Here is a 72,089-nt window from a genome sequence, read left to right as displayed (position 1 = left end):
ACACTGGCGACACTTATTGGAGGGAACTGAAATTCCTATATTGATCTATACAGATCACAGGAATTTAGAGTTCCTGAAAACCAATCGCACCTTAACATCCAGACAGGTGCGCTGGAATCTTTACTTTAGTAGATTTAATTATGTCATCACTTATAGGCCGTGTAATAAAAATCAAAAGGCAGATGCCTTATCTAGAATTTATGAAAAGCCAATGGAAATTCAAGGTCCCCAAACTATCATACCAGCTGAACATATTATAGGTCTCACGGATGACTCCGTAACACTCTTTAAAAGATACCAACTAAGTGATAATGAAATACCATCATCTCAGGTATCTCTATCCAATGATGGCCTTCTTTATCATGGACAATTAGTTTATGTTCCAAAAACATTAAGGTCTCAAATTCTTAAAACCAACCATGACAACCCCTTGGCTGGACACCCAGGAATAAAAAAGACCTCCGAAATGATAGGCAGATACTTTTGGTGGCCTAATATTAACAAGGACATCAAAGAATACGTCCTATCCTGTAGAATTTGTACTGTGTCAAAACCCAGACACCAAAAACCAGATGGTGAGTTACAACCTCTACCCACTCCTAAACGTCCTTGGACGGATATAGCTCTCGACTATATAGTGGATTTGCCTAAATCATCAAGTTATACTACTATTATAGTTGTCGTTGATTTGTTCAGCAAGATGGCTCATTTTATTCCATCAACCAAACTACCCACAGCTTCTGAAACAGTTCATCATTTGATTCAACATGTCATAAAACTTCATGGAGTTCCTCTCAGTATAACCTCTGATAGAGGCTCCCAATTCACTAGTAGATTCTGGAACCAACTCTGTAAAGCACTTAATATACAAAAACGCCTAAGTACCTCATTCCATCCTCAGTCGAACGGACAGACGGAACGAACCAATCAATGGTTAGAACAATTTCTACGCTGTTTTACTAACGAACACCAGGATGATTGGTCGTCTTTACTTCCATATGCAGAATTCTCTTACAATAACTCCGTACATTCCACAACTAAACATTCTCCTTTCTATATCAACTATGGATTCCACCCCCACTTCCACTATGACGCTCTCAAGAATGGTTCAAGTCCTCTAGTCAACCAATTTGTCAACACCATTGCTGACACCTTTCTTTCTATTGAAAATAATATCAGACAGACAAAAGAATATCAAAAGTTTTATTATGACCTCAAACATTCACCTTCTCCTTCCTATGCCATAGGTGACAAAGTATGGTTGTCAACAAGGAATCTTCGACTTCCTTACCCATCACGTAAGTTGACTCCTCTGTTTATTGGACCGTACGAAATTGAGTCAATAATCAATCCAAATGCTGTTAAGCTTTCCTTACCGGAAAACTTCAGGATACACCCGACATTTCATGTCTCTCTTTTGAAACCATTTATACCTATAAGGGAGCAGGAAACCCCCTCTGTATCAGTCCCTTCACCTCAGTCCACGGAACAGGAATATGAAGTAGGGTCTATTAAGGATTCTAGATGGATGAATGGCACTCTCCAATATCTGGTCCATTGGAAAGGTTTCCCAGCTGAAGATGATACTTGGGAGCCTGCCTCTAATTTATCTGCCAGACGTCTGGTTTCTCGTTTCCATCGTTCTCATCCTGATCGTCCTGGACCTTGATCCTCGGTGTGGATCCTTGGGGGGGGAGTACTGTCATGCTTTCACCTATCCTTGCTTTCCCTTTAATAGGAGGTGTCTATCATCAGGTATAAAAGTTCCTCCCACAGTCTAATAGTTGCTTGATTATTTTGTTCTACTAGCTCAGAATTATCCAGCTCCTGCATATTCTGGTATCTCTGTTCTGCAGACCTCACCTCTCTCACCAGCTAACACCTTTTGAGCATCCGCTCTCACTTACCATCTCATTGGAGTAATTTCTAAGGATCAATCTGTCTCCCTGAAACTCCTGCTCTCCCAGAGCTGACAGTTTCACACTTCCGGTTTCGGTAACACTGCAGGTGTGACGTCACACGCCGGAGCTGCACACAGACTGTCTCAACTCCAAAGGATCTCCTCCTGTTACAGAGTATCTGGACTTCCACTAAATAGTAAGAATTCTTACCTAAATACTCCTCTCTAATGTTAATAATTACCTGGTACCTAAACTATAACTTGTTAACAATCTTTACTAATATTGTGCTGCATTTCTCTGTATCTTTTATATTGGTGTCCTACACTTAGTATCTCTGTCATAAGCTGCCATCCTCCTGACTATAGATTTACTTGTGTAGATTTCCACCATATATCAATGCAAGGTTTATTTCTAATTATGAACAAGTTTTCATATGTTGCCACCTATTATTTAGGAATAAATCTTCTACACACCTATTAAACAAAACTCATAGAAATCCTTATTAGTTAATTTATATTCTACTACAGTTGGATTCAACTAAAGGATAAATATTTCTTCCTACAGGAATTAGGAAATTCAGCAATTCAGGTGAATATCCTGACAGAGGGTGATAAATAGGAACTGAGGACTGCAATGGTGAGAAAGATGCTGATACAGAGTTAGATGAAGGCAATTATAATGTAAGTGGAATTAATTTGTAACTGAGTTGGGTGATGGGCTTTCTTGAAAAAAATGTCTTTAGGGAGCGTTTTAAAGAAGGCAGATTAGGGGAAAGTCTGACAGTGTGAGGAAGTGCGTTCCAGAGGCTACTCCTGTCGTCTAGCATAGGAGGAGGTGATAATCGAAGATGCAAGGAGCAGGTTAGATCTCAGGGGATGGGCTGGAGTATATTTGTTGATTAGTTAAGAAAGGTAGTGGGGAAGGGAGTTGATAAGGGCTTTGTAGGTCAGGGTGAGAATATTACATTTAATTCTGCTGTGAATGGGAGCCAATGAAGGAACTCATAGAGAGGTGCAGCAGATACAGACGACAGGAAATGTGGATTAGCCAGGCAGAGGCATTTTGGATGGATTGCGCTATTTGCGCAACAGAAGCAGTGATGTAGTTGCGCAAATAGCTTAAGGAGTTGCACATGTGCATTTTAAGTTGATCGCAGAGTTCCAAGCACGGGAGAGTGCTGTGATCAATTAACATGGGGCGCATGGTGACGCTCCGATTGGCTAGACGAGCTGCCACTCAAATAACCCAAATCAAAAATCGGAGAGAGAGGCTGCATTCAATGACGTAATGTAGCATTAATAAAAAGAGATTTATTTAGTGTATAGATGACTTGGGTAATAAATAAGCATATTGATATGCTAGTTAGGAGAAGACCTTTCCAAATAGGTTTAGCAGTTTGGGAAAATTTACCATCACTTTAAGACAACATTGGCTCCTCCCAATGAGGCAAGTGGTGGGTGGAAATTAGTTTTTGAAAAACAACTGCAGCAAATAAGATCATTTGTTTTAAATATGGTTGCCTGGTATGTAATGCTATTTAAGCATATGCAATATGTGCTGCATATTCTGTGACAGATTCATTATTTGTTGCTCTTGCTACACAATTCCTTCAAGAGCTCAAAGCAGCTTTATATAAAACACATGCAGAATAAGTTTAGCTTCACCTGAAAGCTGAATTACGGACAGAGGAGGTTAACAAAAATATGTAAAATGTTATAGTGAGGTGAAGTGGCCACAAGGTGGCAGAAGAGACAGTGATAATGCATGAACAGAAAAGAAACATGCACCTTAAAAGAAAACAAAAAAAATAAAAAATAAATACAATGTATATGAGTTGAGGTGACATTAGTGAGATTCAGAACAGATCACTATCCTGTGTTAAAAGTGAAAGAAATGTTAAGAAGAAGAAAAATAAATTAGTAACAAAAAAATATATATATATTTAATCTCTTGTTGCTTGAATGGTGGTACATAACACAAGATGTGACAACAAACATTTCTTTAGATATCTTTTAATCTAAATGAATGACAGTAACACATTTAGCAGTGATTTATTTCAACCCCTTAGACTACATTTGCAAAGAAAAAAAAAAAAGTAAAATTAATTGCATTTAGCCAATCAGTGCCCTCTCATTTGTAACTCTGTGGGTGTGGTCACAATGTTATCTGTATGACACACTTGAACTAACGCCCTCTAGCTGTAAAAAAACCTTCCAAATGCATTGAAATAAGGGGTGGCCTCAAGGGCTTAGAAATTAGCATATGAGCCTACCTAGGTTAAGCTTTTAACTAAGAATACCAAGAAAACTAAGCAAATTTGATGATAAAACTAAATTGGAAAGTAGTTTAAAATTGCATTCCCTATCTGAATCATGAAAGTTTAATTTTGACTAGACTGTCTCTTTAATAAAAACATGTCGATTTCTTATGGAGAAACATCTTTATGGCTGCAGAGGTTCAACTGAACAGCAGCTTAAAAGGATATTAAACTATTTTTTTTTTCTTTCATGATTCAGATAGAGCATACATTTGTAAACAACTTTCCAATGTACTTCTGTTGTCCCCTTCTTGGTATCCTTTGTTGAAGAAGCAGCAGTGCTGAACACATCGGTAAGCCAATAACAAGAGTAATAAGTACAGCCACTAATCAGCAGCTAGCTCCCAGCTCCTGAGCATACTTAGGTATACTTTTCAACAAAGGATACCAAGAGAACAAAGCAAATGAGATAAAAGGAGTAAATTGGAAAGTTGTTTGAAATTATGTCCTGTTAATGCAGTAGATAGTGCTATTATTACAAGCCAGCAGTGGGGAAAAAATAATGTATTTATTTTAAACAGACAGTTAACTCCAGGACTTTAATTGTTTAAAAAGATAGATAATCCTTTTGTTACCCATTCCCCAGTTTTGCATAACCAACACAGTTAAATTAATACACTTTTTACCTCTGTGATTAACTTGTATCTAAGCCTCTGCAGACTGTCCCCTTATTTGAGTTATTATGACAGACTTACATTTTAGCTAATCTGTATTGAATAGCTGTGAAAAACTGTTTACATGCACTGAGATAAGAGGCGGCCTTGAAGGGCTTAGAAATTCGCATATGGCCCTACCTAGGTTCAGCTTTCAACAAAGAATAACAAGAGAACAAAGCAAATTTGATGATAAAAGTAAATTGGAAAGTTGTTTAAAATTGCATGCCCTATCTGAATCATGAGAATTTAACTTTGACTAGACTGTCTCTTTAATGGAGTCAGGACTGTCCAAAAACAAAACTGAAGCTTACATACTTATTGATTGACACCAGAATCAATCAGCTGACAGGGTACAACCAAATCCTTATAGAAGTCTTTCCTGACTAAATTGTGTAAATTTGAACTTTTTGAACCATGTGCTGCCTTTTGAGTAATGGTTTTAACTGCATTAATGAATCAACTACATTTTGTCTTGCATGCATTCGTTATATTTGTTAGTTTTTTCTCTTGTAAGGTGTATCCAGTCCACGGATCATCCATTACTTGTGGGATATTCTCATTTCCAACAGGAAGTTGCAAGAGGACACCCACAGCAGAGCTGTTATATAGCTCCTCCCCTCACTACCATATCCGGTCATTCTCTTGCAACTCTCAACAAGCATGGAGGTAGTAAGAGAGAGTGGTGAAATATAGTTAGTTTTTTTCTTCAATCAAAAGTTTGTTATTTTTAAATAGTACCGGAGTTGTGCTATTTTATCCCAGGCAGTAAATAGAAGAAGAATCTGCCTGAGGTTTCTATGATCTTAGCAGGTTGTAACTAAGATCCATTGCTGTTCTCACATATGTCTGAGGAGAGAGGTAACTTCAGCGGGAGAATGGCGTGCAGGTTACTCTGCTATGAGGTATGTGCAGTTACAATTTTTTCTAGAAATGGAAAATGCTAGAAAATGCTGCTGATACCGGATTAATGTATGTTAAGCCTGAATACAGTGATTTAATAGCGACTGGTATCATGCTTACTCTCAGGGGTAATACCCTTTTAAAATTGCAATATAAAACGTTTGCTGGCATGTTTAATCGTTTTTATATATGCTTTGGTGATAAAACTTTATTGGGGCCTAGTTTTTTCCACATGGCTGACTTAAATTTTGCCTAGAAACAGTTTCCTGAGGCTTTCCACTGTTGTAGTATGAGTGGGAGGGGCCTATTTTAGCGCTTTTTTGCGCAGTTAAAATTACAGACTGAGATATCCAGCTTCCCTCAGAAGTTCCCTGAATGCTATAGGACATCTCTGAAGGGCTCAAAGGCTTTCCAAAATCGTTTATTGGGGAAGGTAGGGCCACAGCAGGCTGTGGCAGTTTGTTGTGACTGTTAAAAAACGACTATAACGTTTTTTTGATCCGTTTTTTTAACTAAAGGGTTAATCATCCATTTGCAAGTGGGTGCAATGCTCTATTAGCTTATTACATACACTGTAAAAATTTCGTTTGATTTACTGCCTTTTTACACTGTTTTTCAAATTTTGACAAAATTTGTTTCTCTTAAAGGCACAGTACCGTTTATTATATTTGCTTGTTAACTTGATTCAAAGTGTTTTCCAAGCTTGCTAGTCTCATTGCTAGTCTGTATAAACATGTCTGACATAGAGGAAACTCCTTGTTCATTATGTTTAAAAGCCATGGTGGAACCCCCTCTTAGAATGTGTACCAAATGTACTGATTTCACTTTAAGCAATAAAGATCATATTATGTTTCTAAAAAATTTATCACCAGAGGAATCTGACGAGGGGGAAGTTATGCCGACTAACTCTCCCCACGTGTCAGATCCTTTGACTCCCGCTCAAGGGACTCCCGCTCAAATGGCGCCAAGTACATCCAGGGCGCCCATAGCGTTTACTTTACAAGACATGGCGGCAGTCATGGATAATACACTGTCAGCGGTATTAGCCAGACTACCTGAATTTAGAGGTAAGCAAGATAGCTCTGGGGTTAGACGAAAAGCAGAGCATACTGACGCTTTAAGAACCATGTCTGATACTGCCTCACAATATGCAGAAGCTGAGGAAGGAGAGCTTCAGTCTGTGGGTGATATTTCTGACTCAGGAAAGATACCTGATTCTGATATTTCTACATTTAAATTTAAGCTTTAACACCTCCGCGTGTTGCTCAGGGAGGTTTTAGCTGCTCTGAATGACTGTGATACAATTGCAGTGCCAGAGAAATTGTGTAGACTGGATAAATACTATGCAGTGCCGGTGTGTACTGATGTCTTTCCAATACCTAAAAGGTTTACAGAAATTATTAATAAGGAATGGGATAGACCAGGTGTGCCGTTCTCTCCCCCTCCTATTTTTAGAAAAATGTTTCCTATAGTCGACACCACACGGGACTTATGGCAGACAGTCCCTAAGGTGGAGGGAGCAGTTTCTACTCTAGCAAAGCGTACTACTATCCCTGTCGAGGACAGTTGTGCTTTTTTAGATCCAATGGATAAAAAATTAGAAGGTTACCTTAAGAAAATGTTTATTCAACAAGGTTTTATCCTACAGCCCCTTGCATGCATTGCTCCTGTCACTGCTGCTGCGGTGTTCTGGTTTGAGTCTCTGGAAGAGGCTTTACAGGTAGCGACTCCATTGGATGACATACTTGGCAAGCTTAGAGCACTTAAGCTAGCCAATTCTTTTGTTTCTGATGCCATTGTTCATTTGACTAAACTAACGGCTAAGAATTCTGGTTTTGCTATACAGGCGCGCAGGGCGCTATGGCTTAAATCATGGTCAGCTGACGTGACTTCAAAATCTAAGCTGCTTAACATTCCCTTCAAGGGGCAGACCCTATTCAGGCCTGGTTTGAAGGAGATTATTGCTAATATCACTGGAGGAAAAGGTCATGCCCTTCCTCAGGACAGGTCCAAATCAAGGGCCAAACAGTCTAATTTTCATGCCTTTCGAAACTTCAAGGCAGGTGCGGCATCAACTTCCTCTAATGCAAAACAAGAGGGAACTTTTGCTCAGTCCAAGACGGTCTGGAGACCAAACCAGACCTGGAACAAAGGTAAGCAGGCCAAAAAGCCTGCTGCTGCCTCTAAGACAGCATGAAGGAATGCCCCCCTATCCGGTAACGGATCTATTAGGGGCAGACTTTCACTCTTCGCCCAGGCGTGGGCAAGAGATGTCCAGGATCCCTGGGCGTTGGAAATTATATCCCAGGGATATCTTCTGGACTTCAAAGCTTCCCCCCCAAAAGGGAGATTTCACCTTTCACAATTATCTGCAAACCAGATAAAGAGAGAGGCATTCTTACACTGTGTACGAGACCTCCTAGTTATGGGAGTGATCCATCCAGTTCCAAAGGAGGAACAGGGACAGGGCTTTTACTCAAATCTGTTTGTGGTTCCCAAAAAAGAGGGAACCTTCAGACCAATTTTGGATCTAAAGATCTTAAACAAATTCCTCAGAGTTCCATCATTCAAGATGGAAACTATTCATACCATCCTACCTATGATCCAGGAGGGTCAATATATGACTACAGTGGATTTAAAGGATGCTTATCTTCACATTCCGATACACAAAGATCATCATCGGTTTCTCAGTTTTGCCTTTCTAGACAGGCATTACCAGTTTGTAGCTCTTCCCTTTGGATTAGCTACAGCCCCAAGAATCTTTACGAAGGTTCTAGGGTCGCTTCTGGTGGTCCTAAGGCCGCGGGGCATAGCAGTGGCCCCTTATTTAGACGACATCCTGATTCAGGCGTCAAACTTCCAAATTGCCAAGTCTCATACGGACGTAGTACTGGCATTTCTGAGGTCGCATGGGTGGAAAGTGAACGAGGAAAAGAGTTCTCTATCCCCACTCACAAGAGTTTCCTTCCTAGGGACTCTGATAGATTCTGTAGAAATGAAAATTTACCTGACGGAGTCCAGGTTATCAAAGCTTCTAAATTCCTGCCGTTTTCTTCATTCCATTCCGCGCCCTTCGGTGGCTCAGTGTATGGAAGTAATCGGCTTAATGGTAGCGGCAATGGACATAGTGCCGTTTGCACGCTTACATCTCAGACCGCTGCAACTATGCATGCTCAGTCAGTGGAACGGGGATTACACAGATTTGTCCCCTCTACTGAATCTGGACCATGAGACCAGGGATTCTCTTCTCTGGTGGCTATCTTGGGTCCATCTGTCCAAAGGTATGACCTTTCGCAGGCCAGATTGGACAATTGTAACAACAGATGCCAGCCTTCTAGGTTGGGGTGCAGTCTGGAACTCCCTGAAGGCTCAGGGATCGTGGACTCAGGAGGAGACTCTCTTTCCAATAAATATTCTGGAACTAAGAGCGATATTCAATGCTCTTCAGGCTTGGCCTCAGTTAGCAATTCTGAGGTACATCAGATTTCAGTCGGACAATATCACGACTGTGGCTTACATCAACCATCAAGGGGGAACAAGAAGTTCCCTAGCGATGTTAGAAGTTTCAAAAATAATTCGCTGGGCAGAGATTCACTCTTGCCACCTATCAGCTATCCATATCCCAGGTGTAGAGAACTGGGAGGCGGATTTTCTAAGTCGTCAGACTTTTCATCCGGGGGGGTGGGAACTCCATCCGGAGGTGTTTGCACAATTGATTCATCGTTGGGGCAAACCAGAACTGGATCTCATGGCGTCTTGCCAGAACGCCAAGCTTCCGTGTTACGGATCCCGGTCCAGGGATCCCAAGGCGACGCTGATAGATGCTCTAGCAGCGCCCTGGTCTTTCAACCTGGCTTATGTGTTTCCACCGTTTCCTCTGCTCCCTCGACTGATTGCCAAGATCAAGCAGGAGAGAGCATCAGTGATTCTGATAGCACCTGCGTGGCCACGCAGGACCTGGTATGCAGATCTGGTGGACATGTCATCCTTTCCACCATGGTCTCTGCCTCTGAGACAGGACCTTCTACTTCAGGGTCCTTTCAACCATCCAAATCTAATTTCTCTGAGACTGACTGCCTGGAGATTGAACGCTTGATTTTATCAAAGCGTGGCTTCTCCGAGTCAGTCATTGATACCTTAATACAGGCACGAAAGCCTGTCACAAGGAAAATTTACCATAAGATATGGCGTAAATATCTTTATTGGTGTGAATCCAAGGGTTACTCATGGAGTAAGGTCAGGATTCCCAGGATATTATCTTTTCTCCAAGAAGGTTTGGAAAAAGGATTGTCAGCTAGTTCCTTAAAGGGACAGATTTCTGCTCTGTCTATTCTTTTGCACAAGCGTCTGGCAGATGTTCCAGACGTTCAGGCATTTTGTCAGGCTTTAGTTAGAATCAAGCCTGTGTTTAAACCTGTTGCTCCACCATGGAGCTTAAATTTGGTTCTTAAGGTTCTTCAAGGAGTTCCGTTTGAACCTCTTCATTCCATAGATATCAAACTTTTAACTTGGAAAGTTCTTTTTTTGGTAGCTATTTCCTCGGCTCGTAGAGTCTCCGAGTTATCTGCCTTACAATGTGATTCTCCTTATCTGATTTTTCATACAGATAAGGTAGTCCTGCGTACCAAACCTGGGTTTTTACCTAAGGTGGTATCTAACAAGAATATCAATCAAGAGATTGTTGTTCCATCCTTGTGTCCTAATCCTTCTTCAAAGAAGGAACGTCTATTACACAATCTGGACGTGGTTCGTGCTTTAAAGTTTTACTTACAAGCTACTAAAGATTTTCGTCAAACATCTGCTTTGTTTGTTGTCTACTCTGGACAGAGGAGAGGTCAAAAGGCTTCGGCAACCTCTCTTTCTTTTTGGCTAAGAAGCATAATCCGCTTAGCCTATGAGACTGCTGGACAGCAGCCTCCTGAAAGGATTACAGCTCATTACACTAGAACTGTGGCTTCCACTTGGGCCTTTAAAAATGAGGCTTCTGTTGAACAGATTTGCAAGGCGGCGACTTGGTCTTCGCTTCATACTTTTTAAAAATTCTACAAATTTGATACTTTTGCTTCTTCGGAGGCTATTTTTGGGAGAAAGGTTTTACAGGCAGTGGTACCTTCCGTTTAAGTACCTGCCTTGTCCATCCCTTCATCCGTGTACTTTAGCTTTGGTATTGGTATCCCACAAGTAATGGATGATCCGTGGACTGGATACACCTTACAAGAGAAAACACAATTTATGCTTACCTGATAAATTTATTTCTCTTGTGGTGTATCCAGTCCACGGCCAACCCTGTCATTTTAAGGCAGGTAATTTTTAAATTTAAACTACAGTCACCACTGCACCCTATGGTTTCTCCTTTCTCTGCTTGTTTTCGGTCGAATGACTGGATATGGCAGTGAGGGGAGGAGCTATATAGACAGCTCTGCTGTGGGTGTCCTCTTGCAACTTCCTGTTGGGAATGAAAATATCCCACAAGTAATGGATGATCCGTGGACTGGATACACCACAAGAGAAATAAATTTATCAGGTAAGTATAAATTGTGTTTTTCTTCATTAAAGGAATGCTTGTTTAACGTTTTCATACAAATGCAAAAAATATAGAAACAAAAGGTCTGAAAATGAATGCACTGCTTTTATCCCCTTTATGCCATGGGGCAAATGTTCATCGGAACAAAGTTCCAGTGTAACTCCCAGCCTTATAAAAGAAAGCTTTTTCCACAGTTGGGCTCACTTTCGGCTAGATTACGAGTTTTGCGGTATGGGTGGAAAAGCAGCGTTAAGGCTCTTTTTCACTACCGCTGGTATTATGAGTCTTGCAGGTTTAGCTGCACCGCACACTTTTTTGCCGGAACGCAATGTAACTACCGCAGCTTTCAAAAAGTCCTTTTTCAATGGGACTTCCTTTGCGCCGGTATTACGAGTTTGCCTGGGAGGCCAAAAAGTGAGCGGTACAGCCAATATCGTCAAGATCCATACCGTAAACTGAAAGTCAGTAGTTATGGGTTTTATGTTACAAAGCCGTAACATAAAACTCATAACTAAAGTGCTAAAAAGTACACTAACACCCATAAACTACCTATTAACCCCTAAACCGAGGCCCTCCCACATCGCAAACACGAAAATTAAATTATTAACCCCTAATCTGCCGCTCCGGACATTGCTGCCACTAGAATAAACATATTAACCCCTAAACCGCCGCACTCCCGCATCGCAAATACTAGTTAAATATTGTTAACCTCTAATCTGCTGTCCCTAACATCGCCGCAACCTAAAGTACACTTATTAACCCCTAATCTGCCGCCCCGAACTCGCCGCCACCTACAGTACACTTATTAACCCCTAATCTGCCGCCCCCAACGTCGCCGCCACCTACCTACACTTATTAACCCCTAATCTGCTGCCCCTAACATCGCCGCCACCTACCTACATTTATTAACCCCTAATCTGCCGCCCCTAACATCGTCACCACCTACCTACATTTATTAACCCCTAATCTGCCGCCCCTAACATCGCCGCCACCTACCTACATTTATTAACCCCTAATCTGCCGCCCCCAACGTCGCCGCCACTATACTAAAGTTATAAACCCCTAAACCTAACCCTAAATCTAACCCTAACACCCCCTACTTTAATATAATTAAAATAAATCTAATAAAAAATTACTATCATTAACTAAATAATTCCTATTTAAAACTAAATACTTACCTATAAAATAAACCCTAAGTTTCCTACAATATAACTAATAGTTACATTGTAGCTAGCTTAGGTTTTATTTTTATTTCACAGGCAAGTTTGTATTTATTTTAACTAGGTAGACTAGTTAATAAATAGTTATTAACTATTTACTAGCTACCTAGCTAAAATAAATACAAATTTACCTGTAAAATAAAACCTAACCTGAGTTACACTAACACCTAACCTTACACTACAATTAAATAAATTACATTAATTAAATGCAATTAACTAAATTACAAAAAATAACAAACACTAAATTACACAAAATAAAAAAAGAATTTATCAAATATTTAAACTAATTAAACCTAATCTAATCCCCCTTTCAAAATAAAAAATCCCCCAAAATAAAAATAAACCCTAGCCTACAATAAACTACCAATAGCCCTTAAAAGGGCCTTTTGCGGGGGATTGCCCCAAAGAAATCAGCTCTTTTACCTGTAAAAAAAAATACAAACAACCCCCAACAGTAAAACCCACCACCCACACAACCAACCCCCAAATAAAATCCTATCTAAATAAACCTAAGCTTCCCATTGCCCTGAAAAGGGCATTTGGATGGGCATTGCCCTTAAAAGGGCATTTAGCTCTTTTTCGGTGCCCAAAAGCCCTAATCTAAAAATAAAACCCATCCAATGAACCCTTAAAAAAACCTAACACTAACCCCCGAAGATCCACTTACAGTTTTTGAAGACCCGACATCCATCCTCAACTAAGCGGCAGAAGTCCTTATCGAAGCCAGCAGAAGTCTTCATCCAAGCGGGCCGAAGTCTTCATCCAAGCCGGCAGAAGTCTTCATCCAGACGGCATCTTCTATCTTCATCCATCCGGCACGGAGCGGCTCCATCTTCAAGACATCGTGGAGCATCCTCTTCATTCCAGGGCGACTGAAGAATGAAGGTTCCAATCAGCCAATAGAATGCGAGCTCAATCCTATTGGCTGATTAGATCAGCCAATAGGATTGAAGCTCAATCCTATTGGCTGATTGCATCAGCAAATAGGATTTTTTCACCTTTAATTCAGATTGGCTGATAGAATTCTATCAGCCAATCGGAATTCAAAGGACGCCATCTTGGATGACGTCACTTAAAGGAACCTTCATTCTTCAGACGCCGTGGAAAGAAGAAGATGCTCCGCGACGGATGTCTTGAAGATGGAGCCGCTCCGCGCCGGATGGATGAAGATAGAAGATGTCGTCTGGATGAAGACTTCTGCCAGCTTGGATGAAGACTTAGGCCCGCTTGGATGAAGACTTCTGCCGGCTTCGATGAGGACTTCTGCTGCTTCGTTAAGGATGGATGTCGGGTCTTCAAAAACTGTAAGTGGATCTTCGGGGGTTAGTGTTAGGTTTTTTTAAGGGTTTATTGGGTGGGTTTTATTTTTAGATTAGGGCTTTTGGGCACCACAAAAGAGCTAAATGCCCTTTTAAGGGCAATGCCCATCCAAATGCCCTTTTCAGGGCAATGAGGAGCTTAGGTTTCTTAGGTAGGATTTTATTTGGGGGGTTGGTTGTGTGGGTGGTGGGTTTTACTGTTGGGGGGTTGTTTGTATTTTTTTTTACAGGTAAAAGAGCTGATTTCTTTGGGACAATGCCCCGCAAAAAGACCTTTTAAGGGCTATTGGTAGTTTATTGTAGGCTAGGGGTTTTTTTTACTTTGTTTTTTTTATTTTTTATTTTGATAGGGCTATTAGATTAGGTGTAATTAGTTTAAATATTTGATTATTTCTTTTTTTATTATGTTTAATTTAGTGTTTGTTATTTTTTTGTAATTTAGTTAATTGTATTTAATTAAAATAATTTATTTAATTGTAGTGTAAGGTTAGGTGTAGGGATGCACCAAAATTTTGGCCGCAAAAAGTTTCGGCCGAAAATGGCATTTTTGGCTATTTCGGTTTTCGTTTTTTTGCCTGTTATTTTTGGTAAAATTATTGTGTAGCATGTTTCAAATTTGATGCTAGCCTAGAGCTGCTGTTTAAGTTTATTACTTGACTTACTGTTCTGCATATAATGAGTTTTCTAGGACTATACTGTATTTGGATAATTAGTAAAAAAAAAAAAAAACCTGTTAAATATGATTCTGTTACATAGAACTAAATGAAGAATAATACAGTATATTGATATTTATAATTGTTTTTTAAGTAGGGATGCACCAAAGTTTTTGGTCGCAGAAACAATTTGGCATTTTTTGCCTTTTTTTTTTTTTTTTTTCTTGGTAAAATTATTGTGTAGCATATTATTGTTTTAAGATATTTTTGTCCAATTTTAGTGTGTTACTTTCAATAAAAGTGTGGGCTTTTTTTATTGGCTCTAATTATGCAAAAAAAAAACTAAAAAAAAAATAATTTGAAAAAATACATTTTCGGTATCAGTTTCGGTTTTCGGCCAAGTGCATCCCGGATTTTCGGATTCGGTTTTGGTCCAGAATTTCCATTTCGGTGCATCACTAGTTAGGTGTTAGTGTAAGACAGGTTAGGTTTTATTTTACAGGTAAATTTGTATTTATTTTAACTAGGTAGCTAGTAAATAGTTATTTATAGTTAAAATAAATACAAACTTGCCTGTGAAATAAAAATAAAATTGGAGCTAGATACAATGTAACTATTAGTTATATTGTAGCAAGCTTAGGGTTTATTTTATAGGTAAGTATTTAGTTTTAAATAGGAATTATTTCGTTAATGATAGTAATTTTTAATTAGATTTATTTTAATTATATTAAAGTAGGGGGTGTTAGGGTTAGACTTAGGGTTAGGGGTTTATAACTTTTAGTATAGTGGCGGCGATGTTGGGGTGGCAGATTAGGGGTTAATAAATGTAGGTAGGTGGGGGCGATGTTAGGGTCGGCAGATTAGGGGTTAATAAATGTAGGTGGCGGTGGCGATGTTAGGGGCAGCAGATTAGGGGTTAATAAATGCAGGTAGGTGGCGGCGATGTTAGGGGCGGCAGATTAGGGAATAATAAGTGTAGGTAGGTGGCGGCGACGTTAGGGGCGGCAGATTATGGGTTAATAAGTGTACTGTAGGTGGCGGCAATGTCGGGGGCGGCAGATTAGGGGTTAATAAGTGTAGCGACGACATTGGGGCAGCAGATTAGGGGTTAATAAGTGTAGGTAGGAGGCGGCGATGTCGGGGGTGGCAGATTAGGGGTTAATAAGTGTAATGTAGGTGTCGGCGATGTCGGGGGCGGCAGATTAGGGGTGTTTAGACTTGGGGTTTATGTTTGGGTGTTAAGTGTAAACATAATTTTTTATTTCCTCATAGGAATCAATGGGGCTGCGTTACGGAGCTTTACGCTCCTTTTTTGCAGGTGTTAGACTTTTTTTCAGCCGGCTCTCCCCATTATTATTATTATTATTATCAGGTATTTGTAGAGCGCCAACAGGTTCTGCAGCGCTATGAAAATAGGTAGTATATAAAAACGATTACAGGTATCAAATGGGGAGAGAGGGTCCTGCCGAGAGTTGCACTGTTGTAGCCGGCTCTTATGAAGATGAACTACAAACAGCTGGGCTAATAGGCTTACATGCTATGGGGTTTTAGGGGATAGCAGTGGAGATAGGAAGGTTAGTGTAGGTTGTAAGCGTCCCTGAATAGTAGAGTCAAGATTTCCCCTAGAGTCGGGAAATCTTGAAGACAGGAATGTGAGGAGGTAACAAGAGAGGAGGAGAGTAGGAGATCATGAGCAGAGCGAAGGGGACGGGAGGGAGAGTATCTGGAGACAAGGTCTGAGATGTAGGAGGGAGCAGTGCAATTGAGGGCTTTGTGTGTCAGAGTGAGAATTTTGTGTTTAATCCTGGAGGCAAGAGGAAGCCAGTGAAGGGATTGGCAGAGAGGTGCGGCAGATGAAGAGTGACATGCAAGGAAGATGAGCCTGGCAGAGGCATTCATTATGGATTGTAAAGGAGCTAGGCGGCAGCTAGGGAGAACAGAGAGGATAGAGTTGCAGTAGTCGAGGTGGGAAAGGATGAGACAGTGGATTAAAATCTTTGTTGTGTCTTGTGTAAGGAAATGTCTAATTTTAGCGATGTTTTTAAGGTGGAAGCGGCATGCTTTAGCCAAGGACTGAATGTGAGGAGTGAAAGAAAGATCTGAGTCCAGTGTGATCCCAAGACATTGGGCATGTGAGGCTGGGGTAATGATGGAGTTATCAACAGTTATAGAGACATGGGGGGGTGGAGATTTTGGAAGAAGGGGGGAAAATAAGGAGCTCAGTTTTGGAGAGATTTAGCTTGAGGCAGTGAGAGGACATCCAAGATGAGATATGAGAGAGACAGTGACACGGGTTAGCAAGGAAGGAGGTAGTTCTGGTGCAGAGAGGTAGATTTGGGTATCATCGGCATACAAATGATAATGAAACCCGTGGGACTTTATTAAGGAACCTAGTGAGGACGTGTAGATTGAGAAAAGAAGGGGACCGAGTACAGAGCCTTGCGGTACCCCAACAGAAAGAGGTAATGGGGCAGAGGATGCCCCAGAGAAGGCAACACTAAAGGTACTGTTAGACAGATAGGAAGAGAACCAAGAGAGAGCTGTGTCACAGATGCCGAAGGAATGGAGGGTATGGAGCAAAAGAGGGTGGTCGACAGTATCAAAGGCTGCAGACAGATCAAGGAGGATAAGTAGAGACAAGTGGCCTTTTGATTTTGCTGTAAGTAGGTCGTTGGTAACCTTAGCAATTGCTGTCTCTGTTAAGTGAAGGGGCGAAATCCAGATTGCAGTGGGTCAAGGAGGGAGTTTAGTTTAAGGATATGGGATAGACGTGCATATACTAGCTTTTCAAGAAGCTTTGAGGCAAGAGGTAGTAGGGAAATAGGGCGGTAGTTGGATGGAGAGGTTGGATCGAGAGAAGTTTTTTTGAGGATAGGTGTGACTAATGCATGCTTAAGAGATGTGGGAACTATACCAGTGCTGAGGGAGAGGTTAAAGATGTGTGTGAGTATAGAGGTAAGGGTAGAAGAGAGGGAGGGGAGTAGTTGTGAGGGGATGGGGTCGATGGGACAGGTAGTGAGGTGAGAGGATAGTATAAGGGCAGACACTTCATCCTCTGTAACAGGGGCAAAAGAGCTAAATGCATGGCTATGTGGGTTTTGGATGATTGTGAGCTTTTGAGGGGGAGGGAGACCGGTAGTATGTTGAGAGATGATTTAATTTCTGATGGAGTCGATTTTGTTGTTGATGTAGCTGGCAAAATCAGGGTCTGAGAGAGAAGTTGTGGTGGGAGGTGGGGGTGGGCGTAGAAGAGTATTGAATGTGGAGAACAGACGTTTTGGGTTTGAAGAAAGAGTAGAGATAAGAGTGGAGAAGTAGTGTTGCTTATACAGATTAAGGGCAGAATAGTAAGAGTTCAAGATTAACTTATAGTGAAGAAAGTCAGCAGAACTACGAGATTTCCTCCAGTGTTGCTCAGCAGTACGGGAACATCTGTGTAGGTACCGTGTCAGAGGAGTATGCCAGGGCTGAGGATGAGTGTTTGTTTTCCGAGTTATGGTAGGTGGGGCCAGGTTATCAAGGACCGATGTAAGGGTGGAGTTATAGTGACAGATGGATTCATCAGGACAGGAAAAGGAGGGGATGGAAGAGAGAAGAGGTTCGAGATAGCTAGCGAGCTGTTGCTGATCTAATGACTTGGTTCTTCTGTGAAGTTTAGTGTGAGGGGTAGAAGGAGGGAGAGTTGTAGGGAGGGAGGTGATGGTAAAAGTGAGGAGGTGGTGGTCAGAAAGAGGAAAAGGTGAGTTTGTGAAGTTTGAGATAGTGCATCGAAAACTGAAAATCAGATCAAGGGAGTGACCAACTTTGTGAGTGGGAGAGTCCATTGTGACAGGCCGAAAGTTGTTTTGCAGAGGAGGCAGTGGGATTATCAACAGGGAGGTTGAAGTCACTGTGAATGAGGGCAGGGGTATCCGAGGAAACAGAATTTATGCTTACCTGATAAATTACTTTCTCCAACGGTGTGTCCGGTCCACGGCGTCATCCTTACTTGTGGGAATATCTCTTCCCCAACAGGAAATGGCAAAGAGTCCCAGCAAAGCTGGCCATATAGTCCCTCCTAGGCTCCGCCCACCCCAGTCATTCGACCGACGGACAGGAGGAAAAAATAGGAGAAACCATATGGTGTCGTGGTGACTGTAGTTAGAGAAAATAATTCATCAGACCTGATTAAAAAACCAGGGCGGGCCGTGGACCGGACACATCGTTGGAGAAAGTAATTTATCAGGTAAGCATAAATTCTGTTTTCTCCAACATTGGTGTGTCCGGTCCACGGCGTCATCCTTACTTGTGGGAACCAATACCAAAGCTTTAGGACACGGATGAAGGGAGGGAGCAAATCAGGTCACCTAAACGGAAGGCACCACGGCTTGCAAAACCTTTCTCCCAAAAATAGCCTCCGAAGAAGCAAAAGTATCAAATTTGTAAAATTTGGCAAAAGTGTGCAGTGAAGACCAAGTCGCTGCCTTACATATCTGATCAACAGAAGCCTCGTTCTTGAAGGCCCATGTGGAAGCTACAGCCCTAGTGGAGTGAGCTGTGATTCTTTCAGGAGGCTGCCGTCCGGTAGTCTCATAAGCCAATCAGATGATGCTTTTAAGCCAAAAAGAAAGAGAGGTAGAAGTTGCTTTTTGACCTCTCCTTTTACCAGAATAGACGACAAACAGAGAAGAAGTTTGTCTGAACTCTTTTGTAGCTTCTAAGTAGAATTTCCTTGATCCGAACCAAAGCCTGAACAAATGCTTGAACATCTGGCACAACTGCCAGTCGTTTGTGCAGTAGGACAGATAAAGCAGAAATCTGTCCCTTTAGAGAACTTGCAGATAATCCTTTATCCAAACCTTCTTGTAGAAAGGAAAGAATCCTAGGAATCTTTATCTTAATCCATGGGAATCCCTTGGATTCACACCAGCAGATATATCTTTTCCATATTTTATGGTAAATCTTTCTAGTTACCGGTTTTCTGGCTTGAACCAGAGTATCTATCACGGAATCTGAAAACCCACGCTTTGATAGAATCAAGCGTTCAATCTCCAAGCCGTCAGCTGGAGGGAGACCAGATTTGGATGTTCGAATGGACCCTGAACAAGAAGGTCCTGTCTCAAAGGTAGCTTCCATGGTGGAACCGATGACATATTCACCAGGTCTGCATACCAAGTCCTGCGTGGCCACACAGGAGCTATCAAGATCACCGAGGCCCTCTCCTGTTTGATCCTGGCTACCAGCCTGGGAATGAGAGGAAACGGTGGAAACACATAAGCTAGGTTGAAGGTCCAAGGCGCTACTAGTGCATCCACTAGAGTCGCCTTGGGATCCCTGGATCTGGACCCGTAGCAAGGAACCTTGAAGTTCTGACGGGACGCCATCAGATCCATATCTGGAATGCCCCATAGTTGCGTCAACTGGGCAAAGATCTCCGGGTGGAGTTCCCACTCCCCCGGATGGAATGTCTGACGACTCAAATAATCCGCTTCCCAGTTTTCCACACCTGGAATGTGGATCGCAGATAGGTGGCAGGAGTGATTCTCGGCCCATTGTATGATTTTGGTCACTTCTTTCATCGCCAGGGAACTCCTTGTTCCCCCCTGATGATTGAGATACGCAACAGTCGTCATGTTGTCTGATTGGAATCTTATAAATCTGGCATTTGCTAGCTGAGGCCAAGCCCTGAGAGCATTGAATATCGCTCTTAGTTCCAGAATGTTTATCGGGAGAAGAGACTCTTCCCGTGACCACAGTCCCTGAGCTTTCAGGGATTCCCAGACCGCGCCCCAGCCCACTAGGCTGGCGTCGGTCGTGACGATGACCCACTCTGGACTGCGGAAGCTCATTCCCTGGGATAGGTGATCCTGGGTTAGCCACCAACGGAGTGAGTCTCTGGTCTTCTGATCTACTTGAATCACTGGAGACAAGTCTGTATAGTCCCCATTCCACTGTTTCAGCATGCACAGTTGTAATGGTCTTAGATGAATTCGCGCAAAAGGAACTATGTCCATTGCTGCAACCATCAATCCTACTACTTCCATGCACTGAGCTACGGAAGGACGAGGAATAGAATGAAGAACTTGACAAGCGTTTAGAAGTTTTGACTTTCTGACTTCTGTCAAGAAAATCCTCATTTCTAAGGAATCTATTATTGTTCCGAAGAAGGGAACTCTTGTCGACGGAGACAGGGAACTTTTTTCTATGTTCACCTTCCATCCGTGAGATCTGAGAAAGGCTAGAACGATGTCTGAGTGAGCCTTTGCCTTTGAAAGAGACGACGCTTGTACTAGAATGTCGTCCAAGTACGGTACTACTGCAATGCCCCTTGGTCTTAGAACCGCTAGAAGGGATCCGAGTACCTTTGTGAAAATCCTTGGAGCAGTGGCTAACCCGAATGGGAGGGCCACAAACTGGTAATGTTTGTCCAGAAAGGCGAACCTTAGGAACTGATGATGTTCTTTGTGGATAGGGATATGTAGATACGCATCCTTTAGATCCACGGTAGTCATAAATTGACCTTCCTGAATTGTGGGTAGAATCGTTCGAATGGTTTCCATCTTGAACGATGGTACTCTGAGAAATTTGTTTAGGATCTTTAAATCCAGGATTGGTCTGAAAGTTCCCTCTTTTTTGGGAACTACAAACAGATTTGAGTTAAAAACCCACCCCTTGTTCCGCCGTTGGAACTGGGTGTATCACTCCCATCTTTAACAGGTCTTCTACACAATGTAAGAATGCCTGTCTCTTTATTTGGTTTGAGGATAAGTGAGACATGTGGAACCTTCCCCTTGGGGGTAGTTCCTTGAATTCCAGAAGATAACCCTGAGAAACTATTTCTAGCGTCCAGGGATCCTGAACATCTCTTGCCCAAGCCTGAGCAAAGAGAGAGAGTCTGCCCCCCACTAGATCCGGTCCCGGATCGGGGGCTACTACTTCATGCTGTTTTGTCAGCAGCGGCAGGCTTCTTGGCCTGCTTACCCTTGTTCCAGCCTTGCATCGGTTTCCAGGCTGGTTTGGTCTGTGAGGTATTACCCTCTTGCTTAGAGGATGCAGAATTAGAGCCCGGTCCGTTCCTGAAATTACGAAAGGAACGAAAATTAGACTTATTCTTGGCTTTGAAAGGACTATCTTGTGGGAGGGCGTGGCCCTTTCCCCCAGTGATGTCTGAGATAATCTCTTTCAATTCTGGCCCAAAGAGAGTTTTACCCTTGAAGGGGATATTAAGCAATTTTGTCTTGGATGATACATCCGCTGACCAAGACTTTAGCCAAAGCGCTCTGCGCGCCACAATTGCAAACCCTGAATTTTTCGCCGCTAATCTAGCTATTTGCAAAGCGGCATCTAAAATAAAAGAGTTAGCCAACTTAAGTGCGTGAACTCTGTCCATAACCTCCTCATGTGGAGTCTCTCTACTGAGCGACTTTTCTAGTTCCTCGAACCAGAACCACGCTGCTGTAGTGACAGGAACAATGCACGAAATGGGTTGAAGAAGGTAACCTTGCTGTACAAAAATCTTTTTAAGCAAACCCTCCAATTTTTTATCCATAGGATCTTTGAAAGCACAATTATCCTCGATAGGAATAGTAGTTCGCTTGTTTAGAGTAGAAACTGCCCCCTCGACCTTAGGGACTGTCTGCCATAAGTCCTTTCTGGGGTCGACCATAGGAAATAATTTCTTAAATATAGGAGGGGGAACAAAAGGTATGCCGGGCTTCTCCCATTCCTTATTCACTATATCCGCCACCCGCTTGGGTATAGGAAAAGCGTCGGGGTGCACCGGAACCTCTAGGAACTTGTCCATCTTGCATAATTTTTCTGGAATGACCAGGTTGTCACAATCATCCAGAGTAGATAACACCTCCTTAAGCAGTGCGCGGAGATGTTCTAATTTAAATTTAAATGTCACAACATCAGGTTCAGCCTGTTGGGAAATTTTTCCTGAATCTGAAATTTCCCCATCTGACAAAACCTCCCTCATGGCCCCTTCAGATTGGTGTGAGGGTATGACAGAACAATTATCATCAGCGCCCTCCTGCTCTTCAGTGTTTAAAACAGAGCAATCGCGCTTTCTCTGATATGCAGGCATTTTGGATAAAATATTTGCTATTGAATTATCCATTACAGCCGTCAATTGTTGCATGGTAATAAGCATTGGCGCGCTAGAAGTACTAGGGGCCTCCTGCGTGGGCAAAACTGGTGTAGACACAGAAGGAGATGATGTAGAACCATGTCTACTCCCTTCATCTGATGAATCATCTTGGGCAACTTCATTATCTGTGACAGTACTGTCCTTACTTTGTTTGGACGCTTTGGCACAATTATCACATAATTTAGAAGGGGGAGACACATTGACTTTCATACATATAGAACATAACTAATCTGAAGGCACAGACATGTTAAACAGGCTTAAACTTGTCAGTAAAACACAAAAACCGTTTTAAAACAAAACCGTTACTGTCTCTTTAAATTTTAAACAGAGCACACTTTATTACTGAATATGTGAAAAAATATGAAGGAATTGTTCAAAATTTACCAAAATTTCACCACAGTGTCTTAAAGCATTAAAAGTATTGCACACCAATTTTCAGAGCTTTAACCCTTAAAATAACGAAACCGGAGCCGGTTACAGTTTTAACCCCACTACAGTCCCAGCTACAGCCTTTGCTGCGACTCTACCAAGCCCAGAGGGGAATACGATACCAAATGACGCCTTCTAGGAACTTTTCCAACTATTTTCAGGTCCTCACACATGCATCTGCATGTCTTGCTCTCAAAAACAACTGCGCAGTAATGGCGCAAAAATGAGGCTCAGCCTACAACTGGGAAGGCCCTTCCTGACTGGAAAAGGTGTCTAACATAGTGCCTGACGTTAAAAAACGTTCCCCAAGTTTATAAGTGTGAAATACCAGCATAAACATGTATAAAATGCCCAAATAAAGCAATCGATTTTGCCCATAAAAGTGTCTACCAGTTTTATAGCCCATATTAAGCCCTTTATTCTGCTTGAGACTAAGAAAATGGCTTATCGGTCCCCATGAGGGGAAATGACAGCCTTCCAGCATTACACAGTCTTGTTAGAAATATGGCTAGTCATACCTTAAGCAGAAAAGTCTGCTAACTGTTTCCCCCAACTGAAGTTACTTCATCTCAACAGTCCTATGTGGAAACAGCAAAGGATTTTAGTTACTGTCTGCTAAAATCATCTTCCTCTCACAAACAGAATTCTTCATCTCTTTCTGTTTCAGAGTAAATAGTACATACCAGCACTATTTTAAAATAACAAACTCTTGATAGTAGAATAAAAAACTACAACTAAACACCACATACTCTTAACCATCTCCGTGGAGATGTTGCCTGTGCAACGGCAAAGAGAATGACTGGGGTGGACGGAGCCTAGGAGGGACTATATGGCCAGCTTTGCTGGGACTCTTTGCCATTTCCTGTTGGGGAAGAGATATTCCCACAAGTAAGGATGACGCCGTGGACCGGACACACCAATGTTGGAGAAAAGGAAGTAAGGTAGCCAGGCGGTAAAGTGATCTAGAAATAGAGTTGCGGAGCCAGGGGGGTGGTATATGACTGCAACGCGTATAGAGAGGGGAGAGAATAAGCGAATCATGTGTGTTTCGAATGAAGAAAATGTGAGGGAAGAGAAGGGCTATATTTGTTGAAAGGTGCAACTAGAGCAAAGTAAAATACTAACACCATCTCCTTGTCTATTGTCAGACCTAGGAGTGTGGCTGAAGTGGAGACCCCCATGTGACAGTGCAGCAGAGCAAGCAGTGTCTGAAGGAGAGAGCCAGGTTTCTGTGAGAGCCAGAAGATTGAAAGAGTGGGAGATAAAGAGGTCAAGGATAGAAGCGAGTTTGTTGCAAACAGAGCGAGAGTTCCATAGTGCACAGGTGAAGGGGGTGGTGGCTCTAGATGCAAGAGGAATAAGATTAAGGTTATCTGAGTTTTGTTTTTGAAGTCTATTGAAGGGCACACATGGGTGTGCAGGGCAAGGAAGTTGTGGGGGGCAAGGGTTGGGGGAGATGTCGCCAGCAGCTAGTATGAACAAGAGGGAGAGTGACATAAGATGAGATGCGGTTTTGCAGTAGTGAGACTGTTTTTGTGATAAGTTGCAAGGGGGAGAGAGAGTCTTTAGGAATGTGTGAAGTTCATGAATACAAAAGTAAGGTGAGGTTAAGAGAGATGGGCTAATGAGCAGTGCTGGTGGTGAGGGGTAAGGAGAAATTGAGTAAAGTAGTTTGTTAAACAGACAAAAGGTGGTATTTAGCATTTTTACAAAATAGTCAGTGTATACAACTTAATATAAAAACAGAACTTGCCTTATCCCTTGTCCACTCCTTGTTCAATTCTTGAATAACTCTTTGTGCCTCACTTATAAATGTTCACTTAAAGGGACAGTCAACACCAGAATTTTTGTTGTTTAAAAAGATAGATAATCCCTTTATTACCCATTCCCCAGTTTTGCAAAACCAACACTGTTATATTAATACACTCTTTACTTCTGTGACTAACTTGTATCTAAGCATCTTCTGACCGCCCCTAATCACATGACTTTTAGTTATTATCTATTGACTTGCATTTTAGCCAATTAGTGCAGTGTCTGCCACTAGCCACGGGCGTGATCACAATGCTATCTATATGGCCTACAAGAGCTAGCTCTCCCCTGCTGTGAAAAGTAAATAAAATAGAGGAGACCTTCAAGGGCTTATACATTATCATATGTGCCTTCCTAGGTTTGCTTTCAACTAGAATACCAAGAGAACAAAGCAAAATTGTTGATAAAAGTAAATTGGAAAGTTGTTTAAAATTACATGCCCTATTTGAAAAATGAAAGTTTTTTTTGGACTTGACTGTCCCTTTAAGAGATGTGAACAGATGATCTTACAATACTGCTATCTAAGCCTGCATTGCTTCCCCTTAGCAGTGTTAAATTTATAGGCCACAGCATTCAGCTGAATACAATAAATTAGGTAATGACCTGATCAAAGACAGTCAAAGGCCAATTGGGAAAATTTGATTCAGGGTGAGATAAGTTAAAAATAACAGACAATAGGGGGCGGAGCTAGCCACGCAGGATGATGGCTGCCTTTTGAAAGAGCTCTCATCTCCAACTCCGGCTTCAAGCTCTCTAACTATGTGCAAATCCTCTTAAATCCTCTATAACCCCTACAGGGACCATCACTAGAGAACCTCCTCAAGATATGGATCATATGCAGCTTTAATTTAAAGTACTGTTTCCCTCAGTTCTTTCAAAGACACCGCAGGCTACCACGCTGCAGCGGCTTCACCCCTGATCTCAGCAATTGCCTCTCCTTCAATTACCTCTCCTTCAATCACCGGATCTAGAGACTCACAGGCACCTGTCAGCGAGATTTCACAGACAGGAGCACGCTCCAGACTTGCCCGCAACTGTTCTCACTGCGGCCTACAAATGACGCCTGAGACTGTCTGCATATAACACGCCTGTAGCGGTAGTCCTCAGATTCTCCCTCATAGTGAGTACCAGCTTCTACGCATTCAGTTAACGCACTCTCCTAACAATCACCCTCCTCCAGGCTCAACACACAGGGGACAAAATAAGATTCATACAGGAGGGCTGAGCTGACAGACTCACACACTTACAGGAGCTCCGGACTTACCCGCAATCGCTCTCACTGCTTACCCGTTGCCCGGCATTTTGTCATCACGTGGCCTAAAACGGAGACCTGAGACTGTCTTCATGTGACACGCCTGCAGCGGTAGCCCTCAGATTCTCCCTCACAGTGAGTGCCAGCTATTAAGCACTCAGCTAACGCACACTCCTAATAAATACCCTCCTCCAGGCTCATCATACAGGGGACAGGATAAGTCTTATACAGGAGGGCTGACCTGACAGACTCACATATTTACAGGGGCTTACAGACAGTGTACAAGGTATTAACGTTGTGATACCGGTCTAACACCCCCTGCAGTCTCTTGCTGACAGGGTTAAAACGGACTGAGCTTCCCTTTTTCTTCACTTTGGATATCTGTCCTCTGAATATCTCTCTGTGGTATAAGCTCTGCTCTCTCCAACAGACAAGATCACTAGCCACACAGCACCCTTATAACCAATTATTGCTGCTGTCCACTCTACCTTAAGCACCTGAAACCACATCATTGGCCATTTATGTAATGCCTTGCAAAAGGCAGGCCAAATCAGAAAAAAAGAATCCCACTAAGACCCTCAATCACTATCTCAAGCCCTCAGGGGCCTCAGCACCCATTTGCTCAGAGAGTGACCTAATCTCTGCAACACCAACAATGAGCAACCCCATGTCTGCAGAAGCCCCCTCCAACATGTTTGTCACCAAATCAGACATACTTCATCTTTCATCTAAGGAAGATGTTAAAGAAATCCTCCAGGAAATGAGAAACCTTTTTGGCGATCTACGTAAAGACATGGGGCGCTTGACCAGAGAGTTACAGATCTGGAAGAGAAGCAAGGGACCATAGATAATACATGCCAACAGATTTCATCCCATATCTCAGATCAGGACCGCAAGATTAATGCTATGGCCGACAAATTGTAAGACCTTGAAAACAGGTGTCGACGCAACAATCTGCGTATCCGGGGTGTCTCAGAAACTGTCTTTCCCCCCGCCATTGAAGGATATTTGCAAGCTCTCTTCAAAATTATAAGAGATAATCCAACAGCAGAGAATATAGCTATTGAAAGGGCACATAGGGCGGTAAGACCCAAACGTCCCCCCAAAGCACCACCCAGGGACATTATAGTTAAATTTTCAAGGTATAAAGACAAGGAAGAGCTTCTCCGGTGCGCTAGATCAAAACACCCTATTTTCCACGCTGGGGAAGAGATCTCTTTGTTCTCAGATCTATCTCAAGCAACGCTCCAGAAACGGCGAGAACTCGCTCCTATCACGGCAACCCTGAGAGATTGCAAAATACAGTACAGATGGGGGTTTCCAGTATCCTTGATAGTCTCGGACAACAACAGAACACTGACCTATAGACCTGGAGACGACATTCAAGCTTTTTGCAAGGAACTTTCCATACCATACTCCGAGCCAACAACAGCGGATACCACCCACCCCCCCTTGAGGCCCTCACTAGCTCTGGGGCCTACCACTTCAAGAGATGACCCTCATTAAGATGGACATATGCTCACTGCTATACAAATCTTGTTCTCTATACCCAGTCATGCAGGGGTGTCAACACCATGCTAAACCCTCAGGCTGGGGAATAACTCTATTGAACTAAGGGACTCCCTGACCCCCTCCTTTACGGGGACTGTATCCTTTTGAAATTGCTTGAACTAGGTGGCACATTGGGTCACATAAGATCTGCTTACCAACGTTTTAGATTGTTTAATTATTACTGAGTTAATGTTCAAATTTGTTTACTTGACCTATTGTTCTAATTTGTCTTCCCTCCTAGGTTTACTCTATAGAGCACTGTTTTGTTTTATTAATGTGCACGCTCCAGAGTATAAATGTGCAACAGGCTGAGTTAAGGTTGTTGATGACATATTAACCTTACTATCTACTACACTTTTCTCTCTCACCTGACAGTAGAATTTTAGGATCTGCCTAATCTATTTAACAACACTGACTCAGATAGCACCCCCCACTATAAGAGATGCACTTAGATCTTTGACCTCACATATTACCAGATCCCACAAAACCCCCCTAGGAACTCTGTCTCGAAACACAGCGAGAAATATTCTAGCATAAAAACCTTATCTCTCTTATATGTAATAGGAGTCCCCATTCCCCAAATATTGAAAAAAGTAGTCCCCCCCCACCCTACTTGCATACTAGTTAGCTTTAAATCTCAGTAAATTTGCACCTTCTTCAGCCGGAGAAGGAGATACTTCCCCTCAGTAGTTTCTATTCTCGTATTCTCCTTTATTCTTTTTACAAGGTTCTCTTATTGCCTTTCCATAATCTCCCACCAGATTCATATCTGGTTCATACCGCCTTAACCTTCTAAACCTGTTTCACTTTCTTGCCTTTCTTGCTATCTTTGTCTTGTTGTATCCCTTTCCTGTTTTTTTTTTTTCCCTCTCCCCGCTTTCCCTTTGCACCTACGCCTTATTCACATAGAAAATGGCAGGCAAAACTAGTAGATTTCAAGATCAGTCCTTGAGATTGTCAACAATTAACGTGAGAGGGCTTAACAGCCCGGGTAAAAGGTCAATCACGTACAAAGAACTGGTCAAATTGGGGAGCCAGATAGTCCTGATTCAGGAAACGCACTTCCAAAAACACAAGGAACCTAAATGGAATACTCCCCACTTCCCCACGGCGTATTTCGCCTCAGGACCCCAAAAGAAAGGCGGTGTTGGCATCTTAATTCACAGGTCCCTTCCCCTCCAAATTTCTCAAATTGATAGAGACCCTGATGGCCGCTATATCCTTCTGACGGGTCAACTTTTTGGTCAGCAATTGTCAATTCTAAATATTTATGCACCAAACCAAGCGCAAACTGCCTTTTTTAAGAAAATCTCAAATCTGATATTAGACCAGGCTAAGGGTACACTCTTTCTCGCTGGAGATTTTAATATAGCATTTGAACCTACCCTGGACTCCTCAAAGGGGACCTCATCTATACCTAAGACTGCCCTTAAAACAATCAGAAATACTTTCTCTAAACTTGCTCTACATGACGTATGGAGGACCTTACACCCCCAGACTAAAGACTACACTTTCTACTCGACTCCACATGACTGCTATACCAGGATTGATCATATACTGACTGACGCCAATGGCCTCTCTTTAGTTGACCGTTGTGAAGTTGGACATATTACCTGGACAGACCATGCCCCAGTTTCTTGCTCCATTCTATGGCCTGACCTCCCAATCACAAACAAGATATGGAGGTTAGATGAATCCCTTCTTGACAACCCTGCCACACTCTCAGAACTTGAGAGAGACATCACGGAATACTTCTCACTAAACAGTAACACTACCACATCTCCCCAATGCGAATGGGAAGCACACAAAGCGGTTCTACGAGGTATATTTATCAAACAAAAAGCTAAGACTCTCAGACAATCCAGAGAAAAACACTCACATCTCCTAGAAAAGGTAGGCACTTTAGAAAGGGCACACAAACAGGACACAACCAATGACGATCTTAAACGGGATCTCCTTCAGGCCAGGCCTCAAATCTCACTTAACAATTACATACCAGCGCCACGCCCTCTATATGAGACAACATTTCTATGAAGGCGGTGACAAACCAGGTAAACTCCTGGCCAGATGTTTACGAAGGAGGCAGTTGGCCTCCTACATTCATACATTACAATCCCCAGAGGGCTCAATGATTAAATGCAACAAGCAGATTGCATCCAGTTTCAGACAATATTACAATTCGCTATACAACATCCCAAACACAGATATCCTTCAATCTGCAGACAAGCCCCCCATAGCTTTTGAGGAACACCTTGACACTTATTTTCATGGCTTAGGTTTACCTACATTAGATGAAGCAAGCAGAGACTATCTTACCCTACCCAGCACACTAGAAGAAATTAAACAGGCCATCAAAGATTCCCAGTAGCCAATCTTGAAGGCTATTTGTGGTCTAAAAATAACAACTCACAAGCCCTTAAAAGCCTACACCCCTAACCAAAAAGGGGGCGATTTATTGTATAAAAAGTTTAAAAGATATAAACAATCTGCAACGCGTTTCTCAATGCTTCTGGCACCGTTTCATCAGGCAGTTGATTCAAACGAATGGATATTACAATATATTTAAAGCATTTGGATACCAAACAACAATTAAAATTGTCCAATACCTGTGTGTGAATCTACACACATGATCTTGATTATTAATATGATGCTGCTGTTGTGTTCCACTTTGTGACTGAAACCCCTGCTACCCCAACAAGGTAGCTCCGCCAAACGGGTCCTGCTTCCTCCCTGCCGACTGCAGCTATGTAGCTGGCAAGTGACCACAGCCTGTAGCTACCCCTGATGCCCGACAGCACCAGTACTCAGTGTCCCACCCTGTGGCAGACTCCAGCTACCCCGACTGGGTAGCTCTGCCAGAGGGTCCTTCCTTTGCCTGGAACAGGCTGCTATGTAGCCCAGGAAAGTGATTCTAGCAGGAGCCCACCTAAATGACTAGACAGACTAGCATTCAGGTGAAATAAGAACTGCCTTTATATCTTTTATACACACACACATCTTGATAAAACAGGGAGACAATGCCACAGTTTTCCCGCCATTCCCGCCCCTCCAGACTGACCGGTGCCTCCATAGCAACCATAGTCCCACAGAATCCCAGGACACAGTGGTGACGGTTTTGGGGTGATCCCGGGGGAGCGGCGGCACTTCCAGTGTGTCATTTGGTCCCCAGATGCTGCAGTCCAAAAAGCGTTGTGATTCGTTATTGGGGACCGGAGATACAGCCCGTTGAAGTTATCGGGGTAGGGGTGTCCAAAACCCCCGGTTCACAAAGCAGCTCCCCTCCGGTAATTCCCCCACCTCTTGTCCTCCCTAGGGGCTACTAATCCCCAAAAGAGCGGAGCTCTGGGGCACATGGTTGCTGGAGCGACCAGGGGTAAAGTTAGCGGGTGTCCTGCTGTCCTGTGGCCGACCGGGAGTTCCAGGAGCCCGGACAGTCTGGAAGGGGTTAGGCGGGTGTCCATGGTGAGGCGGCCGACCGGGAGTTCCAGGGGCCCGGCCAGCCTAGGAGGGTTTTCCTGGTCATACACCAGCTTTTCACAAGACAAGAAAACCAAAGCATCCAGGGATTGTGGTTGCTCAGAGGAGCCCAAAACCACTGAGAAACAACAGGGGTGAGGTTGTAGGAGGGTGGGGGGGGGGGGGGTAGCCTTAGCTGTCTGGTATCTGTGACACACTTAATTAACCCATTCTGACCAACACTCTATTTTAGAGGCTACCAAACATATATCATATATACCAATCTCCCATCCGGTTTTTACTCACCACATATCCATGTTACTTATTCCCCATATCTCTTCATAAACAGACAGATGACTACAGAAATACCTTTGTCATAATAACCAATCTTGTTGTCTCAAATGTACTAACACTATTTCCGTGTTTGCTAACTTCTGCATTCTATGACGGCCATACCATGTGACTATATATCACAAACCAATCAAAATCAGGCGGCGGAACTGTCATGGTGTTACCATAGCGTCTTGTCTCTTGGAATATATGATATATGTTTGGTAGCCTCTAAAATAGAGTATTGGTCGGAATGGGTTAAGTGGAACACACAGCAGCAGCATATTAATCAAGATCATGTGTGTAGATTCACACACAGGTATTGGATCATTTTAATTGTTGTTTGGTATCCAAATGCTTTATATATGTTGTGATATCCATTTGTTTGTATTAACTGCCTGATGAAACGGTGCCAAAAGCACTAAGAAACGCGTTGCAGATTGTTTTTATCTTTTAAACTTTTTATACAATAAATCGCCCCCTTTTTGGTTAGGGGTGTATGCTTTTAAGGGCTTGTGAGTTATTTTTAGACCACAAATAGCCTTCAAGATTGGCTACTTCTTCATCTCTGGAGGGTCTGTACCTGATTGCCGGAGTGAGCCAACTGGGGGGCACTGATCCATCCAGCTTGTATGACTTGCACTGCATTATAGTGCATCCCCTTTGTGAGTATTATTCTGTGGAGGGGATTGTTGTATTATATCCAGAGACTGTGTGATTCTCGGCACCATTGGAGCACTTAGTTTTATGTTTACCATTCCAATAGCCTTCAATATTGGCCACTTATTGATCTCTGGAGGGTCTGTACTTGATTGCCGGAGTGAGCCAGCTGGGGGGCTCTGATCCATCCAGCTTGTGTGACTTGCACTACATTATAGTGCATCCCCTTTGTTAGTATTTTTTCTGTAGAGGGGAGTGTTGTATTATACCCATAGTCTGTGTCATTATTTGCACCACTGGAGCGCCTTTTCTTTCATGTAATTAGCAAGAGTCCATGAGCTAGTGACGTATGGGATATACATTCCTACCAGGAGGGGCAAAGTTTCCCAAACCTCAAAATGCCTATAAATACACCCCTCACCACACCCACAAATCAGTTTTACAAACTTTGCCTCCTATGGAGGTGGTGAAGTAAGTTTGTGCTAGATTCTACGTTGATATGCGCTCCGCAGCAGGTTGGAGCCCGGTTTTCCTCTCAGCGTGCAGTGAATGTCAGAGGGATGTGAGGAGAGTATTGCCTATTTGAATTCAATGATCTCCATCTACGGGGTCTATTTCATAGGTTCTCTCTTATCGGTCGTAGAGATTCATCTCTTACCTCCCTTTTCAGATCGACGATATACTCTTATTTATATACCATTACCTCTGCTGATTTTCGTTTCAGTACTGGTTTGGCTTTCTACAACATGTAGATGAGTGTCCTGGGGTAAGTAAATCTTATTTTCTGTGACACTCTAAGCTATGGTTGGGCACTTTTTTATAAAAAGTTCTAAATATATGTATTCAAACATTTATTTGCCTTGACTCAGGATGTTCAACATTCCTTATTTCAGACAGTCAGTTTCATATTTGGGATAATGCATATGAATAAATCAATTTTTTTCTTACCTTAAAAATTTGACTTTTTCCCTGTGGGCTGTTAGGCTCGCGGGGGCTGAAAATGCTTCATTTTATTGCGTCATTCTTGGCGCAGACTTTTTTGGCGCAAAATTTTTTTTCTGTTTCCGGCGTCTTACGTTTCGCCGGAAGTTGCGTAATTTTTTACGTTCTTTTGCGCCAAAAGTGTCTGCGTTCCGGATGTGGCGTCATTTTTGGCGCCAAAAGCATTTAGGCGCCAAATAATGTGGGCGTCATTATTGGCGCTTAAAAAAAAAATAAATAAATATGGGCGTCACTATTGTCTCCACATTATTTAAGTCTCATTTTTTATTGCTTCTGGTTGCTAGAAGCTTGTTCACTGGCATTTTTTTTCCATTCCTGAAACTGTCATTTAAGGAATTTGATCAATTTTGCTTTATATGTTGTTTTTTCTATTACATACCCACGTTGAAACTGAGTCAGAAGATACTTCTGGAAAATCGCTGCCTGGGGCTGGAGCTACCAAAGCTAAGTGTATCTGCTGTAAACTTATGGTATCTGTTCCTCCAGCTGTTGTTTGTACTGTTTTGTCATGACAAACTTGTTAATGCAGATAATATTTCCTTTAGTACTGTTACATTACCTGTTGCTGTTCTGTCAACATCTAATACTCAGAGTGTTCCTGATAACATAAGAGATTTTGTTTCTAAAGCCATTAAGAAGGCTATGTCTGTTATTCCTCCTTCTAGTAAACGTAAAAAGTCTTTTAAAATTTCTCATTTTTCAGATGATTTTTTAAATGAACATCATCATTCTGATTCTGATAATGGTTCTTCTGGTTCAGAGGATTCTGTTTCAGAGGTTGATGCTGATAAATCTTCATATTTATCTAAAATGGAATTTATTCGTTCTTAACTTAAAGAAGTCCTAATTGCATTAGAAATTGAGGATTCTGGTCCTCTTGATACTAAATCTAAACGTTTAGATAAGGTTTTTAAATCTCCTGTAGTTATTCAAGAAGTTTTTTCCTGTCCCTAGTGCTATTTCTGAAGTAATTTCCAGGGAATGGAATAATTTGGGTAATTCATTTACTTCTTCTAAAAGTTTTAAGCAATTATATCCTGTGCCATCTGACAGATTAGAGTTTTGGGACAAAATCCCTAAGGTTGATGGGGCTATCTCTACTCTTGCTAAACGTACTACTATTCCTACGGCAGATAGTACTTCCTTTAAGGATCCTTTAGATAGTAAAATGTAATCCTTTCTAAGAAAAGCTTAATTATGTTCAGGTAATCTTCTTAGACCTGCTATATCTTTAGCGGATATTGCTGCAGCTTCATCTTTTGGTTAGAAGCTTTAGCGCAACAAGTAACAGATCATAATTCTCATAGCATTTTTATTCTTCTTCAACATGCTAATAATTTTATTTGTGATGCCATCTTTGATATCATTAGAGTTGATGTCAGGTATATGTCTCTAGCTATTTTAGCTAGAAGAGCTTTATGGCTTAAAACTTGGAATGCTGATATGTCTTCTAAGTCTACTCTGCTTTCCCTTTCTTTCCAGGGTAATAATCGTTTTCGTTCCTTTCGTCACAACAAGAAACAAAAACCTGATCCTTCATCCTCAGGAGCGGTATCAGTTTGGAAACCATCTCCAGTCTGGAATAAATCCAAGCCTTTTAGAAAATCAAAGCCAGCTCCTAAGTCCACATGAAGGTGCGGCCCTCATTCCAGCTCAGCTGGTAGGGGGCAGATTACGTTTTTTCAAAGAAATTTGGATCAATTCCGTTCACAATCTTTGGATTCAGAACATTGTTTCAGAAGGGTACAGAATTGGCTTCAAGATAAGGCCTCCTGCAAAGAGATTTTTTCTTTCCCGTGTCCCAGTAAACCCAGCGAAGGCTCAGCATTTCTGAAATGTGTTTCAGATCTAGAGTTGACTGGAGTAATTATGCCAGTTCCAGTTCTGGAACAGGGACTGGGGTTTTATTCAAATCTCTTCATTGTACCAAAGAAGGAAAATTCCTTCAGACCAGTTCTGGATCTAAAAATATTGAATCGTTATGTAAGGATACCAACATTCAAAATGGTAACTGTAAGGACTATCCTGCCTTTTGTTCAGCAAGGGCATTATATGTCTACAATAGATTTACAGGATGCATATCTGCATATTCCGATTCATCCAGATCACTATCAGTTTCTGAGATTCTCTTTCCTAGACAAGCATTACCAGTTTGTGGCTCTGCCATTTGGTCTAGCTACAGCTCCAAAAAATTTTACGAAGGTTCTCGGTGCCCTTCTGTCTGTAATCAGAGAACAGGGTATTGTGGTATTCCTTATTTGGACGATATCTTGGTACTTGCTCAGTCTTCACATTTAGCAGAATCTCTTACTAATCGACTTGTGTTGTTTCTTCAACATCATGGTTGGAGGATCAATTTACCAAAAAGTTCATTGATTCCTCAGACTCAGGTAACCTTTTTAGGTTTTCAGATAGATTCAGTGTCCATGACTCTATCTTTGACAGACAAGAGACGTCTAAAATTGATATCAGCTTGTCGAAACCTTCAGTCACAATCTTTCCCTTCGGTAGCCTTATGCATGGAAATTCTAGGTCTTATGACTGCGGCATCGGACGCGATCCCCTTTGCTCGTTTTCACATGCGGCCTCTTCAGCTCTGTATGCTGAACCAGTGGTGCAGGGATTACACAAAGATATCTCAATTAATATCTTTAAAACCGATTGTACGACACCCTCTGACGTGGTGGACAGATCACCATCGTTTAGTTCAGGGGGCTTCTTTTGTTCTTCCGACCTGGTCTGTAATTTCAACAGATGCAAGCCTTACAGGTTGGGGAGCTGTGTGGGGGTCTCTGACAGCACAAGGGGTTTGGGAATCTCAGGAGGTGAGATTACCAATCAATATTTTGGAACTCTGTGCAATTTTTCAGAGCTCTTCAGTCTTGGCCTCTTCTAAAGAGAGAATAGTTCATTTGTTTTCAGACAGACAATGTCACAACTGTGGCATACATCAATCATCAAGGAGGGACTCACAGTCCTCTGGCTATGAAAGAAGTATCTCGAATTCTGGTATGGGCGGAATCCAGCTCCTGTCTAGTTTCTGCGGTTCTTATCCCAGGTATAGACAATTGGGAAGCGGATTATCTCAGTCGCCAAACGTTACATCCGGGCGAATGGTCTCTTCACCCAGAGGTATTTCTTCAGATTGTTCAAATGTGGGGACTTCCAGAAATAGATTTGATGGCCTCTCATCTAAACAAGAAACTTCCCAGGTATCTGTCCAGATCCAGGGATCCTCAAGCGGTAGCAGTGGATGCATTGTCACTTCCTTGGAAGTATCATCCTGTCTATATCTTTCCGCCTCTAGTTCTTCTTCCAAGAGTAATCTCCAAAATTCTGAAGGAATGCTCGTTTGTTCTGCTGGTAGCTCCAGCATGGCCTCACAGTTTTTGGTATGCGGATTTTGTCCGGATGGCCTCTTGCCAACCGTGGACTTTTCCGTTAAGGCCAGACCTTCTGTCGCAAGGTCCTTTTTTCCATCAGGATCTCAAATCCTTAAATTTAAAGGTATGGAGATTGAACGCTTGATTCTTAGTCAAAGAGGTTTCTCTGACCCTGTGATTAATACTATGTTACAGGCTCGTAAATCTGTATCTAGGGAGATATATTATAGAGTCTGGAAGACTTATATTTCTTGGTGTCTTTCTCATCATTTTTCCTGGCATTCTTTTAGAATTCCGAGAATTTTAGTTTCTTCAGGATGGTTTGGATAAAGGTTTGTCTGCAAGTTCCTTGAAAGGACAAATCTCTGCTCTTTCTGTTCTTTTTCACAGAAAGATTGCTAATCTTCCTGATATTCATTGTTTTGTACAAGCTTTGGTTCGTATAAAACCTGTCATTAAGTCAATTTCTCCTCCTTGGAGTTTGAATTTGGTTCTGAGGGCTCTTCAAGCTCCTCCGTTTGAACCTATGCATTCTTTGGTCATTAAATAACTTTCTTGGAAAGTTTTGTTCCTTTTTGCCATCTCTTCTGCCAGAAGAGTTTCTGAATTATCTGCTCTTTCTTGTGAGTCTCCTTTTCTGATTTTTCACCAGGATAAGGCGGTGTTGCGAACTTCTTTTAAATTTTTTACCTAATGTTGTGAATTCCAACAACATTAGTAGAGAAATTGTGGTTCCTTCATTATGTCCTAAGAATTCTAAGGAGAAATCATTGCATTCTGTGGATGTAGTTAGAGCTTTGAAATATTATGTTGAAGCTACTAAGAATTTCCGAAAGACTTCTAGTCTATTTGTTATCTTTTCCGGTTCTAGGAAAGGTCAGAAGGCCTCTGCCATTTCTTTGGCATCTTGGTTGAAATCTTTAATTCATCATGCTTATGTCGAGTCGGGTAAAACTCCGCCTCAAAGGATTACAGCTCATTCTACTAGGTCAGTTTCTACTTCCTGGGCGTTTAGGAATGAAGCTTCGGTTGATCAGATTTGCAAAGCAGCAACTTGGTCTTCTTTGCATACTTTTACTAAATTCTACCATTTTGATGTGTTTTCTTCTTCTGAAGCTGTCTTTGGTAGAAAAGTACTTCAGGCAGCTGTTTTAGTTTGATTCTTCTGCTTATATTTTCAGTTTTTTTCTTTATAAGATTTAAACTTTATTTTTGGGTGTGGATTTTTTTCAGCGGAATTGGCTGTCTTTATTTTATCCCTCCCTCTCTAGTGACTCTTGCGTGGAAGATCCACATCTTGGGTAGTCATTATCCCATACGTCACTAGCTCATGGACTCTTGCTAATTACATGAAAGAAAACATAATTTATGTAAGAACTTACCTGATAAATTCATTTCTTTTATATTAGCAAGAGTCCATGAGGCCCACCCTTTTTTTGTGGTTATGATTTTTTTATATAAAGCACAATTATTCCAATTCCTTATATTTATGCTTGGCACTTTTTTCTTATCACCCCACTTCTTGGCTATTCGTTAAACTGATTTGTGGGTGTGGTGAGGGGTGTATTTATAGGCATTTTGAGGTTTGGGAAACTTTGCCCCTCCTGGTAGGAATGTATATCCCATACGTCACTAGCTCATGGACTCTTGCTAATATGAAAGAAATGAATTTATCAGGTAAGTTCTTACATAAATTATGTTTTTTTTCCTTTTTTCCATTTTTAGCATAGCTACAATAAAAGTGCCGTATGACTAGAGCGCCAATTGGAGAACAGTTTAAACCGTAAGATTACAAAAAATATGAATTTTTAAGTGGACAGCTGTAGTGCGGGGTATTAGAAAAGCACCACTAGATTAAAGTAAGTTACAGTGCCTCTTTATTAGAAGTGATCAATTAAAGTACCTTTAAAATTTTGCTTAACCCCTTCACTACCACATTTTGGTATATTTAATGCCACTATTTCACCGCCAAATGCGATCAAATAAACACAATTGTTAACTTTTTCACAAACTTTGGGTTTCTCACTGAAATTATTTACATACCGCTTGTGCAATCATGGCACAAATGATTGTAAAAGCTTCTCTGGGATCCCCTTTGTTCAGAAATAGCAGACATGCATGGCTTTGCCATTGCTTTTTGGTAATTAGGTTGCTAACTGCAGCTGCGCACCACACTGCTATTATTTCCGACAGTGAAGTGGTTAATCAGGTATCTTATAAGGTGAATTGTAGCTTTAGTGTAGAAACTACCCTCCCACCTGATAACTCCCACCCCCTGATCCCTCACAAACAGCTCTCTTTCCTCCCTCACCCCCATTTTAGGTACATGCGACAGTCTGCTAATATGAAAATTGAAGAGACACCTCCGCCGGCACCAGCAGATGAACGTTACAGACAGTGACACACACGGTGTCACCGTCTGTAACGGTCATATGGAAGCGGAGCATCGATTGTGCTCCAGTTCCATATGCGGACAGATGCCTGGAGCTCAGGAACTCCAGCTCTCGGTTGTAGCTTAAAGTGGGTTGAATTAAAGGGACACTGAACCCAATTTTTTTCTTTTGTGATTCAGATAGAGAATGCAATTTTAAGCAACTTTCTAATTTACTCCTATTATCATTTTTTTTTGTTCTCTTGTTATCTTTATTTGAAAAAGGCATCTAAGCTATTTTTTGGATCAGGGCTCTGGAAAGCACTTTTTATTGGTGGATGAATTTATCCACCAATCAGCAAGAACAACCCATGTTGTTCACCAAAAATGGGCCAGCATCTAAACTTAGATTCTTGCATTTCAAATAAAGATACCAAGAGAATGAAGAAAAATTGATAATAGGAGTAAATTAGAAAGTTGCTTAAAATGTCATACTCTATCTGAAACTTATATTCATTAAACTTTACAATGACGCTTATTTTTTAAAATACTTACCTTTGCTATGTGGTAAACATAACAAGAGATCCTCCGCCCACATCTCCTGCTTTCTTTAGCAGAATGATGATGAATCCGGCTTACTCCAATCGTTGTGTGCCCCCTTTGGCATCCAGCTTGTGAAGCACACAACGATTTGAGGAAGCTAGATCACCATCGATATGCTAATGAAAGCAGGAACTGCGGGTGGAGGATTGGCGTTATGTTTACCATAATGCAAAGGTATTTATAAAAATAAGCGTCTTTGCAAAGTTTAATGAATGAAAGTGCCACTTTTTGAGTCGCCAGCTCCTACTGAGCATATGCATTTGTGATTGGCTGATACATGATAAAGGAGGAGTGGAAATAGACATAAAAATGTGTCAGGAAAAAAATCTACTATAGGGACCACTGAACCCAATTTTTTTCTTTCATGATTCAGATAGAGCATGCAATTTTAAGCAATTTTCTAATTTACTTCTATTATTAACTTTTCTTTGTTCTTTTGCTATCTTTATTTGAAAAAGAAAGCATCTAAGCTAAGGAGCCAGCAAATTGTTTGTTCAGAACCATGGACAGCACTTGTATATTGGTGATGCCCAATCAGCAAGGACAACCCAGTTTGTTCACCAAAAATGGGCCGGCATCTAAACTTACATTCTTGCTTTCCAAATAAACATACCAAGAGAATGAAGAAAATTTGATGAGTAAATTAGAAAGTTGTTTAAAATGTCATGCTCTATCTGAATCACAAAAGAAAAAATTGGGTTCAGTGTCCCTTAATCCTTTGAAGTTCAGACTAAGTTCTATAGTATTGCATTTTTAGCATGTATTTGTTGTTTATACAAATCTACTGCATTTACTGGTCCTTTCTGGACCTTATTTTAAAACATGTAACGTTTTACTATCAAGTTTGGATTCATTTTCAATTAAAACAGATATGTTTCAATATTATATTCAATTGGTCTAATTGGGAACAGAGGAGCAGGTCTGGTTCTCCGAGGTGCTCTCCTTGTACATACTAGAAGTATATTTGTTGTACTTGCTTCGTGTTGTTACGTTGTCTCGCGGGACTTTGTCCAGAGCGTCGTATTCCGGTTATTAGTCACTACTTAATATAACTCTTATGTGCGTCTCCTTTTATTACTATGAGAACACGAATAAAACAAGCTCTTGATTCATATTCCTAAAGAGTCGCGTTGCTATGTGTTGATATAGAAGCAGTTGTCCTACTAGTACAAACCCCTTTTCTGATACCTGATTTGGTATTTCGGGGAGCGAGCAGCATTCCTCAGGCGCGCTGCATAAACAATTACGTTTTGCGTAGGAACGCCGCCGCATTCCTTTACATCAATCTAACCCTTTAACAGATAGTCACGCCCCCAACTCGCCGGACGTCACTACAACGCTATTCTCTGCCAATCCCAGAACTCTTCAGCTGGAGGCTCCTCCTTGAAGCTAAATGCCGGCCGGGCAACCAATCAACTGATAGAAAGGGTGGGTTGACGTCACCTCTCAGGCATCCTTAGGATTGAGAGTCCGGAAATACCGGATAGTGTTTGGAGGGTTTTAGGATTTTAGGCTCTTGGGGTCTGTATATTTTGTGGCGTTAAAGTCAAGAGATATCCCGGGCACGATGAGCGGATTCCGGCAGGAGAATGTGGAGGAATTTTTTGAGATGGGAGAGGAGTTGGGCAGGTGAGCAACTGTTAAGGAAATCTTTATTTCACCCTGATATTTACCTATTGAATTATTTACCTCCTCTTGGTTAGACATTATCCTTTCCCATGATCTATTTCTCCCCATACATACCTGGTTGGGTCTATATATGTGTATATATATATATATAATCTATATCACTCCTCAATAAGCATACTTTCCAGTTTATACTTCACCATAGGGATGTACCCCACAACTCGATTCCTTTCCCTTTTGTATGCTCTGATTAATACCATTTCTTCTCATTCTCTCTTGATCTGTACAGCTTTACATACATAGCCCACTGTATACTTCTCCATACACATATGCATCCAGAAATTCATATCCAAATCTGTATGTTTCTTCTTTATATCAATTCCCTTTATACATTTGTATATACCCCAAATTCATACAACCCTATGCAATTTACTATAAGCATTTCTCATTTCAGTATAGTTCAAAATGTTTATGTACCCTAAAACAAAAGATTAACTGAATAGAAACACATTATATTCATATCTCAGATGATTTTCACCAGCTGTCTGAAACTCATTCACTGAAATCTCTCCTCCTCATCTAGGTTTGTAATTTCTTTATATTACCTTCAAATCTTTTTGCACCCTCCCCTCAGTTTACCTTACTCAATCTCTCATTCTTCCTTAAAGAGACACTGAACCCAATTTTTTTTATTTTGTGATTCAGATAGAGCATGCAAATTTCTAATTTACTCCTATTATCACATTTTCGTCATTCTCTTGGTATCTTTATTTGAAAAGCAAGAATGTAAGTTTAGATGCCGGCCCATTTTTGGTGAAGAACCTGGGTTGTTCTGTCTGATTGGTGGATAAATTCACCCACCAATAAACAAGTGCAGACATCCCAACCTGCAAAAGCCCATTTCAGGGAGGTGGCTTCACCCGCTACTGTGCCGCCGCACCCCCCCCCAAGTTATATTTTGGATACCTTGTAACTTTAAATAAGGTAGAGACTTATCATTAAAGTAGCTTCCCACTAAAGTCACATTAAAAAGTAGCTTTAGTGCACAACCACATACAACAAACGTATTTTCCAGTGATCGTATGTTTGTTGAATGCTTAAATATTTTAGAATACGAAGTTTAATTATGTGCAGTAAAAAAGGTAGTATTTGTGTTTTATTTTATTAAAATCACTGGGGGCTTTTTGGTTACTGATGCATGCTTTGAGGGTTCTATAACGTCCCAGCAATTAAAGGCATTCCTTAAAGAAACACTTTTCCGGATTTGGGCCACATTGGATCATGGTACTTGGAGTTTCAGGGAGATTGCATTCCATTTGCTGACATCAGGGAGCCGCTATTACAATCAGGGAGATTCCCTGAACTTCAGGGAGAGCTGGGATGTCTGCAAGTGCTATACAGGGTCTGAACCAAAATTGGCTGGCTCCTTAGCTTAGATGCCTTCTTTTTCAAATAAAGAAAGATGGCAAGAGAACGGAAAAAAATTGATAATAGGAGTAAATTAGAAAGTTGCCTAAAATTGCATGCTCTATCTGAATCACGAAAGAAAAAAATTGGGTTCAGTATCCCTTTAGTAGATTTTTTTTTTTTTTTCGGACACATTTTTGTTATGTCTATTTCCACTCCTCCTTCACACCTTTATTACGTTTCATGCCGCTGGGCTTTAATGCTTTTATGACGGCATGGGACATTCTGCTTTTTTTGGCCTCCTGCAGCCTCCTCATTTTATTTAGTGGGAAATCAGACTGGGGGCCGTGCCTAGCCTCTTAGGCAGTCCTCCCATGATCAGATCCCTCCATGAAATTGCGTGATTGCATCCACAATTGTGTGATTTCGTTTTTAAAGCAAGCATTTACATAGGAACTTTTTTACAATGTTAAACACTTGCCTCGGGCATGAAGGGGTTAAAGGGGCATAATAGTGAAATAATAGCATTGTCTAATACAATCATTGTGCAAATACTTTGATTTAACTACAAAGTCCATTCAGAAGCAACAATGTATTGTGGATCTGGAGCAGGATACAGCTGGTGAGCCAATTAATAGCAGCATATTTAAAGGGACAGTCAACACCAGAATTTTTGTTGTTTAAAAAGAAAGATAATCCCTTTATTACCCATTCCCCAGCTTTGCATATCCAACACAGTTATAATAATACACGTTTTACCTCTGTAATTATCTTGTATCTAAGCCTCTGCTGACTGCCCCCTTATTTCAGTTCTTTTGACAGACTTGCAGTTTAGCCAATCAGTGCTCACTCCTAGGTCACTTTACGTGCATGAGCTCAATGTTATCTATATGAAACATGTGAACTAATGCCCTCTAGTGGTCAAAATGTATTCAGATTAGAGGCAGTCTTCAAGGTCTAAGAAATTAGCATATGAACCTCCTAGGTTTAGCTTTAAAATAAGAATACCAAGAGAACAAAGCAAAGTTGGAGATAAAAGTAAATTGGGACGTTGTTTAAAATTGCATGCCCTATTTAAATCATGAGCGTTTTTTTTTTGGGACTTAACTGTCCCTTTAAACAATAGCCAATCACAGACTGTGTCCAGTTCAGAACCAGCTCTGAGTGCCTTCTACAGGAAATTAAAGGAATATGAAACCCATCATTTTTCTTTTGTGATTCAGACAGAACAGAACATTTTTTAAAAAGTATAAAATTTGCTTAGTTTTTATGATATTCTATGTTGAACAGATACCTAGGTAGGCATCTGGAGCACTACATGACAGGAAATAGTGCAGCTATCTAGTGCTCTTGCAAATGGATAACATTCTTGCAAAACTGCTGCCACAAAGTGCTCCAGAAATGGTCCGGCTCCTGAACTTGCGTCCCTGAAAAAAACGAAGAAAATTTGATAATGGAAGTAAATTAGAAAGTTATTCAAAATTGCATGCTCTATCTGAAGCATGAAATAAACATTTTTGGTTTCATATCTCTTTAATACTTTTGCATGTTATCCAACTAGCATCTGGGATATACCAACATGCTCTAACACTTAAAGGGACATGATATACAAACAATGAATGACTTGAAAGTGATGCAACATAACTTTAAAAACTGAGAGGAAAATATCACATAAATATCAATCAGTATGTCAAAAGGATGATCTTTTACATCAATATTACCAGAGTAAGAGCTTTGTAATCCAGAGCTACTCCTTCTTTTTTTTTTTACTGTCGTCTGTACTGGGGAAGGGAAATCCATCAGCAATAATCAGTGCTGAGTCCATACTTTGCTTTACTGTGATCATGTGAGATTTCATAGTAAACTTGTTTAAACTGAGGGAAATAAAGTGACTGCCTGCGCATGCCAAATGCACACTCCCTTGCAAGTCCTGGGAGAAGTATCCAGAGTGGATGCTTAAAGGGACAGTCAACGCCAGAATTTTTGTTGTTTTGAAAGATAGATAATCCCTTAATTACCAATTCCCCAGTTTTGCATAACCAACACAGTTATAATTATACACGTTTACCTCTGTAATGACCTTGTATCTAAGCCTCAGCAGACTGCCCCCTTATTTCAGTTCTTTTGACAGACTTGCATTTTAGCCAATCAGAGCTGTCTCCATGGTAAATTCACGTGCATGAGCTCAATGTTATCTATATGAAACACGTGAACTAATGCCCTTTAGTGGTGAAAAACTATCAAAATGCATTTAGATTAGAGGCGGCCTTCAAGGTCTAAGAAATTAGCATATAAACCTCCTAGGTTTAGCTTTCAACTAAGAATACCAAGAGATTAGAGAACAAAGCAAAATTTGTGATAAAAGTAAATTGGAAAGTTGTTTAAAATTAAATGCCCTATCTGAAACATAAAAGGTGTTTTTTTTGGACTTGACTGTCCCTTTACAATGTATGTGGCTACTGAGGAAATGTTGGGGTAAAAACATAATTTATGTAAGAACTTACCTGATAAATTCATTTCTTTCATATTAACAAGAGTCCATGAGCTAGTGACGTATGGGATATACATTCCTACCAGGAGGGGCAAAGTTTCCCAAACCTTAAAATGCCTATAAATACACCCCTCACCACACCCACAAATCAGTTTAACGAATAGCCAAGAAGTGGGGTGATAAGAAAAAAAGTGCGAAGCATATAAAATAAGGAATTGGAATAATTGTGCTTTATACAAAAAATCATAACCACCACAAAAAAGGGTGGGCCTCATGGACTCTTGTTAATATGAAAGAAATGAATTTATCAGGTAAGTTCTTACATAAATTATGTTTTCTTTCATGTAATTAACAAGAGTCCATGAGCTAGTGACGTATGGGATAATGACTACCCAAGATGTGGATCTTTCCACACAAGAGTCACTAGAGAGGGAGGGATAAAATAAAGACAGCCAATTCCTGCTGAAAATAATCCACACCCAAAATAAAGTTTAACGAAAAACATAAGCAGAAGATTCAAACTGAAATCGCTGCCTGAAGAACTTTTCTACCAAAAACTGCTTCAGAAGAAGAAAATACATCAAAATGGTAGAATTTAGTAAAAGTATGCAAAGAGGACCAAGTTGCTGCTTTGCAGATCTGGTCAACCGAAGCTTCATTCCTAAACGCCCAGGAAGTAGATACTGACCTAGTAGAATGAGCTGTAATTCTCTGAGGCGGAATTTTACCCGACTCAACATAGGCAAGATGAATTAAAGATTTCAAACAAGATGCCAAAGAAATGGCAGAAGCTTTCTGGCCTTTCCTAGAACCGGAAAAGATAACAAATAGACTAGAAGACTTACGGAAAGATTTCGTAGCTTCAACATAATATTTCAAAGCTCTAACAACATCCAAAGAATGCAACGATTTCTCCTTAGAATTCTTAGGATTAGGACATAATGAAGGAACCACAATTTCTCTACTAATGTTGTTGGAATTCACAACCTTAGGTAAAAATTCAAAAGAAGTTCGCAACACCGCCTTATCCTGATGAAAAATCAGAAAAGGAGACTCACAAGAAAGAGCAGATAATTCAGAAACTCTTCTAGCAGAAGAGATGGCCAAAAGGAACAAAACTTTCCAAGAAAGTAATTTAATGTCCAATGAATGCATAGGTTCAAACGGAGGAGCTTGAAGAGCTCCCAGAACCAAATTCAAACTCCAAGGAGGAGAAATTGACTTAATGACAGGTTTTATACGAACCAAAGCTTGTACAAAACAATGAATATCAGGAAGAATAGCAATCTTTCTGTGAAAAAGAACAGAAAGAGCAGAGATTTGTCCTTTCAAAGAACTTGCGGACAAACCCTTATCTAAACCATCCTGAAGAAACTGTAAAATTCTCGGTATTCTAAAAGAATGCCAAGAAAAATGATGAGAAAGACACCAAGAAATATAAGTCTTCCAGACTCTATAATATATCTCTCGAGATACAGATTTACGAGCCTGTAACATAGTATTAATCACGGAGTCAGAGAAACCTCTTTGACCAAGAATCAAGCGTTCAATCTCCATACCTTTAAATTTAAGGATTTCAGATCCGGATGGAAAAAAGGACCTTGCGACAGAAGGTCTGGTCTTAACGGAAGAGTCCATGGTTGGCAAGATGCCATCCGGACAAGATCCGCATACCAAAACCTGTGAGGCCATGCCGGAGCTATTAGCAGAACAAACGAGCATTCCCTCAGAATCTTGGAGATTACTCTTGGAAGAAGAACTAGAGGCGGAAAGATATAGGCAGGATGATACTTCCAAGGAAGTGATAATGCATCCACTGCCTCCGCCTGAGGATCCCGGGATCTGGACAGATACCTGGGAAGTTTCTTGTTTAGATGAGAGGCCATCAGATCTATCTCTGGGAGCCCCCACATTTGAACAATCTGAAGAAATACCTCTGGGTGAAGAGACCATTCGCCCGGATGCAACGTTTGGCGACTGAGATAATCCGCTTCCCAATTGTCTACACCTGGGATATGAACCGCAGAGATTAGACAGGAGCTGGATTCCGCCCAAACCAAAATTCGAGATACTTCTTTCATAGCCAGAGGACTGTGAGTCCCTCCTTGATGATTGATGTATGCCACAGTTGTGACATTGTCTGTCTGAAAACAAATGAACGATTCTCTCTTCAGAAGAGGCCAAAACTGAAGAGCTCTGAAAATTGCACGGAGTTCCAAAATATTGATCGGTAATCTCACCTCCTGAGATTCCCAAACTCCTTGTGCCGTCAGAGATCCCCACACAGCTCCCCAACCTGTGAGACTTGCATCTGTTGAAATTACAGTCCAGGTCGGAAGAACAAAAGAAGCCCCCTGAATTAAACGATGGTGATCTGTCCACCACGTTAGAGAGTGTCGAACAATCGGTTTTAAAGATATTAATTGATATATCTTCGTGTAATCCCTGCACCATTGGTTCAGCATACAGAGCTGAAGAGGTCGCATGTGAAAACGAGCAAAGGGGATCGCGTCCGATGCAGCAGTCATAAGACCTAGAATTTCCATGCATAAGGCTACCGAAGGGAATGATTGAGACTGAAGGTTTCGACAAGCTGTAATCAATTTTAGACGTCTCTTGTCTGTTAAAGACAGAGTCATGGACACTGAATCTATCTGGAAACCCAGAAAGGTTACCCTTGTTTGAGGAATCAAAGAACTTTTTGGTAAATTGATCCTCCAACCATGATCTTGAAGAAACAACACAAGTCGATTCGTATGAGACTCTGCTAAATGTAAAGACTGAGCAAGTACCAAGATATCGTCCAAATAAGGAAATACCACAATACCCTGTTCTCTGATTACAGACAGAAGGGCACCGAGAATCTTTGTGAAAATTCTTGGAGCTGTAGCAAGGCCAAACGGTAGAGCCACAAATTGGTAATGCTTGTCTAGAAAAGAGAATCTCAGGAACTGATAATGATCTGGATGAATCGGAATATGCAGATATGCATCCTGTAAATCTATTGTGGACATATAATTCCCTTGCTGAACAAAAGGCAATATAGTCCTTACAGTTACCATCTTGAACGTTGGTATCCTTACATAACGATTCAATAATTTTAGATCCAGAACTGGTCTGAAGGAATTCTCCTTCTTTGGTACAATGAAGAGATTTGAATAAAACCCCATCCCCTGTTCCGAAACTGGAACTGGCATAATTACTCCAGCCAACTCTAGATCTGAAACACAATTCAGAAATGCTTGAGCTTTCACTGGATTTACTGGGACACGGGAAAGAAAAAATCTCTTTGCAGGAGGTCTCATCTTGAAACCAATTCTGTACCCTTCTGAAACAATGTTCTGAATCCAAAGATTGTGAACAGAATTGATCCAAATTTCTTTGAAAAAACGTAACCTGCCCCCTACCAGCTGAACTGGAATGAGGGCCGTACCTTCATGTGAACTTAGAAGCAGGCTTTGCCTTTCTAGCAGGCTTGGATTTATTCCAGACTGGAGATGGTTTCCAAACTGAAACTGCTCCTGAGGACGAAGGATCAGGCTTTTGTTCTTTGTTGAAACGAAAGGAACGAAAACGATTGTTAGCCCTGTTTTTACCTTTGGATTTTTTATCCTGTGGTAAAAAAGTTCCTTTCCCACCAGTAACAGTTGAAATAATAGAATCCAACTGAGAACCAAATAATTTGTTTCCCTGGAAAGAAATGGAAAGTAGAGTTGATTTAGAAGCCATATCAGCATTCCAAGTCTTAAGCCATAAAGCTCTTCTGGCTAAGATAGCCAGAGACATAAACCTAACATCAACTCTAATAATATCAAAAATGGCATCACAGATAAAATTATTAGCATGCTGGAGAAGAATAACAATATCATGAGAATCACGATTTGTTACTTGTTGCGCTAGAGTTTCCAACCAAAAAGTTGAAGCTGCAGCAACATCAGCCAATGATATAGCAGGTCTAAGAAGATTACCTGAACACAGATAAGCTTTTCTTAGAAAAGATTCAATTTTTCTATCTAAAGGATCCTTAAACGAGGTACCATCTGACGTAGGAATGGTAGTACGTTTAGCAAGGGTAGAAATAGCCCCATCAACTTTAGGGATTTTGTCCCAAAATTCTAACCTGTCAGGCGGAACAGGATATAATTGCTTAAAACGTTTAGAAGGAGTAAATGAATTACCCAATTTATCCCATTCTTTGGAAATTACTGCAGAAATAGCATTAGGAACAGGAAAAACTTCTGGAATAACCGCAGGAGCTTTAAAAACCTTATCCAAACGAATAGAATTAGTATCAAGAGGACTAGAATCCTCTATTTCTAAAGCAATTAGTACTTCTTTAAGTAAAGAGCGAATAAATTCCATCTTAAATAAATATGAAGATTTATCAGCATCAATCTCTGAGATAGAATCCTCTGAACCAGAAGAGTCCAAAGAATCAGAATGATGGTGTTCATTTAAAAATTCATCTGTAGAGAGAGAAGATTTAAAAGACTTTTTACGTTTACTAGAAGGAGAAATAACAGACAAAGCCTTCTTTATGGATTCAGAAACAAAATCTCTTATGTTATCAGGAACATTCTGCACCTTAGATGTTGAGGGAACTGCAACAGGCAATGGTACATTACTAAAGGAAATATTATCTGCTTTAACAAGTTTGTCATGACAATTATTACAAACAACAGCTGGAGGAATAGCTACCAAAAGTTTACAGCAGATACACTTAGCTTTGGTAGATCCAGCAGGCAGTGATTTTCCTGTAGTATCTTCTGGCTCAGATGCAACGTGAGACATCTTGCAATATGTAAGAGAAAAAACAACATATAAAGCAAAATAGATCAAATTCCTTATAAGACAGTTTCAGGAATGGGAAAGAATGCCAAACATCAAGCTTCTAGCAACCAGAAGCAAATGAAAAATGAGACTGAAATAATGTGGAGACAAAAGCGACGCCCATATTTTTTAGCGCCAAATAAGACGCCCACATTATTTGGCGCCTAAATGCTTTTGGCGCCAAAAATGACGCCACATCCAGAACGCCGACATTTTTGGCGCAAAATAACGTCAAAAAATGACGCAACTTCCGGCGACACGTATGACGCCGGAAACGGAAAAGAATTTTTGCGCCAAAAAAGTCCGCGCCAAGAATGACGCAATAAAATGAAGCATTTTCAGCCCCCGCGAGCCTAACAGCCCACAGGGAAAAAAGTCAAATTGAGGTAAGAAAAATATGATAATTCAATGCATAATCCCAAATATGAAACTGACTGTCTGAAAATAAGGAAAGTTGAACATTCTGAGTCAAGGCAAATAAATGTTTGAATACATATATTTAGAACTTTATAAATAAAGTGCCCAACCATAGCTTAGAGTGTCACAGAAAATAAGACTTACTTACCCCAGGACACTCATCTACATGTTTGTAGAAAGCCAAACCAGTACTGAAACGAGAATCAGTAGAGGTAATGGTAAATATAAGAGTATATCGTCGATCTGAAAAGGGAGGTAAGAGATGAATCTCTACGACCGATAACAGAGAACCTTATGAAATAGACCCCGTAGAAGGAGATCACTGCATTCAATAGGCAATACTCTCTTCACATCCCTCTGACATTCACTGCACGCTGAGAGGAAAACCGGGCCCCAACTTGCTGCGGAGCGCATATCAACGTAGAATCTAGCACAAACTTACTTCACCACCTCCCTTGGAGGCAAAGTTTGTAAAACTGATTTGTGGGTGTGGTGAGGGGTGTATTTATAGGCATTTTAAGGTTTGGGAAACTTTGCCCCTCCTGGTAGGAATGTATATCCCATACGTCACTAGCTCATGGACTCTTGTTAATTACATGAAAGAAATATCTTTTTGTTTTTTTTTGTTTTTCCGTAGCAATGTTGATGTGATATTTTATAGTCTGCTTTTTACAAAGATGCTGCATCACTTACAAGTGCACATTTGGGTATCCTGTCCCTTTTTAAGAGTGTTTTAGTATTACACTGCTATGTCCCTTTAATGTTTATACTTTATCTCCTGTTTTTCTTATTTTCTCTTGATAGCAGTACCCTCACAACCACTCATATAGCTGGATATGGGCTGTTATGCTTTATAACTGTAGTACATTTTTTACATTGTATTAAAGGGACATGAAACAAACATTTCATGATTCAGATAGAGCATGTCATTGTAAAACAACTTTTTAATTCACTTTTATTATCAACATATTTTTTTTCCTTTCACTTGGTAGCACTATTTCCCGCCATATAGTGCTTCAGACACCTATCTAGGTATCTCTTCAACAAAGAATAACATGGGAACAAAGCTAATTTGATAATTAAAGGGACACTAAACCCAATTTTTATTTCTTTCATGATTCAGATAGAGCATGTAATTTTATGCAACTTTCTAATTTATTCCTATTATTACATTTTCTTCGTTCTCTTGCTATCTTTATTTAAAAAGCAGGAATATGATGCATAGGAGCCGGACCATTTTTGTTTGAGAACCTCGGTTATGCTTGCTTATTGATGGCTAAATGTAAGCTACCAATAAGCAAGCACTATCCATGGTGCTGAACCTAATATGGGCTGGCTGCTAACATTTACATTCCTGCTTTTTAAACAAAGATAGTAAGAGAACAAAGAAACATTGTTAATAGGAGAAGTAAATTAGAAAGTCGCTCTATCTGAATAATGAAAGAAAGAAAGAAAAATTGGGTTTTGTATCCCTTTAAGGAATATCTAAGAAAAAAAATGAGTGTCCCTTTTTAATTTGGAAACGTTTCTTGAAATTATATTCTGTCTGAATCACAAAAGAACAGTTTTGGGTTCCATGTTCCTTTTCACTGGGCATTTCCTTTTTCTTATTCTAGATTTGTTTTCATCCATGCCATTTATCTTTCTTGTAATCCTCATGCTGCCTGTCGCAGCCTTGATTTTCTCATGTACTTTTTTCTTTTATTAACAGTGGTCAGTTTGCAATTGTCCGAAAATGCAAGGAACGCAGGACAGGGGTAGAATATGCAGCCAAGTTTATCAAGAAAAGACGACTGTCCTCAAGCCGACGGGGAGTAAGCCGAGAAGAGATTGAAAGAGAGGTGGACATCCTCCGTGAGATTCAGCACCCCAATATCATTACCCTGCATGATGTGTTTGAGAACCGAACTGATGTGGTGCTGATCTTGGAGCTGGTGTCTGGAGGAGAGCTCTTTGATTTCCTTGCACAGAAGGAGAGTCTGAGTGAAGAGGAGGCTACGATGTTCCTGAAACAGATTCTAGACGGGGTCCATTACCTGCACAACAAGAGTATTGCACACTTTGACCTTAAGGTACCAGTCACTAGTGGTCTGCTTCTTGGAAATATAAACGTGTATTAATGGTTTCACTTTTAAATCATGCAAACCTACTTTACTTTAATTAAACAGAGTGTCAAGATTAACCAGTTAGTGAAGCATTTGTATGTTGATAATTGGCAGTGGGGATGTAGAATGATGTAAATCATGCGTATGTTAAAGGGATAAGCTACTGCAATAAACCATTTTCTAATTTGTTAAAGGAACATGAAACCACAAATTTTTCTTTCATGATTCAGACAGAGCATACGTTTTTTTAAACAACTTTCCCACTTCTATTATCTCATTTGCTTTATTCTCTTGTTATCCTTTGTTGAAGTAGTAATGCACTACTGTGAGCAAGCCAAACACATCTAGTCAGCCGAATCACAAGAGACAAATGTGTGCAGGCATCAATCACCAGCTAGCATCCACTAGTGTAGGATATTTACTTATTCAATTTCAACAACGGATACCAAGAGAACAAAATATGTTTGAAAACAGAAGTGAATTTAAAAGCGACCTTTCCTATCCCTTTTAAAGCAATTTATTATTTTTCTAATGTTCCTTATTAACATTAACACCCACATTGGGGCTAGGTTTAGGTGAAGGAATTCCTTAACACTTCTGAGCAGGGCATGGCCAGTGAACAAATCAGAAGTTGCATAAACATGTAACCACCTCAGGACTGGCTAGACAGTGCTCCTTGTAGAGGAGCTTAAAGGGACAGTACACTGTAAAATTGTTTTTAAATTAATGTATTTTCAATGACTTGTTATACCAGCTGCAGAGTATAAAATGTATGGGAAATTGCATTTTCAGGTTTATTTGTGTATATGAATTTCTTTCATGTAATTAGCAAGAGTCCATGAGCTAGTGACGTATGGGATATACATTCCTACCAGGAGGGGCAAAGTTTCCCAAACCTCAAAATGCCTATAAATACACCCCTCACCACACCCACAATTCAGTTTTACAAACTTTGCCTCCGATGGAGGTGGTGAAGTAAGTTTGTGCTAGATTCTACGTTGATATGCGCTCCGCAGCAAGTTGGAGCCCGGTTTTCCTCTCAGCGTGCAGTGAATGTCAGAGGGATGTGAGGAGAGTATTGCCTATTTGAATGCAGTGATCTCCTTCTACGGGGTCTATTTCATAGGTTCTCTGTTATCGGTCGTAGAGATTCATCTCTTACCTCCCTTTTCAGATCGACGATATACTCTTATATATACCATTACCTCTGCTGATTCTCGTTTCAGTACTGGTTTGGCTTTCTACAAACATGTAGATGAGTGTCCTGGGGTAAGTAAATCTTATTTTCTGTGACACTCCAAGCTATGGTTGGGCACTTTATTTATAAAGTTCTAAATATATGTATTCAAACATTTATTTGCCTTGACTTAGAATGTTCAACTTTCCTTATTTTCAGACAGTCAGTTTCATATTTGGGATAATGCATTTGATTTAATCATTTTTTGTTACCTTCAAAAATTTGACTCTTCCCTGTGGGCTGTTAGGCTCGCGGGGGCTGAAAATGCTTCATTTTATTGCGTCATTCTTGGCGCGGACTTTTTGGCGCAAAAATTCGTTTCGTTTCCGGCGTCATACGTGTCGCCGGAAGTTGCGTCATTTTTTGACGTTATTTTGCGCCAAAAATGTCGGCGTTCCGGATGTGGCGTCATTTTGGCGCCAAAAAGCATTTAGGCGCCAAATAATGTGGGCGTCTTATTGGCGCGAAAAATATGGGCGTCGCTTTTGTCTCCACATTATTTAAGTCTCATTTTTCATTGCTTCTGGTTGCTAGAAGCTTGTTCTTTGGCATTTTTTCCCATTCCTGAAACTGTCATTTAAGGAATTTGATCAATTTTGCTTTATATATATGTTGTTTTTTCTCTTACATATTGCAAGATGTCTCACGTTGCATCTGAGCCAGAAGATACTACAGGAAAATCGCTGTCTAGTGCTGGATCTACCAAAGCTAAGTGTATCTGCTGTAAACTTTTGGTAGCTATTCCTCCAGCTGTTGTTTGTATTGATTGTCATGACAAACTTGTTAAAGCAGATAATATTTCCTTTAGTAAAGTACTATTGCCTGTTGCAGTTCCTTCAACATCTAAGGTGCAGAATGTTCCTGATAATATAAGAGATTTTGTTTCAGAATCCATAAAGAAGGCTATGTCTGTTATTTCTCCTTCTAGTAAACGTAAAAAATCTTTTAAAACTTCTCTCCCTACAGATGAATTTTTAAATGAACATCATCATTCTGATGACTCTTCTGGTTCAGAGGATTCTGTCTCAGAGGTTGATGCTGATAAATCTTCATATTTATTTAAAATGGAATTTATTCGTTCTTTACTTAAAGAAGTATTAATTGCTTTAGAAATAGAGGATTCTGGTCCTCTTGATACTAATTCTAAACGTTTGGATAAGGTATTTAAAGCTCCTGTGGTTATTCCAGAAGTTTTTCCTGTTCCTAATGCTATTTCTGCAGTAATTTCCAAAGAATGGGATAAATTGGGTAATTCATTTACTCCTTCTAAACGTTTTAAGCGATTATATCCTGTGCCGTCTGACAGATTAGAATTTTGGGACAAAATCCCTAAAGTTGATGGGGCTATTTCTACCCTTGCTAAACGTACTACTATTCCTACGTCAGATGGTACTTCGTTTAAGGATCCTTTAGATAGGAAAATTGAATCCTTTCTAAGAAAAGCTTATCTGTGTTCAGGTAATCTTAGACCTGCTATATCTTTGGCTGATGTTGCTGCAGCTTCAACTTTCTGGTTGGAAACTTTAGCGCAACAAGTAACACATCATGATTCTCATGATATTATTATTCTTCTACAGCATGCTAATAATTTTATCTGTGATGCCATTTTTGATATTATCAGAGTTGATGTCAGGTTTATGTCTCTAGCTATTTTAGCTAGAAGAGCTTTATGGCTTAAAACTTGGAATGCTGATATGGCTTCTAAATCTACTTTACTTTCCATTTCTTTCCAAGGTAACAAATTATTTGGTTCTCAGTTGGATTCCATTATTTCAACTGTTACTGGTGGGAAAGGAACTTTTTTACCACAGGATAAAAAATCTAAAGGTAAAAACAGGGCTAATAATCGTTTTCGTTCCTTTCGTTTCAACAAAGAACAAAAGCCTGATCCTTCATCCTCAGGAGCAGTTTCAGTTTGGAAACCATCTCCAGTCTGGAATAAATCCAAGCCAGCTAGAAAGGCAAAGCCTGCTTCTAAGTCCACATGAAGGTGCGGCCCTCATTCCAGCTCAGCTGGTAGGGGGCAGGTTACGTTTTTTCAAGGAAATTTGGATCAATTCTGTTCACAATCTTTGGATTCAGAGCATTGTTTCAGAAGGGTACAGAATTGGTTTCAAGATAAGACCTCCTGCAAAGAGATTTTTTCTTTCCCGTGTCCCAGTAAATCCAGTAAAAGCTCAAGCATTTCTGAAATGTGTTTCAGATCTAGAGTTGACTGGAGTAATTATGCCGGTTCCAGTTCCGGAACAGGGGATGGGGTTTTATTCAAATCTCTTCATTGTACCAAAGAAGGAGAATTCCTTCAGACCAGTTCTGGATCTAAAAATATTGAATCGCTATGTAAGAATACCAACGTTCAAGATGATGAACAAAAGGCAAGATAGTTCTTACAGTTACCAAGGGAATTATATGTCCACAATAGATTTACAGGATGCATATCTGCATATTCCGATTCATCCAGATCATTATCAGTTCCTGAGATTCTCTTTTCTGGACAAGCATTACCAGTTTGTGGCTCTGCCGTTTGGCCTAGCTACAGCTCCAAGAATTTTTACAAAGGTTCTCGGTGCCCTTCTGTCTGTAATCAGAGAACAGGGTATTGTGGTATTTCCTTATTTGGACGATATCTTGGTACTTGCTCAGTCTTTACATTTAGCAGAATCTCATACGAATCGACTTGTGTTGTTTCTTCAAGATCATGGTTGGAGGATCAATTTACCAAAAAGTTCATTGATTCCTCAGACAAGGGTAACCTTTCTGGGTTTCCAGATGGATTCAGTGTCCATGACTCTGTCTTTAACAGACAAGAGACGTCTAAAATTGATTGCAGCTTGTCGAAACCTTCAGTCACAATCATTCCCTTCGGTAGCCTTATGCATGGAAATTCTAGGTCTTATGACTGCTGCATCGGACGCGATCCCCTTTGCTCGTTTTCACATGCGACCTCTTCAGCTCTGTATGCTGAATCAATGGTGCAAGGATTACACGAAGATATCTCAATTAATATCTTTAAAACCGATTGTTCGACACTCTCTAACATGGTGGACAGATCACCATCGTTTAATTCAGGGGGCTTCTTTTGTGCTTCCGACCTGGACTGTAATTTCAACAGATGCAAGTCTCACAGGTTGGGGAGCTGTGTGGGGATCTCTGACGGCACAAGGAGTTTGGGAATCTCAGGAGGTGAGATTACCGATCAATATTTTGGAACTCCGTGCAATTTTCAGAGCTCTTCAGTTTTGGCCTCTTCTGAAGAGGGAATCGTTCATTTGTTTTCAAACAGACAATGTCACAACTGTGGCATACATCAATCATCAAGGAGGGACTCACAGTCCTCTGGCTATGAAAGAAGTATCTCGAATTTTGGTTTGGGCGGAATCCAGCTCCTGTCTAATCTCTGCGGTTCATATCCCAGGTATAGACAATTGGGAAGCGGATTATCTCAGTCGCCAAACGTTGCATCCGGGCGAATGGTCTCTTCACCCAGAGGTATTTCTTCAGATTGTTCAAATGTGGGAACTTCCAGAAATAGATCTGATGGCGTCCCATCTAAACAAGAAACTTCCCAGGTATCTGTCCAGATCCCGGGATCCTCAGGCGGAGGCAGTGGATGCATTATCACTTCCTTGGAAGTATCATCCTGCCTATATCTTTCCGCCTCTAGTTCTTCTTCCAAGAGTAATCTCCAAGATTCTGAAGGAATGCTCGTTTGTTCTGCTGGTAGCTCCGGCATGGCCTCACAGGTTTTGGTATGCGGATCTTGTCCGGATGGCCTCTTGCCAACCGTGGACTCTTCCGTTAAGACCAGACCTTCTGTCACAAGGTCCTTTTTTCCATCAGGATCTGAAATCCTTAAATTTAAAGGTATGGAGATTGAACGCTTGATTCTTGGTCAAAGAGGTTTCTCTGACTCTGTGATTAATACTATGTTACAGGCTCGTAAATCTGTATCTCGAGAGATATATTATAGAGTCTGGAAGACTTATATTTCTTGGTGTCTTTCTCATAATTTTTCTTGGCATTCTTTTAGAATACCGAGAATTTTACAGTTTCTTCAGGATGGTTTAGATAAGGGTTTGTCCGCAAGTTCTTTGAAAGGACAAATCTCTGCTCTTTCTGTTCTTTTTCACAGAAAGATTGCTATTCTTCCTGATATTCATTGTTTTGTACAAGCTTTGGTTCGTATAAAACCTGTTATTAAGTCAATTTCTCCTCCTTGGAGTTTGAATTTGGTTTTGGGAGCTCTTCAAGCTCCTCCGTTTGAACCTATGCATTCATTGGACATTAAATTACTTTCTTGGAAAGTTTTGTTCCTTTTGGCCATCTCTTCTGCCAGAAGAGTTTCTGAATTATCTGCTCTTTCTTGTGAGTCTCCTTTTCTGATTTTTCATCAGGATAAGGCGGTGTTGCGAACTTCTTTTGAATTTTTACCTAAAGTTGTGAATTCCAACAACATTAGTAGAGAAATTGTGGTTCCTTCATTATGTCCTAATCCTAAGAATTCTAAGGAGAAATCGTTGCATTCTTTGGATGTTGTTAGAGCTTTGAAATATTATGTTGAAGCTACGAAATCTTTCCGTAAGACTTCTAGTTTATTTGTTATCTTTTCCGGTTCTAGAAAAGGCCAGAAAGCTTCTGCCATTTCTTTGGCATCTTGGTTGAAATCTTTAATTCATCTTGCCTATGTTGAGTCGGGTAAAACTCTGCCTCAAAGAATTACAGCTCATTCTACTAGGTCAGTTTCTACTTCCTGGGCGTTTAGGAATGAAGCTTCGGTTGACCAGATTTGCAAAGCAGCAACTTGGTCCTCTTTGCATACTTTTACTAAATTCTACCATTTTGATGTATTTTCTTCTTCTGAAGCAGTTTTTGGTAGAAAAGTACTTCAGGCAGCGGTTTCAGTTTGAATCTTCTGCTTATGTTTTTCGTTAAACTTTATTTTTGGGTGTGGATTATTTTCAACAGGAATTGGCTGTCTTTATTTTATCCCTCCCTCTCTAGTGACTCTTGTGTGGAAAGATCCACATCTTGGGTAGTCATTATCCCATACGTCACTAGCTCATGGACTCTTGCTAATTACATGAAAGAAAACATAATTTATGTAAGAACTTACCTGATAAATTCATTTCTTTCATATTAGCAAGAGTCCATGAGGCCCGCCCTTTTTTTGTGGTGGTTATGATTTTTGTATAAAGCACAATTATTCCAATTCCTTATTTTATATGCTTTCGCACTTTATCACCCCACTTCTTGGCTATTAGTTAAACTGAATTGTGGGTGTGGTGAGGGGTGTATTTATAGGCATTTTGAGGTTTGGGAAACTTTGCCCCTCCTGGTAGGAATGTATATCCCATACGTCACTAGCTCATGGACTCTTGCTAATATGAAAGAAATGAATTTATCAGGTAAGTTCTTACATAAATTATGTTTTGCTGGCTTTGTGCTTTTAAACCACAGCCTATTACAATGGCTTGAGTTTTAGGTAATATCCGATCTCATTATGTTATCACTTTGTGTACACACACTTATCTTATATTTGTCTGTAAACCAAAGATTAATACTTCAAGAGAACAATGGGAAATTAACATTTTATTACTTAAAGGGACTTGAAACCCAAATTTTGTCTTTCATGATTTTAAACAACTTTCCAATTTACTTCTATTATCTAATTTGCTTCATTCTCTTGGTATCCCTTATTGAAAAACATATCTAGATAGGCCCAGGAGTTTGGAGCTAACTGCTGATTGGTGGCTGAACTTGTATGCCCATTTTCATTGGCTTACAAATGTTTTCAGCTAGCTCCCAGGAGTGTATTGCTGCTTCTTCAATGAAAGATATCAAGAGATTGAAGCAAAATTGATAACAGAAGTGAATTAGAAAGTTGTTTAAAAATGTATAATTTGTCTGACAAATGAAAAAGTTTGTTTCACGTCCCTTTAACTATTCCGCACCCCACTGGGAGTCGCCCCCCCCCCCCAGCTGTGTTTACATTGCCTATCAATAGCCTAGACTTCAGTATAAGAACTGCCAGTCTAGGTGGGGATACCACAGGCTAAATCAGCTATTTGTAAACAATTTAATACACTCCAGCAGGTAAAATGGATCATTGGGAATACATTAAAGGTGAATTATTTTTATTTTTTTGGTAAACTGTCCCTTTAACTATGTCTTATGTGGTTAAAAGGGCATTAAACTCCAGGGAACAACTATAATAGAATGGTTACTACTCATTATGTTATTGTTCTTTCTGTACCTGCAGCTGTCTTTTAAGCCTTAAGATATTTTAACCCCTTATAGGTGCCGGTTGATCAAGCTCCAGATCTTCATATTGGACACCTCCCTCTTGGAGAGTAGGTGTTTGAAGTGCTGCACATTCACAGATGAGTGACATAGCCGGCTTTTTTACAGCTGTATTGTGCACTTGGAGTTACTGTGCATGATACAGAGCTGGAACTTTTTAAAATGGGTTATGTGCCTTTTTTAAACTGTGTATAAGAACTGCAGAAAATAGAAAATCCTACTCTGTATTGTGTGAGCGTGTGCTAACCTAAAGGGCATGATACAGATGTGAAAAGGCCACCTCAGCACAGATCTGTGAATGTTCACCACTTCTGTCATAGGGAGAAAGACTATATAAGCTCCAAGATGGCGGCATCCAGTATGAAAATGTAAAGATTCATCAACTGGCATCTTTAAAGGGAGAGTGAAAACAATATCATGGTTAGTAGTAACTATTTTATTGAAGTCGTGTCTAGCAGTTTAAGCTCCAGGGATAGGCTGACCATACGTCCTGTTTTGAAAGGGACAGTACCGTTATTTTACATTTTTTCCCCTGTCCCATCGTTTCTTTATTAATAGTCATTTTGTCCCGTTTTGAGGGTTATCAGACTGTGCGGGCAGCGCAAGTGTAATTTTTTATTGCACACACACCACTTAAATTTTTTTAAACTCCCCGCCGGCGAGGAGGGCAGTTTTTTAAAAAAACATTTTTTTTTTATTTTTTTTTAGAACTGCAGCCGGGTTGAAGTTGGGCAGCCGTGCACACATGATCCACAGCATGCAGTCTTAGCAGTCTATGCCGCCCGCGCTCTTCAAAATTAGGGGCGTGTCATTGATAGGTGCCTATAAAGAGTCAGTGACAGCAGGTCAGTACTCAGTCGTGAGCTGTCAGACTGAGCCTAGGAGGGAGACTGGTCACTGGTCAGCGTGAGGGAAGTTAGATTACTAGCTAGCTCAGCTGCAGTAGTGCCAATACTTTACTAGTAACTTACACTCAGGACAGGCTCAGCACAGGAGTCGGCAGGAGTCGGACTAAAAATATCTGAGATTCAGTCAGTCATTATCTGGATCTGATGTGATGATCAATCATCTGCCTTTTTAGCTGCTGCCTCACCATCATCCGAATTATAGGCTGACCTGACCATTACCAGACACCAGAGAGATAATTCTTGTTGCCATCTTCTTCTTGTTTGTGTCACAGACGTGTGAAGTGAACATACAAACTAGTGTTATGGTCTGGTCTGGAAGTAGATCGATTCAACTGTCTACAGTCTATGTTCTAAACTTCAGCTTCTGCAAGAATTGTACACAAGATAAGACCAGTGTCTGTGCCTGGCAATCAATTAAATTAAATTAATTGTCATTTATTATATCATATGCTTATTATTATTATGCTGCTGCAGTGCTGGTTGTAGTACAGACGTTATAAAATAACGGTTATTATCAAGTAACTATGTAGTTCCACATTTTTATCAGTTCTTCCACCATTTACATGTGTAACAATGATTTTGGGCAACTCAGCTAAAAAAAATCTACAACTACTATCCAGATATTCAAACCAAACACAAGTTCAGAGGCTTTTACCCTTTAAAATCAGTTAATATGGGGGAATTTGCCTTGACAACATAGGATAATCTCACTTTTTTAAAGCATGTTTGTTGTTTGTATGATAAATTAAATTGTAATACTTTTGTTCACAAGCTTCAGAATCAGCTCTTATTATATAAGCATGTTCTCTTTGATTTTCTTTGTTTAAAACAATAAATTTGGCTTGGGTATCCATCTGTTTAAAAGCGACAATGAGTCTGAGACAAGTTCCATAATATATATTAATATTAATGAATATAATGGAGGGGAGGCATGATGGATGTGATCTAATGGAGGGAACCTTCGTCTTTAGAATGGTTATTGGATAAGTAATTTTATTTCCCTTAACAACAGTTATAATAAAAAGCATTTTATAGGGTGTCTTTATAAGTCAGAACATTTGTGCTTTATTTTTATATAGGATTTGCCAATTTTCTGTGTGCATCAAATTAAAAGTAAAAATAATTTCATATACATGATACACCAGCCCATGGAGTGTGAGAAGTTTTATTATATGGTGTTGAAAGACCAAAATTTGCTGTGTAAATTTGTTTCATCAGACAAATATTCATGGTACAATCATGATGAAATACAGTCCCACTCTAGCTCTACGTCTACCTAAAATTTTTGTATGAGTTCTTCCGTCACTGAAGGATAATTGTTGGCTCAATAGTTTAAATTCATGTCATAAAAGTTAACTTTTGTTAAAATCTTACTTTATTTCATATAAATAAAGTATATTAACCCCGTCCCGTTGTTGACTGCTCAATGTCCCGTTTTTGTCTCAAGGAAATATGGTCAGCCTATCCAGGGACATAAAATACATTGTTACTAAGGAACATTAGTAACAAAATACAATTATGTAGTTAGTAAAAGCATTACAATATTGCAATTGCCTATTTGCTTAAAGGGACATGAAACCCCAAAAAAATCTTTCATGATTTAGGTAGAGCATAGAATTTTAAACAACTTTACAGTTTACTTCTATTATCAAATTTGCTTCATTCTCTCTGTATCATTTGTTGAAGAATCAGCAATGCACTACTGGTTTCTAACTGAACACATGGGTGAGCCAATGACAATCGGTATATATATAAGCAGCTACCAATCAACAGCTGGAACCTAGGTTCTTTGTTGCTCCGGAGCTTACCTAGATACAATTTTCAGCAAAGGATAATGAGAAGCAACCAAATTAAATAATAGAAGTATATGGGAAATTTGTTTAAAATGTTATATTCTGTCTGATTCATAAAATCTTTTAGGGGTTTCATGTACTTTTTTAATAGTGAACCTTTTACAATAGGTATTGAATATGCACACATTGTATATTCACTTAACGTGATGGTAAACTCTCCCCTTTTTTAAATCAGATCTGGAATGTTAGTGATATTTTAGATGGAGTTCAATTAATCAGTTGTAATGAAGATGCGCTATAACTGACTTTTTAATATAGATATGAAATTCAAATAACCCGCTTTCCACCGCCCACTTCAAAAGTCAGTTTTGTCTGTGAGCTAACGGTTTGAATTGTTGTCCAATCAGCACTCTCCTCATATGGCACTTTTGTTCTAGCTAGAGTGCTGATTGGACAACAATTGAATCTGTTAGCTCATAGAAAAACTGACATTTGAAGTGGGAGGCAGAGTGCGGGGTATTTGAATTTCATATCTATATTAAAAAGTAAGTTATAGCTCATCTTCATTACAACTGATTAATTAAACTCCATCTAAAATATCATTAACATTCCGGATCTGATTTTAAAAAGGAAGAGTTTACCGTCCCTTTAATGTACAAGTTGACATAGTGGTCAGCACAATCTTTGCATTGTTTTTTAACACAGTGGACTGTATAATCTTCATTGATATCCTGGTTTTATACTTGGTACTAAATATCCATGTATAGATAAACATAACATGCTTTATAATGAATGTCTGTCACATTCCAGCCAGAAAATATCATGCTTTTGGATCAGAGTACTCCTAACCCACGAATCAAACTCATAGATTTTGGAATTGCTCATAAGATACAAGCGGGGAATGAATTCAAAAATATCTTCGGAACGCCGGAATTTGTTGGTGAGCATAACTAGAAGGACACTGAATTGGCTGTGTAAGGCATGCAAGCTTAAAGGGATAGGCCAACAGTTAAAGGGCCAGTAAACCTAGAAAATAATGTTATATAATTCTGCATATAGTGCAGAATTATATAACTTTATATTAGTGCTAGCTTTATGTAACCTAATATTGCCGGTGAAATTTTTATTAAAAAAGAGGGTTTTTCAGACCTGCTCTACTTAGCGGGGCTGGTTTTTTCTCTGAGGGCAGCTGTCTAGTCACAACCCGGCCCTTTTTTTTTTTTTTTTTTTTTTTTTAAATAAAAATTTCACCGGCAATATTATGTTACATAAAGCTAGCACTAATATAATGTTATATAATTCTGCACTATGTGCAGACTTATATAACATTATTTTCTAGGTTTGCTGCCCCTTTTAAATGTGTATGGGCGCGTTTTAATTTTAAATAGATGCATTTTCCCGATATACTTTTATTAACAAAAATGTTTCTAGTAAGTTATTAGTTTTTCTGCAGCATACACACATATGCTGTGAGGGCTCGTACACTAGTATTTAAGCTAAGACAGCTGGTGGTGTATTGTGAATGTAAGCTTTAATGAATTAAAGGCCAGTATAAAATAATAATCTTAAAAACAGGGGCGTTTTAATTCATTAAAGTTTACCAAGATACTTATTATTTAACTATGGCTGGGTTAATTTGTCTACATCGGAACATCATTCCGATGTAAACAAATTGAAATCACGGGAACGTGTATGCAATCACAAGATTTCAATGATGGGATCAGGTCAGGGGGCGTCCCTGTGACGCTAGGCATGCCCTCCAGACCGCAATCCCATTCACAAAGTGCTGTTGGCTTCAGGACAGCCAAACGGCTAGAACGTTCCATGCCATCCTAACGATGCTAAAGCCCAGCGGAGTTAGGACGGCATGGAGCATCCTAACGTCGGCAAGGAGTTAAAATAATTACCTTTGCGTTATGTTAAACATAATGCTGATCCTCCATCCACAGCTTTTTTTTTTTTTTTTTTTAGCAGAATGACGAATCTGGCTTCCTCCAATTATTGTGTGCCCCCTTTGGCGTCCAGCTCGTGGTGCAATGCAACGATTGGAGGGAGCAGGATTCGTCATCATTCTGTTAAAGGAAGCAGGAGCTGTGGGCGGAAGATTGGCGTTAGGTTTACCATAACGCAAAAGTAATTATTTTAAAAAATAAGTTTACATTCACTTTAATTTGTGTCATACAAGCCTCTGACTCTCTGAGAAGGTGTGGCGTTTGAATGCTGGTGCACCTTTCTATCCCTTAAAAGTACTATTAACCCTTTGAGTGCTAAGCACTTTCCCACCTGGGTGCTAAGCTGATTTTTTTTTTTTCCCCTCCAGTTCCTCAAGACTTACACCATTGGAAAGGTTAGGCGATTACCTTTCCAATGGTGGGTCTTGGGGGGGGGGGGGGTCTGTAGCTGCTTAGATGCCTGAGATACAGGCTTCTAGGCAGCATACCCCCTTTCCCTATACTTTGTAGTGACACATTGTTAATAAAGTTGCGTGGTGATGTCATCACGTCATTGCTCATGACGTCACCGCGCAAAACGTGATGCCCCGGCGATGCCTGTCACTCTACAGGCACGATCGCCGGGGCAGGAGCGGGTGGGAGCCCCCAGATCTCCCTCAAGATGGGAGAGTGCTAGTGACGGCTCTGAGCCATAATTAGCACCAGAGTGGGAAACTCTGACGGCTCAGAGCCGTCATTAGCACTCAAAGGGTTAAATACAGTAGAAATACATAATCAACAAATGCATTATAACAAGACAAAGCAATAACGCTTACTAAATTTCAAATGAGCATTAGATTATTTTTTTTTTATTAATTTTTTTTTTTTTTTTTTTTTTTTTACAAATTTCAAAATGATTTTATTTCCCTGCCCTCTGTATCATGTGACAGCCATCAGTGAATCACAAACACATACATAAAGCCCCTTTGACATCTGATTCTTTCTACAGCTCCCGAAATCGTAAACTATGAACCTTTAGGCCTGGAGGCTGATATGTGGTAAGAGTTTGTTTCATGTTTCTAGTGTTGGGGGTGTTGAAAATCTAGGAATTGGAGGATCTATTATATATGGGGTTCACTTAGAGCAGGTGCATTATTCCTATCTATGCTGAAACTGGTCAACTCAATAATGATAAAACTCTTTTGTTATATAGATTGCTAAATGTGAGCTCTAAGTTTTCAAGCAAGTGCAAATATATTCACATTGTCCCTCTATTGAAATGCATGTAGACTTCACTATTATAATCATAAGGTAGATGGTACTTTAAAAACTGTACATTCCATTTCAGCATATGCCTTATCATTATAGAGGAATATTCTTCCTCAAATTTAAAAGGACATTAAAAAAAACAATGTTTTTCTTTCTTGCACCTAACAATAGTGGTGTATGGGAGATCTATGGGCACTGCAGCTGCTATTTTGCCAGACTTCATCTAATAATAATCACCCCTATATGGTGAAACTGAACTAAGGAAAGGTGCACTGGCATGGCCTAATATTCTAACACTGGGCTATTTATATATAATTATATTATTATTATTATATATTTTAAATAATGTTCTCTCTGCGATCCTCCCTCTATTCTATTTATTTTTCTTCCATAACTTTCGCTTATCTAGCATTATTTTTTATTTATTTTCTTTGTGTGGTTCTAATTGAATTAAAGGGACACAACCCCCCCAAAAAAAAAATTTCATGATTCACACAGAGCATGCAATTTTAAGCAACTTTCTAATTTACTCCTATTATCAATTTTTCTTGTCCTCTTGCTATCTTTTTTTTTTTTTTTTAAGCAGGAATGTAAGCATAGGAGCTGCCCCATTTTTGGTTAAGCATTTGGGTAGCGCCTGCTGGTTGGTGGCTAAATGTATCCACCAATCAGCAAGCGCTACCCAGGTGCTGAATCAAAAATTATCCATCTCCTAACCTTACATTCCTGCTTTTTCAAATAAAGATAGCAAGAGAACGAAGAAAAATTGATAAAAGGAGTAAATTAGAAAGTTGCTTAAAATTGTATGCTCCATCTGAATCATGAAAGGGGAAAAAAGGGTTTTCTGTCCCTTTAATAGATAAAGCAACAGTTTTTGTTTTTTTTTTTGTTTTTTTTTTTTATAATAGTTATTTTTCCTATTATTATTATTATTATTATTATTATTATTATGAACTATTTTGCATTGCTCCGTAAAAATCTGTAGCACTGTTTTTGTTTTTTCCCTCTGCCATTTTTCCTATAGTTATATTTTTAACTAGTGACAGTGCCCTTTTTAAGGTGTATATTAATTGTGTTGATGCCGCTGATTCCGTGACTTAATTATGATATCCATTTATCTCCCATGCAGGAGCATCGGAGTCATCACTTATATTCTGTAAGTATGTATTAATTGTAACCTTGGAAGCAGGAAACGGCTATACATGTGCGCTTTACTTATGTACATAAGATGCTGGTTGGATCAGGCGTTATGAATCATCGATAAACTATGTAGATTATTCTCTTCTGTAATATACTTTACACCTCATATTGCAGGCATTCTAGAATTCCTTTTCTGTATTTGTCTCTACAAATTCTATGCAACTGATTAGTAAAACTATTTTCTTTCAATTTATGTATTTATTACTATTGCACTTCTGCATGTTTCTATGTATTTCATCTCTAGAAAAGGGTTAAACACACAGTTAAACTCCACTCTGGAGTGGTATGGCATGACTGCTCTTAGGCTTGGTACAGTCAGGACATTGGTGGCTGTGCACATATGCCGCTCCTGATTGACTAATCAGCAGACTTTATCTATGTTTATTCACTTATGGGGTAAAAACGATACTTATGGACATACAGTAGTGCAATAGTAAAATGCTATTGTGGTTTATTTGTCCCTTTTTATAAGAAAAAAGGCTTTCCTCATGTACTTTATCAAATATTTTTAAATATACTTGAATGTTTCACTTCTATTCCTTGAAGTGACAATCTACAGACTCTACACCTTAGTCATCTTAAAGTTTTACCTTAGATAAAGCTACAAGTAGCCTCATGCAACCCTTTCTATATAATGCAGCAGTAACAGTAAAAGCTATTTTAAAATTAATATTGTTCCTGGCCACTTTGAAATGGCTGCCAAACTCCGCCCACTAATAACATCACAATCTGGGCTGCATATTGCGTCCAGTTACTAAAGGCTCACTAGTTGGACTTTAAGATGACTAAGGTGTAGACTGTCCCTTTAATTTTTTTTCAAGTATAAATCCCCTCAAATAATTTAGTATTTTACTGTACTCTTATAATCTCAAATCAATCTGTTTCTCCCCCCCCCCCCCCCCCCCCACTGTATTGTTCCTTGACTCAGTTTGCTTCCTCTTTTTCTCTCTCCACAGACTAAGTGGTGCATCGCCCTTCTTGGGAGAGACAAAGCAAGAGACTTTGACTAATATTTCAGGTGTTAATTATGATTTTGACGAGGAATATTTTAGCAACACAAGCGAGTTGGCCAAGGATTTCATACGCAGGCTTCTGGTTAAGGACCCTAAGTGAGTGATTCATTTTGTGATATTTCATAACCTCTGAGTTTGTATTGATGATTGTATTTGCTGTTTATACCCTCCCTATAGAAGTAATGAGTTCATTTATTATGTTTTTCTGTCTTTGTTCAGGAAACGGATGACCATTGATCAGAGCCTGGAGCACTCGTGGATTAAGGTAAGAGAACAATTACAGATTTCCACACGGACACAGGTTCCCCATCTAAATTCATCCGAATTCCCACGCATAGGTTCACAAAGTTTTCAAATGCATTCCTGATAACACCCTTATACCTAGCAATCAACACAGATACAGAAGTTTTATTTATTTAAAAACAAAAACAATGAAAATAAAATTCTGATGGATTTGAGTGGTGGTGTGGGGACAACACTGGCCACAGAATTTGAAGTTAGATTATAAAATAAACTGAACTAACTTTCTTTTAAAACCTGTTATAGGCCAGCTATTAATTTGTGAATTGAGTGAAATATAAGAGAATGTGTTACAATAACCTTTACAAGGGAAGGGAGGTCATCAACTGAACATGCAAGTCCAAAAGTTCTATTTTCACTTAAAATAACAAGGATTGAACAGAACATATAAATAATCTAATGTTCTAAATATATAGTGGAAACCGGTAAATGGCTATTGCAACCATACAGTGCTTTCTATTTTATATGCACAGTGTGATTAAAACTAAATTCCTATAATCTGTGGCACAGTTAAAGCAATACAAACTTAAATTGATATATATTTTTTTATTATTTTTTTTATTTCACACCACAGTGGGAAAATTGACAATGTTTAAAGTAATTATGCCTAAAAACATTAAAGCATGGTGAAATCCATAGTCATTTTAAAAATGTACCCTTTAGAAATGTACCCTTGTGAATAGGGGTTGAGGGACATCAAACACTAAATAAATGCTAGATAGAATGATGCAGTCAAAGAAAAAATTAGTCTGAGAATAACATGTAGTTCAACATAGGAATTGTTTTCAGAATGGAATTGCAGGAAAAGGGGGCAAAATAATGAATGAAAGTATATTGCAGAATTTATATATGTGTGTGTATGTATATATATATATATATATATATATATATACATACATACATACACATTACCATCTCAAATTGTTTAAGGGCCATTGGCCAAAGGAATATCCATCCACAAGCAGGTGAGAGTGACACAGAAAGGAGTAGGATATAAGGCATGCATTTAATTTTTTTTCTACTCAAGAATTAGCTGGACCAATTTCTAGTTAACTACTACATTTATAACAGGAATGTGATGTCTCCCTATATATCTAAACTGAAGGGAGATGGGATATATGTATTTTACGCAATATGATTGTTGGTATAATATACATTATATTATTAATTAATTGTGCTACATCCTCCACAGGCAATCAAACGGCGGAATGTGCGTCATGAGGATAGTGGAAAGCGTCCTGAACGCCGCCGGTTGAAGACAACACGTCTGAAGGAATACACCATCAAATCCCATTCCAGCATGCCCCCTAATAACACATATGTTAATTTTGAGAGGTTTAGTCGTGTGCTTGAGGAGCTAGGAGCTGCTGAGGATGCACTAAAGGAGTTGCAGAAAACTCAGACTACTTCTCGTGAAGACTTGGCTGCTCTGCGCTCCATCTATGAGGAGAAAGAGAGTTGGTATCGGGAGGAGCAAGAGGGGGTCGGACGTGAGCTTGTGGTGCTCCGGCAGGAGTTGCAGCGTGAGGAAGGACAAAGGCACCAGGCACAAGAAGAGCTACGGAGTGCCATGCACAGCGCCAATAGCCTGAAGAGGAAGTTTGGGCGCCTGGAAAACCGTTACGAAGCACTTGCTGCCCAAGTTACAGCAGAGATGAACTTTGTAGAAGAATTACTTAAAACCATTGAACTAGAGAGGGAAGGGGAGAGAGGAGTGTGTTAAGGGAAAATAAATCAGTGGGTTATGAAAAATGAGGGTATTGGAGAAAGGGGGGCAGTGAATGGACATCTGCTGGTAAGGAAAAGAAACTAAGTCTGAAGGAAAGAGGAAAGTGCGCTTATATGAAAAGGGAATTTTGATGCAGGGAAGGGAGCCAGAGTGTTACTGTGCCTAGGAAAGGGAATTGGGGAGGCGTCACTGCCTCACGACTATGTCCAAACACATTCTTGTATGTTATTCATTCCTGCTATTTCTTACACTAGTCTTTCAGCTGCACGAAATTAAAAGTATGTACTTTGCACAATATATCTATAACTCTGTACCAAGAGTATCAAATACCACTTTAAGAGATGCACCAAAAAGCAGAAGAGGAGCGCACATGTTATAATAAATAGTTTTATGAGTAGAACTAGACACTGGTTAGCAACTTAATATTTTTGTTCGGTGTTGTTGTCAATGAGGTGAATTTTTTATCTATAGTTTCTTAAACCAGGCATTCCAAGAATTCTTTATTCGTTATTTTATACCAGGCCTTGTTCGTGTGTAAACTTGAGACAAAATTTCACTTCAAACAACAAAAGGAAGAAGGGGAAAAAAAAGAAGAAACGTGGTCTTAATTAAGAAATATTTTTACACACGATTTATTCATTATCACAAAACGTCCATTACAGCTTTGTGTGCATTTAATATTTAAAGGCAAGAAGGAAAAAAAAAATTGCACAAACTGTTGTACATTATTTGAGGAGGGTTCTTAACTCTGACCTTTATTAATATACATATGTGGCAAGAGGTGAGGTGTTGTATCTCTCCTCTGTAGCAGAAAGGAATGATATTATATTTATCTGTTAAAGAACTTGTACAATGGAACTTTAACATTAAAATACATTTTTAATATAAACATTGTTGTCGTCTATATTTGTTGGGGGGGGGAGGTTACTATATACACATATATTTTACAGCAAAACAGTCCAAATAATTAATACAGGGCAACTAGCTACCACATCCCCAATTTGTGCAACACTGCTAAAATAATCACAGAATTTTATCCAAGGAATATACTTAGCCAAATTCTCCAATGTGTCCAATATCAGCCATCTTCAGAAAGAGGGAGAGTGTTTCCAAATTGTATATCTCAATTCAAAAGGGTCTGGCCTATACGGCTAATGGGAGTGTCTATAAAACACCTAGCTAATACACAAAGGTGTATCTGAGGAGGGATTTTATAACCAGCTATGTGATTTTATGTCATGACACAAGGCGGAAGTGACCTGCCAATACTTAGCTGCTTATGTCCCCTATTGAGGAACTTTAGCCCCTTAACGAACAGTGCCGTAACCTGTACAACGCTGGTCGTTAAAGGAACATGAAACCCAATTTTTTTTTTTTTTTATCTTGATTCAGATAGATACAATTCTAAACAACTTTCCAATTTACTTCTATCTTTTTTTTTTTTCTTGGTATCCATTATTGGAAAGCAGAAAGGTAAGCTCAGGAGTGTGCACGTGTCTGCAGCATTATATGGCAGCAGTTTTGCAAGAATGTCATACATTAGCAAGAGCACTAGTTTGCAGCACTTTTTCCTGCCATGTAGTGGTCCAGACATGAGGACACTACCTATCTAGATATCTTTTCAATATAACATGAGAATTAAAGGGACACTTAACACCTGAAAGCTAAATTCCTTAAATCTAACTCCTTCTGATTAATGAAACTCAAGTAATCACAGATGTCTATGCCATCTTGGAAGCTGACCACAATTGTTTTAAAAAACTGTTTTCAATTACAGTGCTGTACCTGTGCTTGATATTCTTATGTATGCTGCCATATTGTTACGTGCGTTGCACACAGGACAGGTACACCAACAGGCAGCACATGCTGCTTAGAGGAATCTCGCTCAGTGTGTTATGTGTGCTGCAGCATTTGTAAAGACATTTTTTTCATGTAATTAGCAAGAGTCCATGAGCTAGTGACGTATGGGATATACATTCCTACCAGGAGGGGCAAAGTTTCCCAAACCTCAAAATGCCTATAAATACACCCCTCACCACACCCACAATTCAGTTTTACAAACTTTG

General features: G+C 40.0%; 1 protein-coding gene across 1 annotated transcript; it reads left to right on the top strand.

The window, feature by feature from the left end:
- Positions 1-40,905: 40,905 nt before the first annotated feature.
- DAPK3 (death associated protein kinase 3) lies at positions 40,906-70,912 on the top strand. The gene is made up of 8 exons (XM_053703136.1): positions 40,906-41,096; positions 51,950-52,310; positions 63,392-63,521; positions 65,522-65,570; positions 66,911-66,937; positions 67,938-68,090; positions 68,214-68,259; positions 69,487-70,912. Exons 1-8 carry the CDS (start codon positions 41,035-41,037, stop codon positions 70,015-70,017), a joined length of 1,359 nt encoding a protein of 452 aa, XP_053559111.1. The 5' UTR covers positions 40,906-41,034; the 3' UTR covers positions 70,018-70,912.
- Positions 70,913-72,089: the final 1,177 nt, after the last annotated feature.

Source organism: Bombina bombina, chromosome 2 (genome assembly GCF_027579735.1).
Source record: "Bombina bombina isolate aBomBom1 chromosome 2, aBomBom1.pri, whole genome shotgun sequence".
NCBI classification, from domain to species: domain Eukaryota; kingdom Metazoa; phylum Chordata; class Amphibia; order Anura; family Bombinatoridae; genus Bombina; species Bombina bombina.
The sequence above is the reverse complement of the archived record's forward strand: the minus strand, read 5'-3'. Positions and strand labels throughout refer to the sequence as shown.

What these genes read in the sequence shown, in the direction of transcription:
- DAPK3 (XM_053703136.1), top strand. Translation starts at nt 41,035, where the DNA reads ATGAGCGGATTCCGGCAGGAGAATGTGGAGGAATTTTTTGAGATGGGA. An exon ending in CGGAACGCCGGAATTTGTTG is followed by an intron (nt 63,522 to 65,521) that starts GTGAGCATAACT and finishes TTCTTTCTACAG; the next exon opens with CTCCCGAAATCGTAAACTAT. An exon ending in GGCCTGGAGGCTGATATGTG is followed by an intron (nt 65,571 to 66,910) that starts GTAAGAGTTTGT and finishes TCTCCCATGCAG; the next exon opens with GAGCATCGGAGTCATCACTT.